This window comes from Tachyglossus aculeatus, chromosome 6 (genome assembly GCF_015852505.1).
Source record: "Tachyglossus aculeatus isolate mTacAcu1 chromosome 6, mTacAcu1.pri, whole genome shotgun sequence".
NCBI classification, from domain to species: Eukaryota; Metazoa; Chordata; class Mammalia; order Monotremata; family Tachyglossidae; genus Tachyglossus; species Tachyglossus aculeatus.
The window spans coordinates 10,949,429-11,021,517 of NC_052071.1; the positions used below are offsets into that span (position 1 = coordinate 10,949,429).

Sequence of the window (72,089 nt, forward strand, 5' to 3'; positions counted from 1 at the left end):
TATGAGCCGTTGGATTTGGCAAACAGGAGGTCATTGGTGACCTTTGAGAGGGCAGTTTCCATGGAACGTAGGGGACGGAAGCCAGACTGGAGGGGGTCGAGGAGAGAGTTGGTGTTGAGGAATTCGAGGCAGCGCGTGTAGACAACTCGTTCAAGGAGTTTGGAAAGGAATGGTAGGAGGGATATTGGGCGATAACTAGAAGGTGAGCTGGGGTCAAGAGAATGTTTTTTTAGGATGGGAGAGACATGAGCATGTTTGAAGGCAGAGGGGAAGGAACCAGTGGAGAGTGAGAGGTTGAAGATGGAAGTTAATGAGGGGAGAAGGGATGGAGCAAGAGATTTCATTAGATGAGAGGGAATGGGGTCAGAAGCACAGGTGGCCAGAGTAGCACTTGAGAGGAGGGAGGAGAGCTCCTCTGAGGATACTGCTGGGAAGGATGGGAGAGTAGCAGAGAGTGTTGAGAGCCGGGGGGTTGGAGAAGGTGGGGAGTGACTTTGGGGAGGTCGGACCTGATGGATTTAATTTTGTTAATGAAGTAGGAGGCCAGATCGTTGGGGGTGAGGGAAGGAGGAGGGGGAGGAACAGGGGGCCTGAGAAGGGAGTTGAATGTATGGAAGAGCTGGTGGGGGTGATGGGCATGGGTGTCAAGGGAAGAGAAATAGTTTTGTCTGGCATAAGAGAGGGCTGAGTTAAGGTAGAAAAGGATAAACTTGAAGTGAACGAGGTTGGCATGGTGTTTAGACTTTCCCCAGCAGCGTTCGGCAGCTCGAGCATAAGAGCGAAGGAGGCGGACAGTGGCAGTGATCCAGGGCTGTGGGTTAGTGGTACGAGAGCGGCGAAGGGAAAGGGGAGCGAGTGAGTCTAGCTGAGTAGAAAGGGTAGAGTTGAAAGCAGTAATCTGATCATCAAGACTGGGTAGAGAGGAGAGGGAGGCGAGGTGGGGTGTGAGGCGCTCCAAAAGATGGGTGGGGTCCAGAGAGCAGAGATCTCTGTGAGGAAGTAATATGGATTTACAGGGGAAAGGAGTGTGAGAGAGGAGGCAGGTGAGAAGATTATGATCAGAGAGATGGATTTCAGAGTTGGTGAGGGTGGACACAGTGCAGTAGTAGGAGATGATGAGGTCGAGGGTATGACCAAGTTGGTGAGTGGGTGAGGTGGGGTGGAGGAAGAGGTTGGCAGCGTCAAGGAGAGATAGAAGGCGGGCGGCAGAGGAGTCGTTAGGGATATCCATGTGGATATTGAAGTCTCCGAGGATCAGAGTGGGCATGGAGAAGGAGAGAAGGAAGGTGAGGAAGGGGTCAAAGTCGTTAAAGAAGTTGGAAGTGGGGCTGGGAGGGTGGTAGATGATGGCTACAAGAATCTGGTGGGGGTGGTAGAGGCGAATAATGTGGGCTTCAAAGGAAGGGAAGGAAAGGGAAGGGGGAGGAAGGGATAGTGCGAAAGCAACATTGGGGGGCAAGAAGGAAACCGACACGGGAAGCCTAGTTTGACTTCTTGCCCGCTATAACCTTGGGCAAGTTAATTAGCCTCTCTATACCTCGGTTTCTGCAACTGTACTCTCCCAAGTATTTAGTCAGTCAGTCAGTCAAGCAGAGCTTGGGAGAGTTCAATATAATAATAGTAATAATTATAGTATTTGTTAAGCGCTTACTATGTTCCAGACAGTCTAGTGGATACAAGCAAATTGGGTTGACACAGTCCCTTGTCCGACATGGGATTCACAGTCTCAATCCCCGTTTTACAGATGAGGTAACTGAGGTGCAGAGAAGATCGGGTCACACAACAGACAAGTGGCAGAGCTAGGAATAGAACCCATTACCTTCTGACTTCCAGACCTGTGTTCTATCGACTACACCATGCTGCTTCTCCTGAGAATAACACACACATTCACTGCCCACAACAAACTTACAGCCTAAAGGGGGAGACAGACATTGATATAAATAAATAAATTCCAGATATGGACATAGGAGCTGTGGGACTGAGGGAGAGGTGAATTAAGGGAGCAAATCAGGGCAAGGCAAAAGGGACCTGGAGAAAAGGAAATGAGGGCTTAGTCAGGGAAGGCCTCTTGAAGGAACTGTTCCTTCAATAAGGCTTTGAAGAGGGCCAGGGTCATTGTCTGTTGAATTTGAGGAGGGAGGGTGTTCCAGGCCAGAGGCAGGACATGGGCGAGAGGTCGTAGGCGCGATAGATGAGATTGAGGTACAGTGAGAAGGTTGGCGTTAGAGGAGTGAAGTGTGGGAGCTGGGTTTTAGTCCAGTGCTCAACGCAGAGTAAAGGAATATCAAATGCCCAAAGGTCACAGATCCAAGCACATAGATGACAAAGAAGGGAGAAGGAGCAGGAGAAATGAGGGCTTAGTTGGGGAAGACCTCTTGAAGGAGATGGGATTTTAATAAGGCTTTGAATGTGGGGAGGGTGGTGGTCTGTCGGATATAAAGTTGGAGGGGCTGGATATGAGCGAGGGGTTGGTGGTGAGATAGATAAGATCGAGGCACAAATTGTACTACTTGAATCAGTTAATCAGTGGCATTTATTAAGTGCTTACTGTGTGCAGAGCACTGTACTAAGCGCTTAGGAGAGTACATTACAATAGGGATAATACAATTATTACAACAATACAATAATGCAATTATTATTATTAATAGAGGTGATAGATATAATGCAATTATTATTATTAATAGAGGTGATAGATATGTTCCCTGTCTACCCCTTTCTATCCCAATCTAGCTGGAGGGTATTGTTTTTAGTACAGTGCTTAGCACATAGTAAGCATTCAATAAATATGGCAGATGACAAGGGTTCTGATTCCGGCTCTGCAATTTGCTGTGAGATTTTGGGCAAGCCACTTAACTTCTCCATGCCTCAGTTATCTCATCTGTCAAATGGGGATTCAGACTGTGAGCCCTATGTGGGACACTGGACTGGGTCCATCCTGAATAGCTTGCATTTACCCTAATGCTTAGAGCAGAGCTGGTACATTGTAAGCACTTAATAAATATTATTAAATAAATGAAAGCACTCAATAAATAATGATAATAATGTTGGTATTTGTTCAGTGCTTACTATGTGCGAAGCACTGTTCTAAGCGCTGAAGAGATACAAGGTGATCAGGTTGTTCCACGTGGGGCTCACAGTCTTAATCCTCATTTTACAAATGAGGTAGCTGAGGCACAGAGAAGTTAAGTGACTTGCCCAAAAGTCACACAGCTGACAATTGGTGGAGTTGGGATTTGGACCCATGACCTCTGACTCCCAAGTCCATGCTCTTTCCATTGAGCCACGCTGCTTCTAAATACGATTAATTGAATATCTAGTTGTCAAAATCTTCAGATTACACATATCTCTGTTCTCCAATGGATCTATGATTAGTAGAGTGCTCTGCATACAGTAAGCACTCAGTAAATAAGACTGATTGATTGGTGGATAGAGTCAATGCTGATCTTCCACTTTTGAACAGGCTAGAGGCATTCCATTCTATGTGAAAATTTTCCACTTTAGGACCCTCTCCAGGGAGGCCTTCATGTCCCGGTTCCTCAGGCTGTAGATGAGGGGGTTCAGTATGAGGGACATGGCGGAATAGAACATGGGCATCAGCAGGTCGAACACCGAGGAAGAGTGTGAAGACGGCTTGAGATAGCCAAACACGCCTGTGGAGAGGAATACGGTGATGATGATGAGATGGGGAAGGCAGTTGGAGAAGGCTTTGGACCAGCCCTCGACGACCAGCATCCTCAGCACGGCCCGGAAGATGTACACATATGAGACGATGATGGAGACGAAACAACAGAGGCACAAAAACACACTGAAGCCTACAATGGCGATCTCATCACTGTAGCATCTGGAACTGGGGAGCCAGATGAGGGAAGGGACATTGCAGAAGAACTGACAGATGGCATTGGCGTTACAGAAGAGTAGGGAGAAAGTCATGACAATGTAGATGCCTCCGTTCAGCCCCCCGCTGAGCCACGAGGTGGCGGCCATCTTCCCACAGGCTCCTCGATCTATGATGACCTCGTAGTGCAGGGGGTGGCAAATGGCTGTCTAGCAGTCATAGGACATCACCGTGAGCAGGACCACTTCGACACCCACAAGAGTGATTACTAAGAATACTTGAAGAAGCAGCGTGGCTCAGTGGAAAGAGCACGGGCTTTGGAGTCAGAGGTCATGTGTTCAAATCCTAGCTCCGCCAACTGTCAGCTGTGTGATTTTGGGCTAGTCACTTAACTTCTCTGTGCCTCAGTTACCTCATCTGTAAAATGGGAATTAAAGCTGTGAGCTCCCCGTGGGACAACCTGATCACCTTGTAACCTCCCCAGCACTTAGAACAGTGCTTTGCACATACTAAGCACTTAACAAATACCATTATTATTATTATTATTATTATTATTATTATTATTATTAAGAGATACAACCCGGAACAGGGATTTCTTTGCGGTTAGCGAGTTGTGGATGGATTTGGGGACGGTGACAGAGATGTAGCACAGGTCGAGGACGGACAGGTGCCTGATAAAGAAGTATATGGGGGTGTGGAGGCGCCTGCTGAGGGCAGTGATGGTGATGATGAGGAGATTCCCCGTCAGGGCCACCAGGTAGATCAGGAGGAACAGTGCGGCGTGGACCGGCTGCAGCTCCCGGACCTCCGAGAAACCCAGCGAGAGGAATTCTTTCACCACCGTGTGGCCATTTCTTCCTTGTGGGGAAACAGGGTCCTGTGTGATGGATGGAGGTGAAAATATTAAGTTTATCCAAGCAGTCTGGTCTAGTGACTAGAGCACGGGCCTGGGAGACCTAGGCTTTAAACCCGGTTCTGCCATGTGTCTGCTGTGTGACCTTGGTCAAGTCACTTCACTTCTTTGGGCCCCAGTTACCTCAAACGTAAAATGGGGATTAAGTCCTACTCTTTCCTCCTTTGCATTTTCTCCTCTGCTCCCCTTTACCCCTGGCGTGGCATCTAGGAATGAAAGATATTTAATCAATACTATTGATTGATTGATGGATTGACTATTGGGAAATGCTGTCCTGGAGGGAAATATATGAGAAAAATCCCAGCAATTTAATTTTTCTCCCAAACGCGGAAAGCTGCAACTACAGCTTAACCCAAGCTTCTCCAGATTTCAGTACCACCACATACAATACATAATACTAATAATGATGGTATTTGTTAAGTGCTTACTATGTGCCAAGCACTGTTCTAAGCACTGGGGTAGATACAAGTAACCAGGTTGTCCCACGTGGGGTTAACAGTCTTAATCCCCATTTTACAGATGAGGTAACTGAGGCACAGAGAAGTTAAGTGACTTGCCCAAAGTCACACAGTGGCAGAACAGGGATTAGAACTCACGACCTCTGACTCCCAAGCCCACACTCTTTCCACTAAGCCACACTGCTTCTCACAATCAATCAGTCAATCAATCAATGGTATTTATTGACTATTTTCAGAGCACTGTACTAAGTGCTTGGGAGAGTACGATACAACAGAATTAGCAGACATGTTCCCTGCCCACAGTGAGCCTACAGTCTAGAGGGGGTGACAGACGTTAATATAATAAATGAATATGGTACAAGGCACCATATCACAGGTCAAGGCAGGATGGATCCAGGTTAAAACTTCTCAGGGCAGGGTCCCTGCAGCTCCAAGGAAGCCTCAAACTAACAAGCCTGGGAGAAGCAGCATGGCCTACTGGAAAGAGTATGGCCCTGGAAGTCAAAGGAGCTGGGTTCTAATTCTGGCTCTGCCAACTGCTTGCTGTGTGACCTTGGACACAACTTCTCTGTGCCTCAGTTCTCCTCTTCTCTCCCTTAGACTGTGAGCCATGCAGGACAGGGACTGTGTCCAACCTAATGAGCTTGTAATCTATTCCATCTCTTAGAAGAGTAATATAGAACAGTGTAACAGCAAAGAATGTAGAACAGTAGAATAGAACAGTAATTAGAATAATAATAGCAATATTATACTATAATAATGACAGTAATGATGATAATGATATAGTAACAAATAGAAGCAGCGTGGCTTAGTGGATAGAGCCCGAGCTTGGGAGTCAGAGGTCATGGGTTCTAATCCTGGCTCCACCACTTGTCAACTAAGTGACTTTGGGCAAGTCACTTCACTTCTCTGTGCCTCAGTTCCCTCATCTGTGAAATGGGGATGAAGACTGTGAGCCCCACGTGGGACAACCTGATTACCTTATATCTACCACAGCGCTTAGAACAGTGCTGGGCACATAGTAAGCGCTTAACAAATACCATCATTGTAAACAAAACCTCTCCATTCTCTATCCCTGTTTCAGATCAGAGCATCTCTCCCCAGTTTAGTCATCCCCTGTCCTGTAAACAGTAACCTGAGCTCTAATAGAAAGAGGATAATCCCTGCTCTGCCGCTTGCCTGCTGTGTGACCTTGGGCAAGCCACTTCGCTTCTCTGCATCTCAATTTCCTCAGCTTAATACCCTAGTTATTAAAATCAGGAAAATCAAGTTCACCTTCCTCACAGGTCTTCTTAGAATCAGGTCTGGAATGAAATGAGAGAACTTTGCTTGCTCTCTCTAGATGGTCAGGTCATTGTGGACAGGGAATGTGTCTACCGACTCTGTTATATCATACTCCTCCACTTGCTTAATTCAGTGTTCTTCACACAAGCACTCAATAAATACCACTGATTGATTGACCAATGTCTGCCTCCCCATGTGCAGTGTAAGCTCACTGGAGCAGGGATCATGTTCACCAACTCTGTTATATTGTATGCTTCCAATCGTTCTTTCACACACAGTGAACTACACACAGTGTGCACTGGATAATACCACTGATTGACAAACGTCTGCCTCTAATTATAGACTGTAAGCTCGTTCATTCATTCATTCAATCGTATTTATTGAGCTCTGACTGTGTGCAGATCACTGTACTAAGCGCTTGGAAAGTACAATTGGGGAACAGATAGAGACAATCCCTACCCAACAATGGGCTTACAATCTAGAATGGGGAGACAAACCACAAAACAAAACAAGTACACAGGCAAAAACAAAACCAGTAGGTAGGCAGTGGGCAGCGACCGTGTCTACCCACTCTGTACTAGTGTACTCTCCCAAGCGCTTGGTGCAGTGCTCTGCATGCAGTAAGCACCCATTGATTGATCGATTCTCTCCTTAGCTCTTACAATTACCCGGGTCTCAGCCACTGCACTCACAATCGCCAGAAAGTGTTCTACATCTCTGATGGTCTTCCCGTCTGAGCCCAGAACTGGTGGTAAATACTCTCAGAACAACGTGCTGCAGAAACAGAGGAGCTGGTTTTATGAACTCCTGAAAAATGTACGACTATCATCTTTTCCTATCCCCTGGGGATCCTGCTCACAGAGGCTAGGATTCCCAGTGGGCCATTATGTTCAACCTCTAGAAGAAGAAAAATCACGAAACTCAAGGGAGAGATTGGTCCACCTAGATTTATAACAATTATTAATATTATCATCATTGCTTCTGTATTTGTTAAACACTCACTAGATTATTATGATATTTGCTTAGCACTCTGCTATTATTATGGTATACATTAAGCACTCACTATATTATTATTGTGGCATTTGTTAAGTACTCTTTATATTGTTATTATTATGGCATTTGTTAAGCACTCACTATATTATTATTATGGCATTTGTTAAGCACTTACTATATTCTTATTATGGTATTTGTTAAGCACTCACTGTATCATTACTACAGCATTTGTTAAGCACTTGCTATATCATCATTATGGTATTTGTTAAGCACTCACTATATTATTATTATGGCATTTGTTAAGCACTTACTATATCATTATTATTGTGGTATTTGTTAAACACTCACTATCATTATTATGGGATTGAATAATAATGATAATGATGATAATAATAATGGTATTTGTTAAGCGCTTACTATGTGCCACTAGGCATTGTTTAAAGCACTGGGGCACTGTTCACTCACTATATTATTATTATGGTATTTGTTAAGTACTCACTATGTTATTATTGTAGGATTTGTTAGGCACTAACTACATTAATATGATGGAATTTGTTAAGCACTCACTATATTATTATTATGGCATTTGTTAAGCAATTACTATATTCTTATTCTCAGTGTGGAATCTTCGAGGATGAAGGACAACTCTCAATCAATGGTATCTACTAAGGAAATAAGTGCTTAGTACAGTTCTCTGCACATGGTAGGTGCTCAATAAATACCACCGATGAAGATGATGCAGAGCACTATACTAAGCGCTTGGGAGCATTTGGTACAACAAGAGGTAGTAGATGTGATTCCTGTCCACTTTTAGATTGTAATCTGCATGAGGGACAGGGACTGTGCTTAATTTCCCATCTGTGTACTTTTCCTATCATTTATTATTATTCAGACGCATTAATTGAGCTCTTACTATGTGCAGAGCACTGCACTAAGCGCTTAGTACAGTGCTCTGTACACAGTGATCACTTAATGAATACAATTACAACTTCTACTATGTACCTGAACGTGAATTCCTGGACCACTGGTTAAGTGGATTGTCCAAACAGTGCTTAGAATAGCGTTTGACACATAGTAAGTACTTAATAAATACTATTATGTCTTCTACTATGTACATGAAATTGAACTTCTGGACCACTGGTTAAGTGGATTGTCCAAACAGTGTTTGGAATAGCATTTGACGCATAGTAAGCACTTAACAAATACCATAAAAACAAACAAACACAAAAACTCCAGGTGTGCCAGGAGATTAGCAAATGCCTGGCAGGAAGTGCAGTGTCTCCGGTGGTTTCACTCGGTCTCTGAGCTCCTTGGCTCTCCCTGGACTAGCACCCCAACTAGTAAAAGTGGTGGTGGGGGGAACACAGTGAAACAACAAAGCCCTGCAACACCTTCCAACTGGAGGGGAATCAAACAACCCACCCCCTCCACGGCTCAGCTCGTTTTGGCCTCTCATCGAACAGAGAGGAGGTGAAAATCAGAGATTTGCTACTGGGGTTCCAACGTTCAGGGAAGAGGAGGTGGACGAGATTGTTCGACTCAATCCCTACCATCTCAGTTAGTGACCGGTACGTGAGAAATCTATGTGCTATTCTATCAGTTTTCAGGTTGTCAGGAAAAGTGTTGGGTGTGGTGCTTAGTGGCCGCAGAGGAGAATCAGTGTGGCCTATTAGAAAGAGCCCAGGCCTGGGAGCCGGAAGGACCTGGTTCCAATCCCAGCTCTGATGCTTATCTGCTGTGTGCCTTGGGCAAGTCACTTGGCTTCTCTGTGCCTCAACTGGAAAATGGAGAGTAAGACTGTGAGCCCCATGTGGGACAGGGACTATTTCCAACTTGATTAGCTTGAATCTGCCCCAGAGCCTAGTATAGTGCCTGGCACAGAGTAAGTGCCTAGCATACACCATAAAAACATATTTTTCCTGAAAGAATCCAGACAGTCTCCATGCATCTCTAGACTGCATGCATGTCAATTTAATTTTATTTATTTATTATTCATTAAGCGCTTCCCATGTGTCAAGCACTGTTCTAAGCACTGGGGTTCATACAAATTAATCTGTTTGGATGCAGTTCCGGCCCCACATAGGGCTCACAGTTTAAGTGGGAGGGAAGACAAGCTCAGTGTGGTCAGGGAATGTGTCTTTCAACTCTGTTGTACTCTTCCAAGTGCTTAGTATAACACACAGTGAGCACTCAATAAATACCACTGGTTGATCGATATTGATGTGTGGATAAAGGGTGTATTCTGGTGGAAAGAGCAGAGTGCTGGGAGTCATTTGCCTGCTGTGTGATCTTGGACAAATCACTTAAATTCTCTATGACTCAGTTTCCTCTTATGTAAAATGGGCATTAAAATATCTGTTTTCCTTCTTCTTAGAGTATGTGCCCCGTGTGGGACAGGAACTGTGTCTGCTCTGATTGGACCTTATCCATTCCAGTGCTTGAAACATAGCATGTGCTCAACAAATAACACAAGAAGTATTCAAATCTGACGAGTTGAACATATTATTATTATGGTATTTACAGTCTAATAAAAAAGTGGGTACCCTCAAACTGGCTGTGTGTCATCAATCAATCGATCAATCAGTGGTATTTATTGAGTGATATCAATTAATCAAATTTATTGAGCCCTTATGAGGTGCAGAGCGCTGTACTAAGCACTAGATTATAGTACAACAGAGTTGGTTGACACATTCCTTGTCCACAAGGAGTTTATAGTCCAGAAGGGGAAGCAGCCATTGATTAATCAAGCCATCAATCAATGGCATATATTGAGCACTGACCATGTGCAGAGAACTATACTAAGCACTCGGGAGAGTCAAATATGTGTCACCATAATCTTGCCCATCTGAAGAAAGTAGGAATAGTAGTAACAGTATTTACAGACAGCTTACTTTGTGATGGTTTGACACATCTGTAATGGCTAAAAACAGCCTTCTCCTACACAGTTAGGACATCTTACATCTGGGGAGGAATTGGCCAATCTCATGGCGGTGACAGGATTTCTCCTGCTGGGATTCTTGGAGGTCCGAGAGCTGCAGCTGGTCCAGGAGGCGCTGTTCCTCCTTGTCTACCTGGTGGCCCTGACAGGGAATCTCCTCATCGTTGCCTTCACCACCCTTGACCGGCGCCTCCACACCATCATGTACTTCTTCCTCAGGCACCTGTCCGTCCTCGACCTCTGCTACATCTCCGTCACCATCCCCAAATCCATCCACAACTCCCTGACCTACTGCAGAGAAATCTCTGTCCCGGGTTGCATCTCTCAAGTCTTCTTAGTAATCAGCCTTGCCAGTGTCGAAGTGGCCCTGCTTCAGGCAATGTCCGACAACCGCTATGCTGCTATCTGCTGCCCCCTGTTCTACGAGGTCATCATTGACCGAGGGGCCTGTGGGAAAATGGCCACTGCCTCCTGGCTGAGTGGTACCTTGAGTGCTGCCGTGCACGCTGCCGCCACCTTCTCCGTCAGCTTCGGTGGGTCCAACGTGATCCTCCATTTCTTTGTGACATCCTCCAAATAATGGAACTTTCAGGCCTCAGTAGGAACCTCCAGGAAATTGGAGTCACGGTCTTTTCCGCTATTCTGAGTGTCTCATGTCTCGTATCCATCGTCGTCTCGTACGTGTTCATCTTCCGGGCCGTGCTGAGAATGCCAACTGCCAAGGGTCGGGCCAAAGCCTTTTCCACCTGCCCGCCCCACCTTGCCGTGGTGATTTTATTTATCTCCATGGGAACTGTCGCCCACCTCAAGCCGCCTTCAGGCTCCTCCTCCACGCTGGACCTGCTGGTGTCCGTGTTCTACTCTGTGGTACCTGCCGCCCTGAACCCCTTCATCTACAGCCTGAGGAACCGGGACATGAGGACCGCTCTGAGGAGGGTGCTGGGAGAGAGAGGATGGCTCTAAGAAACAGGGACACAAGAAGTTAGTCCTGGGGACGGGTACCTTTTGGGGAAAAATCCTGTAGGAAACACATCAACCTCTTCTAGGGAAGGCTCAGGCAATCGATCACTCAATTAAACTATCAATTTTTTTAACGGCAGTTGTTTAGCACTTACTATGTGCCAAGCACTGAACTAAGCGCTGGGGTAGATACAAACTCATCAGGTTGGACACAGTCCCTGTCCCACGTAGTAATCACTCCCAGTTCACTAGTGGAACCTGGAAACAAACTCCATTTAACTGTATTAATGGTATTTAGTGAGTACTTACTGTGCAGAGCACTGTACTAAGCACTTGGGACAATATAACCCTGTCGGTAGAAACGTTCCCTGCCTACATCGAGCTCACAAACTATGTTAGTCAGGAACCCCTGAACTAAGCCAACCAGCCCTGTAATTCTAGAGCAAAGCACACTAGCCTGAGTAGCAGTGTGAAGAGTGGAAAGCAGACAGGGCATAGTGTCAGAAGACCCTGCGTTCTAATCCCGGCTCCACCACTTCCCTGCTGTGTGACCTTGGGCAAATCATTTCACTTCCCTGTGCCTCAGCTACCTCATCTGACAAATGGGGATTAATACTGTGAACCCAACGTGGGACAGGGGCTCTGTCCAACCTGATTAGCTTGCGTCGATCCCAGCTCTCACTACAGTGCCGGGCCCATAATAGTGCTTAATAACAACAAGAAGAAGCAGGAGAAAGAATCAGAAGCAGTCAAGTGTGTGCCTGTAAATAGACTGGCCTTAGTCTCAGCTAAAACTAAAGTCATAAATGAAAATGAGAGACTCTGAACTCCTCACATTGCACCTAGAACAACAACGAGCAGGAGAAAGAATCAGAAGCACTCAAGGGTGTGTCTGTAAACAGACCGGCCTTTGTCTCAGCAGACACTATAGTCATAAATGGAAAATGAGAGACTCTCAGCTCTTCACAATGCATCTAGAATGCCACACATCTAGCACTGTTCCACCAGAGACAGGTGAAATAAGATCCAAGGAGGGAAAGAGAGCTTCAGCCATAAGAATTGGGATCTGGTGGGGGCAGGGGGTGGGGACAAAGCAGAAAGATGGTGGTCCAGCTGCTCTCTGGACTTTGCAAGAAGATCCTGATGAAGGATTTCCTAGACTAATCCCCCTTATCCTCAGCTCCCCCTCCTGTCCACATCACCTCAACTCACTCTTTTTGCTCTTCCTCCCCTCTATTTCCACACCCCAAAGAACTTATGTATTTATGAATATATGCAAAATTCTATTTAATTATATTGAGGCCTGTGTACTTGTTTTTATGAGTACTAATCTATAATTTTATTTATTTATATTGATGCCGGTTTACTTGCTTTGATGTCTGTCTTCCACCTTGTATACTGTAAGCCCTGTGTGGGCAGGGAGTGTCTTTCTTTATTGCTGAAATATACTTTCCAACAGTGCTTAGTACAGTGCTCTGCACACAGTAAGTGCTCAATAAATACAATTGAATGAATGATTGAATGAAAGGATGAAGAGCAAGGATGAAGACCCTTGTCAAACTGTCCACCCCATTATTCATTCATTCATTCAATCATATAAAATAATAATAAAAATAGTAGTAGTATTTATTAAATGCTTACTATGTGCCAAGCACTGCTCTAAGCGCTGGGGCAGATATAAGTTAATCAGGTTGTCCCACGTGGGGCTCACCATCTTAATCCCCATTTTACAGATGAGGCAACTGAGGCACAGAGAAGTTACGTGACTTGTGCCGAGGCATACAGTTGATGAGTGGCGGAGCCGGGATTTATGAATTTGAGAATGCTTTGAAGTGCTTGGAAGCTGATAGCTAAGGCATCTCTCTCCCCTAGGCTCTCTCCCAGGAGTCCCTGCTCTGGCTGTCTCTGTGCCCACCTAATTGTTACAGCTGGAAGGCGTGAGAATCCTAGGGGGCCCCTCCCCATCTGTGCCAACATATCTCCCTCTTCAGCGATCTCATGCTCCAGAAATATTGGTTCCCCCAACCCCCAAATGTGAAGAATACCTGGAGAGACATTCTGGTCCTTATCTCCTGATTGACTCTCTCAATTCCGAGATCCTACAGAAAGGGCAGTAGGAACCTGGAAAGACGAAGAGATGTAGAGCAGAGGCGATGGATGGAATTAAATTTCCTCGGACGTCGGCCCGATCTGTGACCATCTTCCCATTGGCCACCGGCTCCTGGAGAGATTTGGAAAAAGAGGCTGGTGATAATCCTTTCTCCTTCCCAGCTCAGCTGTTTCCACCTCAGCTTCCTTCTCACTTCCTCGCTTACGAGGCTGAGGATGGAATCTTCAACAATGACTCCGACTCAGCCCATCCAGTGGAATCATTTTTCCGGACCAGACTGGGAATCTTTCTGCCTTTTCTTCGCACCAGAACTGTTGATTAGGGATGAAACAAAGATCCCCATACTCCCCTCGGCCAATCTGTAGCCTCTGTGGTATTTAGGGAAATGGAAATTGCATAATTGTGCTACTAATCCAGAGTATTTATTGAGCACTCCTTCTGTGCAGAGCAGGGGAAAGTGCAATATAGGACAGGATCCCCACCCTCGAGGAGATTACGGTCTAGTCTGCCCTGTGTGGATTACTCCTGGCTCTGCCTCAAAATTCCATCCTGCCTGCAAAATCCCAGATGCTGAAGAAATCAGGGAGAAAGACTTGGCCATCACGAGCCAAAAATTGCTAGCCCTGTCCCAATCAGAGGTGGTCCACTCCTAAATGTGAGTCCAAGAGTGGCTTGGGAGAGAGTCAAGGGAACCAAGAGTGTGAGCTGAGGCTCCCATTGACCTTGGGGAGCTCAAGAGTGGAGGGCGCTTAAGGAAGAGCTGGCTAGTGGATACAGCCAAGGCCTTGGAGTCAGATGGACCTGGGTTCTAATCCTATCTCAGCCGCTTGTCTGCTGTCGGCTGTGTAACTCTAGGGCAAATCACTCCGCTTCTCTATGCCTCCGTTTGCTCATCTGCAAAATGGGGATTCAATACATGTTCTCCCTCCCACTTAGACTGTGATCCCCACGTGGGACCTGATTATCTTTTGTCTAACCCAGCGTTTAATGCAGTGCTTGGCATATAGTAAGCACTTAACAAATGTTGTCTACTTGTTTTGTTTCGTTGGCTGTCTCCCCCTTCTAGACTGTGAGCCCGTTGTTGGGTAGGGATTGTCTCCATATGGTACCGAATTGTACTTTCCATGCTCTTAGTACAGTGCTCTGCACACAGTAAGCACTCTATAAATACGACTGAATGAATGCATGAATGAATGAATGAAGGAGCTAGAGCTAATACATCAGTGGTATTTATTGAGCACTTACTGTGTAAACAGCACTGTATTAAGTGGTTGGGAAAGTCCAAAATAGCAGACTTGATAATCACATTGGTCCCCAGAGAAAGTGGAAAGGAGGAGAGGAGGACGAGAAGGAGGGAGAAAAGGGGAATGAGCTGGAAAAATAGAAAATAGAGTTTCTCTCTATTTTTGTTAGAACCTTTTGAAATGCAGAGTCCATATCCTACTTCTCCCCTTTTCAGTGTTACTTGACCAGAAATAACTTCTAGGAATCTACGCTCAATCCCTCCTGTTTCAGGGTCAGCTATTGACTCATATCCTGGCTCAAGAGAAGGAGGAATGAAAACCCTTCCTTTCTGAGCTGAGAAGAACCTTTGGAAGATTCTCCACTCCAGGGTAGATATTCCAAGAGCTTCACGTTTCTTCAAGGGATCAAATTTCCTCCCCTTTTCTCGCCCCACTCCACGTCCTTTCACCTGTCTCTGGAGCTGAGATGTCCAGAAAGGGACACAGGACAGCAGCGTGGCTCCGCGGAAAGAGCCCGGGTTTGGGATTCAGATGGCCATGGGTTCTAATCCCGGCTCTGCCACTTGTCAACTGTGTGACTTTGGACAAGTCACTTAACTCCTCTGTGCCTCAGTTACCTCATCTGTAAAATGGGGATTAAGATGGTGAGCCCCACGTGGGACAACCTGGTTACCTTGTATCTACCCCAGCGCTTAAAACAGTGCAAAGCACATAGTAAGTGCTTAACAAATACCATTATTATTATTATTATTATTATTATTATTATTATTATTATTATTATTATTATTATCTTAAAATCGGAGCTCCTTGGGGGCCAAGGACCCAATCTATTTCGCTCCCAGATCTTAATACAGTGCTTTGCACAAAGTAAGCATGAAATAAATACCATTCCTACTACATCAGAATGTCAATGAAGCTGCACAAGGTGCTCGATCAATGTTATTGCTGAATTACCTTCTCTCTGCCTCAGTTACTTCATCTGTAAAATGGGGATTAAGATGGTGAGCCCCATGTGGGACAACCTGATTACCTTGTATCTACTCCAGCACTTAGAACAGTGTTTGGCACATAGTAAGCACTTTACAGATGCTGTTATTGTCACTACTACTACTACTACTACTACTACTACTACTACCACCACCACCACTACTACTACTACTACTACTACTACTACTACTACTACTACTACTGACTTGCTTTTTCTCTGGTACCCTTTCTCACATGCTTTCTCCTGCTTTTCTCTCCCTTTCACTCCTTCATACGCTTTCTCCTTCCCTCTCTTTTCCTCGTGCTTGGTCTCATTTTTTCCCTTGTTCTCTTGCTATTTTTCTATCACTCTCTCCTCGTTTTTCTTTCCCTCTCATTCATACTTATACTTTTTCTCCCTCTCACTTTCCTTCCGCCACTCCCAATTTTTTTTCCTCACCCTCTCTAGTCCCTTGCTTTCTCCCTCTCGTTTCTCTCTCTCTTGCTCTTACACACTGTTTGATCCCTCTCTCTGTGTCCCGCTTTATCTCTCCCTCTCTTTTTTTTCTCTCTCTTTATCTTTGTCTTTATTTATCTTATCTTTATTATCTTTTGTCTAACCCAGCGTTTAATGCAGTGCTTGGCATATAGTAAGCACTTAACAAATGTTGTCTACTTGTTTTGTTTCGTTGGCTGTCTCCCCCTTCTAGACTGTGAGCCCGTTGTTGGGTAGGGATTGTCTCCATATGGTACCGAATTGTACTTTCCATGCTCTTAGTACAGTGCTCTGCACACAGTAAGCACTCAATAAATACGACTGAATGAATGCTCATTCAGTCACACTCATTGCTCATTCACACTTTCTCTCTTTCACTCTGTCCTACTTTTTCTCTCCCTCCCACACTTGCCCCTTTCTCTCTCTCACTTTTTCTCTTCCTTATGCTCTTTCTCACTCCCTCTTGATTTTCTCCCTCCTCACTCTCTCTCGTACTTTTTTCTCCCTCTCACTTCCTTTCCCTCACTCTCTCTTGCTTTTTCTCTCCTTTATGTTTTTCCCCTCATTCTCTCTCTTATTTTTCTCTTCCTCTCACTCTAACTCTTGCTCCTTTTTCTCCCACTCCCTCGGTTTCCTCCCTCTTTCTTTTTCTCTCCATTTTGTTCTCCCTTGTTCTCTCGTTTTTTCTCCCCCTCATGATCTTTTTCCCTCTCTCTGTCTGTCTTGCCTTTTCTCTCCTTCGTGCTCTCTTTCCCTCACTTTTTCTCTTGCTTTTTCTCTCCTCACACTTTCTCTCACTCACTCCTTTTCCTCTCTCTTGCTTTCACTTTTTCTTCCCTTGCACTCTCCCTCACTCTCTCTTTCACTTTTTCTCTTCCTCTCTCCCTCACTCTCTCTCTCTCTCATTTTCCCTCCTTTTCTCTTTCCCACTCCTTTTTCCCATCATCCACTCTCTCTCCCTGCCTCCCTCACTTTTTTTCTCCCTCACTCTCATTTTTCCTCTCCTCCTTTCTCTCTTCCCCTTTCCCTCTTTCCCACATCCTTTCTCTCTCCCTGCCTCCCTCGCTTTTCCTATAAGGATGAGGATGATGACACTTTTGGGGAGGACTTTATCTTGGTGGGTTTCTGTGCTCAGCCCCAGTTAGAGAAGATCCTCTTCGTGGTTGTCTTGATCTTGTACTTCATTCATTCAATCGTATTTATTGAGCACTTACAGTGTACAGAGCACTGTACTAAGTGCTCGGGAATAACAATGGCATTTATGAAGCGCTTACTATGTGCAAAGCACTATTCTAAGCGTTGAGGTACCAGTTTGGCGGATTTGTGGAGGGAAGGCTTTCCAGGCCAGGGGAAGGATGTGGGCCAGGGGTAGACGGTGGGATAGGTGAGAACGAGGCACAGTGAGGAGGTTAGCGGCAGAGGAACAGAGGGTGAAAGCTGGGCTGTAGAAGGAGAGAATTGGGGTGAGGTAGGAGGGAGCGAGGTGATGGAGAGCAATGAAGCCGAGAGTGAGGAGTTTTTGGTGGACAAGACCGCCATCATTTTGGTGACCCGACTGGACCTCCATCTCCATATGCCCATGTACTTCTTCCTGTCTCACCTCTCCCTCATGGACCTCGGCTTCACTGCCAGCATCGTCCCCCAGTTTCTGTGGAACCTCCGGGGGCCCTCCAAGACCATCACCGAGGTCGGTTGTGCAGCTCTACATCTCCCTGGCCCTGTGGTCGACAGAGTGCGTCCTTCTCATCATCATGGCCTTGGATCGTCATGCTGCCATCTGTCGATCCCTTCACTACACCACCGTAATGCCCCCCCACCCCGACTCTACCGGACACTGGTAGGCTTAGCCTGGCTGAGTGGGGTGGGGGCACCACGATTCAGGCCAAGGTCATCTTCTGTCTGCCTCACTGTGGACACCAGCGACTTCTCCCCTTCCTCTGTGAGATGCCCGCCATGCTCAACCTGGCATGTGTGGACATTCGGGCCAATGAGATCCAGCTCTTCGTGGGCACTTTAGTCCTGATTTTCCTTCCCTTGAGCCTGATCACGGTCTCCTATGGGCTATTATTGCATCCCGGCTCTGGAGGAAGGCCCTGGGCACCTGCGGGTCCCACCTCCGGGTGGTCGCTCTCTTCTACGGGTCCATTACGGTGGCCTACATCTTGCCCAACAGCTCCTGCTCTGGGACTTCGGAAGAAGTTTCTGACCCTCTTCTACACCGTCGTCACCCCCATCCTCAACCCACTCATCTACACTCTGAGGAACAAGAACATGCAGGGGGCGTTGAGGAGGATTCTGGAAAAAGATCAGAGTTCAGAAAAGGGCAAACAGGTTGAAGCAAATTGTTCTAGATTTACCTTGGGAAGGGCAGGAAAGGTAGCAGCTAAAAGACACAACTATCCACTGAAGGAAAATAGATATCTGGACAAAAATCATGAGAATGAGAATAACTGTGGTAAATGTAATGAGAATAACTGTGGTATTTGTTAAGGGCTTACCATGTACCTAGCACTGAACTAAGCGCTGGGTTAGGTACAAGATAAGCAGGTCCCACATGGGGCTCACAGTCAAAGTAGGAGGAGGGAACAGGTATTGAGGGAACTGAAGCGTGGCTTAGCGGAAAGAGAACGGGCTTTGGAGTCAGAGGTCATAGGTTCTAATCCCCGCTCCGCCACATGTCTGCTGTGTGACTCTGGGCAAGTCACTTCACTTCTCTGTGCCTCAGTTCCCTCATCTATAAAATTGGGATGAAGACTGTGAGCCCTCTGGGAGACAATCTGATCACCGTGTAACCTCCCAAGCGCTTAGAACAGTGCTTTGCACATAGTAAGTGCTTAATAAATGTCATAAAAAAACTGAGGCACAGAGAAGTTAAGTGAGTTGTCTAAAGTCACACTGCCGGTAAGTGGAAGAGCCAGGATTAGAACTCAGGTCCTCTGATTCCCAGGCCCATGTACTCTCCACTAGGCCAAGCTACTTCTCTAAAACACTCCTGGGGGCACACATCTAAGGAATCCTAAGCTTCATATCCTGAATTACACTCAGAGATGTATGTATCCATTGTATCCATTGATGAGACACTCTATGCAACAGAATGTGTGTTAATCAACTTCCTACCTTCACTATGATTAATGCCTGCTTCCCCATCCAGACTGCGAGATCCTTGTGTGCAGGAAACGTGTCTGTTATAGTGCATTCTCCCAAGTGCTTAGTACAGTGATTTGCACACAGTAATCATTCAATAAATGCCATTGATGGGTAGATTAAAGTAAGTCTTCTTATTTGAACTGTAAGCTCGGTGTGGGAAGGGAATATGTCTACCAATTCTGTTTTAATGTACTCTCCCAAGTGCTTAGTACAATGTTCTGCACACAGTAAGCGCTCAATAAATACCACTGATAGATTGATTGACGTCTGTTTCCCCCTCTAGGCTCACACTCCTTGTAGGCAGTGGACATGTCTACTGATTCTGTTTTATTGTACTCTCTCAAGCGCTTAGTACAGTGCTCTGCACACAGAAAGCACTCAATAAATACAATTAAGTGATTGATTGATACTGATCCAGCCTCTTAGTACTTACTGTAAATATTCTTAATCCTCTACTATTTCCCCTTTCTGCAGTCTATTTTTATGCCTGTCTTCCCCTGAAGATTCGTAGCTCGATGTGGGCAAGGAACGTGACTACCATTTCTGTTGTATTGTACTTTCCCAAATGCTTAGTACAGTGGTCTGCACACAATAAGCGCTCAATAAATATCATTTGTCATTGATTGATTACAGTATGTAAGCCCAGATGAGGTTATTATATGCCATAATTTGGTAAAAATGTAGCTATCGAGGTGAATATCCTGGAATTACTTGCTAGGGGTGAGACTCAACGAAAGGGAAGAAAAACCCAAGACAGAGAATAGTAGGAATTCTGTTCCATTGGATTTTCCCAAGTAATTAGCATAGTGCTCTGTGCACTGTAAGCGCTCAATAAATACCACTGATTCATTGATTGATAGTGTTGCCTAGTGGCCATGAGATTCAGGAGACCCTTGTTCAAGTCTCTGGTCTACTATGTGACCTAAGTCAAGTCAATTTCCCTTACTGGGCCCCAGTTTCTTCATCTGTAAAATGGGGTTAAGGTAGATTTTGTGAACCCTGTGTGAGCCAGGGACTGTTTCCAACCTCATAACCTTCCATCTACCCCAGAGCTTAGAACGTAGTAGTGATGGATAATTTTTTAATGATACTTGTTAAGCACTTACTATGTGTCAAGCACTGTCCAAAGTGCTGGTAAATAGTAAATACTACTATTCTTATTATTAATGTTGATGATAATAATATTGTTCATAGGACCAACCTGTTCCATTATTTTATGTGCTTTATTTGCAGGTGATTTGATTAATGGACTAAAGTTTCAATGATGGAGAGATAGCAGTTCATTTGCACACTTAATCTGTTCTCAATCCTGAAAACTGAAAACAATTGAAATTTTGATCTCAGCTCTAACTCAATGCGTTCTTTTTAAATAAATCTGTGAGTGGCTAGAAATGTTTCCTAATAGGTGGACCAAATGACTCTTGTGTCGATGGGGATTTTATATTCATTGCCTTTCATGAGGTTTTACCATGAGAAGCACCGTGACCTAGTGGAATGAGCCCAGTCCTGGGAGACAGAGGACCTGGGTTCTCATCTCTGCTCTGCCACTTGTCTGCTGTGTGACCTTGGGCAAGTCACTTCATGTCTCTGTGCTTCATTCCTCCCATTTTCCCTCCTATTTAGACTGTGAGCCCATGTGGGATAGAGATTGTGTCCAACCTAATTGACTCGTATCTATCCAAGCTCTAAGAAGAGTGTTTGACACACAGTAAGCACCTCTGTCCTCCAAGAACGTGTGACCCATTGGCAAGGGGTGGAATGTGGGAGGTCAACAAAAGGTTAATGATTATGAGTCATAACAATTATTATTATTATGGCATTTGTTAAGCGCTTACTATGTGACAGGTACTGTACCAAATGCTGGGGTGGATACAAGCAAATCGGGTTAGACACAGTCCTGTCCCATGTGGGACTCACAGTCTTAATTCCCACTTTACAGATGAGGTAACAGAGGCACAGAGATGTGAAGTGAAGTGACTTGCCCAAGGTCACACAGCAGACAAGTGGCAGAGTGGGGATTAGAACGCATGACTTTTTGACTCCCAGGCATATGCTGTATTCACTACGCCATGCTGCTGCTGGGTCATGAAGATTGGTAAGAAACAGACTAGGACAAAAAGGGTTTTGATTTCAGGGAAGATGATAAATGTGTTTGTTAAGCACTTACTTTGAGCCAAGAAGAGTGCTGAGCACTGGGGTAGATACACGGTAATCAGGTCAAACACCATCCCTCCCCTCCCTATGGGGAGCTCACAGTCTAAGGGGGAAGGAGGAGGGGCATTGAATCCCTTTTCTATAAGTGAGGAAACCGAGGCACAGAGAAGTTAAGTGACTTCCCCAAGACCACCCAGCACACAAGTGGTGGAGCCAGAATTAGGACCCAGGTCTGGCAGGGAATGTGTCTGTTTGCTGTTCTGTTGTACTCTCTCAAGCGCTTAGTACAGTGCTCTGCACACAGTAAGCACTCAGTAGATCCGACTGACTGATTCTGAAACTAAGGCCTATATTCTCTCCACTAGGCTCTTGTTTGTGGGAAGGAAACATGTCTATCAACTCTGTCATACTGTACTCTTCCAAGTGCTTAGTTCAGTGCAGTAAACGCTCAATAAATGCAATTGATGGATTTCTACTTTTCCAGCCCATGAACAAATCCGCTCCCTTCCTGATTCCTTCTGAAGACTGTGGACATACAAAACTGTGCTTCTCCCCACAGTATCACAATTTCCACCTCTTGTCGGGACTCACAAAGCTGCTGGAAAACAGAGAAAATATCTCAGCATCTGCTCCCTGCTCAATAATGCCCTGATGGTTTAGAGTTCAAAAGGTACTTTTAATGTGAAATAGATTTTTTTTAATGGTGTCTGTAAGCACTTACTATGTGCCAGTCACGGTACTAAGTGCTGTGATAAATACAAGATGGTTTGGTTGGTCACAGTCCATGTACCACTGTTTTCATTCACATTTTACAGATGAGGTAACTGAGGCATGGAGAAGTGAAGTAACTTATCTAAGGTTCATCAAGGCTACCTGGTAATATGTCGATGTGAGCCCGTTGTTGTCTATGGATTTTCTAGCAATTTGGCAATTTGTTGCCAAGTTGCACTTTCCAATTGCTTAGTACAGTGCTCTGCACCCAGTAAGTGCTCAATAAATACGACTGAATGAATGAATTTCATGAGAATCAGTGTTGCTTAGTGGAAAGAGTACTGGCTTGAGAGTCAGAGGATGTGGGTTCTAATCCCGACTCCGCCACTTGTCTGCTGTGTGACCTTGGGCAAGTCACTTAACTTCTCGGTGCCTCAGTTACTTCATCTGTAAAATGGAGATTAAGACTGTGAGCCCCAGGAGGGACAACCTGATTACCCTGTATCTATCCCAGCGGTTAGAACAGTGCTTGGAACACAGTAAGTGCTTAACAAATACCATAATTATTAATTATTACGATTTTTATTTCAGGGCATCGGCTGTCGACAGCACACCTGCTCCCAAGGAGCTGACAATCTAAAGAAAATCTCTATGGGGCAACTTCGGCCCTTAAATCAATCAATCAGTCAATCAATCAATCGTATTTATTGAGCACTTACTGTGTTGAGAGCACTGAACTAAGCGCTTGGGAAGTACAAGTTGGCAACATATAGAGACGGTCCCTACCCAACAGTGGGCTCACAGTCTAGAAGGGGGAGACAGAGAACAAAACCAAACATATTAACAAAATAAAATAAATAGAATAGATATGTACAAGTAAAATAAATAAATAAATAGAGTAATACATATGTACAAACATATATACATATATACAGGTGCTGTGGGGAAGGGAAGGAGATAAGGCGGGGGGGATGGAGAGGGGGAGAAGGGGGAGAGGAAGGAGGGGGCTCGGTCTGGGAAGGCCTCCTGGAGGAGGTGAGCTCTCAGTAGGGCCTTGAAGGGAGGAAGAGAGCCAGCCCGGCGGACGCGGGGAGGGAGGGCATTCCAGGCCAGGGGGATGATGTGGGCCGGGGGTCGTCGGTGGTACAGGCGAGAACGAGGCATGGTGAGGAGATTAGCGGCAGAGGAGCGGAGGGTGCTGGCTGGGCTGTAGAAGGAGAGAAGGGAGGTGAGGTAGCTGGGGGCGAGGTGATGGAGAGCCTTGAAGCCGAGGGTGAGGAGTTTCTGCCTGATGCGTAGGTTGATTGGTGGCCACTGGAGATTTTTGAGGAGGGCAGTAACATGCCCAGAGCGTTTCTGGACAAAGACAATTTGGGCAGCGGCATGAAGTATGGATTGAAGTGGGAAGAGACAAGAGGATGGCAGATCGGAGAGGAGGCTGATACAGTAATCCAGACGGGATAGGATGAGAGCTTGAACGAGCAGGGTAGCGGTTTGGATGGAGAGGAATGGGCGGATCTTGGCAATGTTGCGGAGCTAAGACCGGCAGGTTTTGGTGATGGCTTGGATGTGAGGGGTGAACAAGACAGCAGAGTCGAGGATGACACCAAGGTTGCGGGCTTGTGAGATGGGAAGGATGGTAGTGCCGTCAACAGTGATGGAAAGTCAGATAGAGATAGAGAAGTAGCGTGGCTCAGTGGAAAGAGCCCGGGCTTCGGAGTCAGAGGTCATGGGTTCAAATCCCGGCTCCACCACTCGTCAGCTGTGTGACTTTGGGTAAGTCACTTAACTTCTCTGGGCCTCAGTTACCTCATCTGTAAAATGGGGATTAAGACCGTGAGCCCCACATGGGGCAACCTGATCACCTTGTAAATTCCCCAGCGCTTAGAACAGTGCTCTGCACATAGTAAGCGCTTAATAAATGCCATTATAAAAAAAGTCAGGGAGAGGGCAGGGTTTGGGAGGGAAGACAAGGAAAAAAGTTTCCTTGGCTAACAGATTTTCCATCACGGCCTGCATGTCCCGGTTCCTCAGGCTGTGGATGAGGGGGTTCAGGGTGGTGGTTCCACAGAGCAGAACACGAACAGCATGAGTTCCGGCACCGAGGGGGAGTTGGATATTGGCTTCAGGTAGGCAGAGGAGCCAGAAGTGACCAAAGGTGTGACAATGGTGAGGTGGGGCAAGCAGGTGGAGAAGGCTTTGGCCAGCCCTTGGCAGCCAGCATCCTCAGCATGGCCCAGAAGAAGAGTGCATATGAGACCACGATGAGCACGAAGCAGAAGAAGGGTAAGCTGACGGCCAAGTTGTCAGCGCCTTGGCTAGAGGAGCAGGAGAGCCTCAGCAACTGGGAGTCATCACAGAAGAACTAGTGGACGATGTTGGGGCCACGGAAGGACAGGGAGAAGACGCTGGTGGTGTAGAGGGAGGCGTTCATATCGCTGCTAAGCCAGGATGCAGCCAGCATGGAGGCACAGGCCCTACAGTGTTTGACGGTGTCATAGTGCAGGGGGTGGCAGATGGCCACGAAGCAATCAGCAGAGCCTTCTCTGTTCCCACCAATAAAATCATGAGAAAGACCTGGGCAGCGCAAGCAGGCAGGTAATCAATCAATCAATCAATCAATCATATTTATTGAGCGCTTACTATGTGCAGAGCACTGTACTAAGCGCTTGGGAAGTACAAATTGGCATCACATAGAGACAGTCCCTACCCAACAGTGGGCTCACAGTCTAAAAGGGGGAGACAGAGAACAGAACCAAACATACCAACAAAATAAAATAAGTAGGATAGAAATGTACAAGTAAAATAAATAAATAAATAAATAAATAGAGTAATAAATATGTACAACCATATATACATATATACAGGTGCTGTGGGGAAGGGAAGGAGGTAAGACGGGGGGATGGAGAGGGGGACGAGGGGGAGAGGAAAGAAGGGGCTCAGCCTGGGAAGGCCTCCTGGAGGAGGTGAGCTCTCAGCAGGGCCTTGAAGGGAGGAAGAGAGCTAGCTTGGTGGATGGGCAGAGGGAGGGCATTCCAGGCCCGGGAGATGACGTGGGCCGGGGGTCGATGGCGGGACAGGCGAGAGCGAGGTACAGTGAGGAGATTAGTGGTGGAGGAGCGGAGGGTGCGGGCTGGGCAGTAGAAGGAGAGAAGGGAGGTGAGGTAGGAGGGGGCGAGGTGATGGAGAGCCTTGAAGCCCAGGGTGAGGAGTTTCTGCCTGATGCGCAGATTGATCGGTAGCCATTGGAGGTTTTTGAGGAGGGGAGTAATATGTCCAGAGCGTTTCTGGACAAAGATAATCCGGGCAGCAGCATGAAGTATGGATTGAAGTGGAGAGAGACACGAGGATGGGAGATCAGAGAGAAGGCTGGTGCAGTAGTCCAGACGGGATAGGATGAGAGCTTGAATTAGCAGGGTAGCGGTTTGGATGGAGAGGAAAGGGCGGATCTTGGCAATGTTGCGGAGCTGAGACCGGCAGGTTTTGGTGACGGCTTGGATGTGAGGGGTGAATGAGAGAGCGGAGTGGAGGATGACACCAAGGTTGCGGGCTTGTGAGACGGGAAGGATGGTAGTGTCGTCAACAGAGATGGGAAAGTCAGGGAGAGGACAAGGTTTGGGAGGGAAGACAAGGAGCTCAGTCTTCGACATGTTGAGCTTTAGGTGGCGGGCAGACATCCAGATGGAGATGTCCTGAAGGCAGGAGGAGATGCGAGCCTGGAGGGAGGGGGAGAGAGCAGGGGCAGAGATGTAGATCTGGGTGTCATCAGCGTAGAGATGATAGTTGAAGCCGTGGGAGCGAATGAGGTCACCAAGGGAGTGAGTGTATATTGAGAACAGAAGGGGACCAAGCACTGAACCTTGGGGAACCCCCACAGTAAGAGGATGGGAGGGGGAGGAGGAGCCTGCAAAAGAGACTGAGAAAGAACGACCGGAGAGATGGAGTAGATGGAGTTGAAGTTCGAGAGGGTGTTGAGAATGGATTTGGGGATGGTGATGGACATGTAGCAGAGGTCGATGAGGGCCAGGTTCCTGAGGAAGATGTACATGGGGATGTGGAGGTGCGGGTCGAGGACAGTGAAAGCGACAATGAGGAGATTCCCCGTCAGGGCCGCCAGGTAGACCAGAAGAATCATTCTCAGTCTCCTTTGCAGGCTCCTCCTCCCCCTCCCATCCTCTAACTATGGGGGTTCCCCAAGGTTCAGTGCTTGGTACCCTTCTGTTCTCGATCTACACACACTCCCTTGGTGACCTCATTCGCTCCCACGGCTTCAACTGTCATCTCTACGCTGACGACACCCAGATCTACATCTCTGCCCCTGCTCTCTCCCCCTCTCTCCAGGCTCGCATCTCCTCCTGCCTTCAGGACATCTCCATTTGGATGTCTGCCCGCCACCTAAAGCTCAACATGTCGAAGACTGAACTCCTTATCTTCCCTCCCAAACCTTGCCTTCTCCCTGACTTTCCCATTTCTGTCGACGGCACTACCATCCTTCCCGTCCCACAAGCCCGCAACCTTGGTGTCATCCTCGATTCCGCTCTCTCATTCACCCCTCACATCCAAGCCGTCACCAAAACCTGCCGGTCTCAGCTCCTCAACATTGCCAAGATACGCCCTTTCTTCTCCATCCATACCGCTACCCTGCTCATTCAAGCTCTCATCCTATCCCGTCTGGACTACTGCATCAGCCTTCTCTCTGATCTCCCATCCTTGTGTCTCTCCCCACTTCAATCCATACTTCATGCTGCTGCCCGGATTATCTTTGTCCAGAAACTCTCTGGGCATATTACTCCCCTCCTTAAAAATCTCCAGTGGCTACCAATCAATCTGCACATCAGGCAGAAACTCCTCACCCTCGGCTTCAAGGCTTTCCATCACCTCGCCCCCTCCTACCTTACCTCCCTTCTCTCCTTCTACAGCCCACCCCACACCCTCCGCTCCTCTGCCGCTAATCTCCTCACTGTACCTCGTTCTCACCTGTCCCGCCATCGACCCCCGGCCCACGTCATCCCCCGGGCCTGGAATGCCCTCCCTCTGCCCATCCGCCAAGCTAGCTCTCTTCCTCCCTTCAAGGCCTTACTGAGAGCTCACCTCCTCCAAGAGGCCTTCCCAGACTGAGCCCCTTACTTCCTCTCACCCTCGTTCCCCTCTCCATCCCCCCCATTTTACCTCCTTCCCTTTCCCACAGCACCTGTATATATGTATATATGTTTGTACATATTTATTACTCTATTTATTTATTTATTTATTTATTTTACTTGTACTTGTCTATTCTATTTATTTTATTTTGTTAGTATGTTTGGTTTTGTTCTCTGTCTCCCCCTTTTAGACTGTGAGCTCACTGTTGGGTAGGGACTGTCTCTATATGTTGCCAACTTGTACTTCCCAAGCGCTTAGTACAGTGCTCTGCACACAGTAAGTGCTCAATAAATACTATTGATGATGATGATGATGATGATGATGAGAATCAGCGCGGGCAGGACCAGCTGCAGCTCCCGGACGTCCTAGAATCCCAGAAGCAGGAATCCTGTCACTGCTGTGCGGTTGGCCATGTCGTCTGACATCTGCTTGGAAGTCCACACTAAGAACCTGAGCATCACCCCAAGGACGGCACTGCCAGAAAAATAGAAATGTTGGGTTGGATGGCATGCCTCAGATTCCTTCTCCCTCTACCTCCGTTCCTGAGTGGGATTCGGTCACTGCAGAGACAGGGACTATGGCTGGAAGAGGCAGAGAGCTTCCTGTTTATAGATGGAGAATTGTAAGGACAAAGGGTCTACAGCCCAAGCTAAGTTTCTTGCAGACAGGGAACCTGTCTACTGACTATTACACTGCACTCTCCCAAGCGCGCAGTACAGTGCTTTGCATCCAATAAGTGCTCCATAAAAAAAGTTGACTGACCCATCATTTCTATGTGCGTACTATAAATAATAGTATTTGTTAAGTACTTAATATGCTTACTTGAATAGCAGCATGGTTTGATTCTCTCTCTCGACTCTAAGCTCTTTGTGGACAGGGAATGCGTCTGTTATACTGCTGTATTGTAATAGTAATAATGATGGTATTTGTTAGGTGCTAACTATGTGCCAAGCACTGTTCTAAGCGCTGGGGTAGATACAAGGTATCAGGTTGTCCCACTTGAGGCTCACAGTTTTAATCCCCATTTTACCGATGAGGTAACCGAGGCACAGGGAAGTTAAGTGACTTGCCCAAGTTCACACAGCCGATAAGTGGCAGAGCTGGGATTAGAACCCATGACCCGTTACTCCCAAGACCGGGCTCTTTCCACTAGCCACTCTGCTCCAAGATAGAGTAATGTTCTCTCCTTTGCACTTACTACAGTGCTCTGCACAAGTAAGCACTCAACAAATATGACTAACAGGTGGGAAGAGCCCAGACCTGGGAGTCAGGGGACCTGGGTTTTAATCCAGGCTCCACCACTTGTCTGCTGTGTGACTTGGACAAGTCACTTAATTTCTCTGTGCCTCAGTTCCCTCATCTGTAAAATGAGGATTAAGGCTGTTTGCCCCATGTGGGACAGGGACTGTGTCCAACACGATTATCTTGTGTCTAAATCAGTGCTTAATACAGTGTCTGGCACATAGTAAGTGCTTATCAATTGCAATTATGTGTCATGCACTGTTCTAAGTGCTGGGGTAAATACAAGTTAAGCAGGTTGGATGCAGTCCCTGTCCCACATGGGGTTCACAGTAAAATTCCTCATCTACCTCCCCAATCCCATCTCTCTTGGCTCCAAACTCCTCCAGCCATCTCCTACTTGACACTTTTAGTGGTATTTCTTAAGCATTTACTACGTGTCAGACACTCTTCTAAATGCTGGGGTAGATACAAATTAATTAGGTTGGACACAGTCCTTGTCCCACAAGGGGCCCACAGTCTAAATAGGAAGGACAACAGGAGAACTAAGGCATAGAGAAGGGAAGTGACTTGCCCAAGGTCACACAGACAGCAATTGGAAGAGCCGGGATAGGAACCCAGGTCCTCTGACACCCAGGCCTGGGCTCTTTCCACTAGGCCATGCTGCCTCTGATTTAAAACCAAGCTACTCATCTTCCACCCTAAATCTTTCCCCATATCTAATTTTTCCATCTCTGAAAATGACACCGGTTTTCTCTGCCCCAAGAACCTGGGGTCCTCTTCTACTTCTCATTCAGGGTGGAAATTGAAAGACAATTTCCTGATATATCTTGCCTATTCTTCCTCTTCAACATTTCCCAGAATCTCTCCTCACCCAAAGAATTACCACCCTAATCCAAGCTCTCATTACATAGCCACTATGCTATTGTATCAGCCCTCCACCAAATTGCCTCTAGACTGTGAGTTTGTTGTGCGCAGGTAACTTGTCTTTTATTGTTGTAGTCTACTCTCCCAAGCACTTAGTACAGTGCTTTGCACAAGGTAAGTGCTCAATAAATACGATTGAATGAATTACCTCTGTCCTCAACCTTCTCCATTGTTTTATAGATCATTTTTGGAAGTATCCAACCCAATTAGTATAGTCAAGTCCTGGGAGTCAGAGAACCTAAGTTCCAATCCTAGCTCTGCCACTTGTTTGCTGTGTGACCTTGGACAACTCACTTAAATTCTCCATACCTCAGTTTCCTCATCTTTAATATGGCGATCAATACCTGTTCTCCCTCCCTTTTGGGCTGTGAGCTCCAGCTGGTATGGAGTCTGTCTGACCTGACCATCCTATATCTACCATAGTACTTGATGCACAGTAACCACTTAATAAAATGCCACAATTATTATTATATATCATTTCTCTTCTCACACTTTGTTCCATGCAAGCTAACTGCCTCACGGTGTCCTTAATATGAAAATCCCATCCTCAAAAATCCTCCAGATTTCAGTCGCCCTAAAATCTCACCTCTTCTAACAAGCCACCCCTTATTAACTCCCACATTCCTTCATATCAACCCCAAACCACTTTTACAGAAGATAGAACCAAGGCACAGAGGAGTGAAGTGACGTGACTTGCCCAAGGTCCCACAGCAGACAAGTGGTGGAGGAGGGATTACAATCCAAGTCTCCCAACTTCCAGGCCTGGGCTCCTTCCACTGGACCAGGATGCTTGAATAACCACCCAATGCGATACATATCATAACCAATTGTATTTACCAAATGTAAATATTTATACATATTTATTAGTCTATTTATTTTATTTGTACATATTTACTATATTTATTTTATTAATGATGTGTATATAGCTATAATTCTATATATTCTGGTGGTATTGACACCTGTCCACTTGTTTTGTTTTGTTGTCTGTCTCCGCCTTGTAGACTGTGAGCCCGTTGTTGGGTAGGGACCATCTCTATATGTTGCCGACTTGTACTTCTCAAGTGCTTAATACAGTGCTCTGCACACACTAAGCGCTCAGTAAACACAATTGAATGAATAAATGAACCAACTCATCAACCTCTCATCCCCTAGATTGTAAACTCGTTGTGGGCAGGAAATGTGTCCACCAACTCTGTTCCATTGTACTCTCCAAGCACTTAGTACAGTACTCTGCACACACGAGGTGATCAATAAATGCCATCGACGATGGTTAACTTTTCTTACCAGTTTGGAGTCTTCTAGTCTCTGCTGCTTTCTCCTTTCCTCGCTGATCGGTTGGTCTTAGGTCCATCAATCCTGGCTCTCTGAGATGGATGACCAGAAAATAACTCGGATTTTAACCACGACAGACTCTTCTCCAGGGGCAGTACTGTTCTCTGACTGGACCAGTCTTGTTCACTGAACAGCCTCGGGGGTGGGGAGCCCTTGAGGGGGTCCCACAAACAGTGCCAGTCCTGAGTCTGCCCCAAGGAGCCTCATTAAGGCTCTGCAAATCTCTGGCCCCGGGCCAACTGGGCTACCTTCCTGTTTCAGGCCATGGGTCCTCCCCAAACAGGGAGGGTGCAGCGTTTTCTAGTGGTTAGAGCCCATGCCAGCGACTCAGAAGGACCTGGATTCTAATCCCGGCTCTGCCACCTGTCTGCTGTGTGACCTTACGCTAACCACTTTACTTCTCTGGGCTTCTATTTCCCTCATCTGTGGAATGAGTATTAAAACCATAAGCCCCATGTGGGATATATCCAACCAGCTTGTTTCTACCTCAGTGCTTATGCCTAGTAAGAGCTAAACAGATACCACACTTAGTAAGACCTGTGACATTTCTGAAACCTGCAGGCTGCTATTCTGATGTTGCCATGTCTTGCCAAAGGCATCTTTTCATGATAATAATGATGGCATTTGTTAAGTGCTTACTATGTGCCAAGCACTGTTCTAAGCGCTGGGATAGATGCTAGGTACTCAGGTTGTGCCACGTGGGGCTCACAGTCTTCACCCCCATTTTACATATGAGGTAACTGAGGCACAGAGAAGTTAAGTGGCTTCCCCAAGGTCACACAGCAGACAAGTGGTGGAGATGGGATTAGAACCCATATCCTCTGACTCCCAAGCCCGTGCTCTTGGCATGTAGTAGATAGAATCCGAGCCTGAGGGTCGGAAGGACCTTAGTTCTAATCCCAGCCGCTACTTGGGTTTGTCCTGTACAGACAACCACCAGCGGGTTGCCACCTCCACGGCCCCAGATGCTCCCCCAGGGCAATGCCCGAGGTCAGGGCGGCCAAGAGTGTGGTGGCCCCGGTCGTTCTCTATGTCCTTCTCTATGGGCAGCAAGTCCATCATGCTGAGTGTTATACTCAACATGAAAGAAAAATCACCTCTGCTGGTGAACTGCCAAATGGTGTTAGGGTTCACCTTTTTGGTCATCTGCCCATTTTTGATTATTCAGAGTGACCGGAAGATAAGTGCAATCTGGAAAAAGGAATCACGTGGTTCCAACATAGATTTTCCATAGATTCCCAGGGAAGCTGCCTATCCCGCTCAGGTAAAGAGACTAGGTATCTTGATCCCAGGAGCAGCAAGGCAAGAGGAGCAGTGTGGCTTAGTGGATAGAGTACGGAAGGACCTGGGGTTCTAATCCTGGCTCCACTACTCATCTGCTATGTGACCTTGGGCAAGTCACTTCACTTCTCTGTTACCTCGCCTATAAAATGGGGAGCCCCATGTGGGACAGGGACTTGTCTGACCCAATTTGCTTGTATCCACTCCAGCGTTTAGTAGATTGACTGACACATAATAAACACTTATCAAATGCCACTATTATTATTATTGTTATTATTATTATTAAGGATGGGGACGGGGGCTTTTTACACAGGTCCAGAATGAGACAATTAAGCACCCTGAGACAGGGAAGCACAGGGAAACAACATAGCCCAGTTGATAAAGCATGATCCTGGGAGTCAGAGGACCTGAGTTCTAATTCTGCTTCCACCACTTGTCGGCCATGTGACCTTGGGCAAGTTATTTCACTTCTTGCCTCAGCTACCTCATCTGTAAAATGGGGATTTTCTTAGCATTTATTAAGCGCTTACTATGTGCAAAGCACTGTTCTAAGCGCTGGGAAGGTTACAAGGTGATCAGGTTGTCCCACGGGGGGCTCACAGTCTTAATCCCCATTTTACAGATGAGGTAACTGAGGCACAGAGAAGTTAAGTGACTTGCCCAAAGTCACACAGCTGGCAGTTGGCAGAGCCTGGATTAAGACTGGAGGTCCTATGAGGGACAGGGACTGTGTCCAACCTGACTAGCTTGTATGTACTTCAGTGCTTAGAACGGTCCCTAGAAAATAGTAAACACTTACCATGTACCATTATGAAAAATATAACCAGGGAAGGTCCCGTGGATTTAATAGAGTTTCAGGAAGGATTTTTGAAGATGGGAAGCCCTGTGGTCTAGTGGATATGAAGGGAGAGGGAATTCCAAGCGGGGGAAAGATGGTGAGGTAGGGGTCTGAGTGGGGGTAGTTGGAGATGAGGCACATTGAGGTGGTAAGCTTGGGAGGAATGGAGAATGCAGATAGGAATTCAGTAGGTGCAAATAATGCATATCAATCAATCGATCATATTTTTTGAGTGCTTAGTATTTGCAGACCTTGGTACTAAGCACTTGGGAGAGTATGATATAATAATGTAACAGGATTGGTAGACATTCCCTGCCCATGATGAGCTTACAGTCTAGAGGGGAATGTCTAAGATGGATTGCTGCAGATTTTACATGGTCCCAAGCCTGGCATGGGATGAAGCTCCAAACCGCAGAGCTTAACCAGAACGCTATTATTAATCACAGAAAGGGAATGCTGATGAGTCTGTTGATGTTGTCATAGGAAGGAGAGCCAGAGTGGGAACCACGTGAGACTGGGCAGTCATTTAGGTTGTGGGAGCCGGGAACACAGAAAGCCCACGATCCCAGCCTTCTGGGATTCCCAGACGGTCAGCTGTCTCAGCGGAGCTCCGGGCCCGTCCTCCCACAGGTAATCCCCCAGGAAATAACCCAGCCATCGTCTGAGAGGACAGCACAGCTATTCGGAGGGTGGAGAGCCGGAAGAAGGATCCTGACAGCCGCCTTCCCTCACCCAGACCTTTCTGTCACCTCTGCCAGCATCCAGAACCAACGAGATGGAGTGAGACCCTCTCTCAGGTGAGGTCAGTGCTCCCCAGCTCAAGACAGGCCTGGTGACTCAGGAGAGGAGCAGGGGAAAGATAAGGGAAATTTTAATAGGAAACTGGGATGACCAGGGTCAGAGTCACAATTTCTATAAATTAGAAGCAGTGTCGCTTAGAGGAAAGAGCATGGGCCTCGGAGTCAAGAGGACCCGGGTTCTAATCCTTGTTCTGCCGCTTATATGGTGTGTGACTCTGGGCACGTCACTTCACTTCTTTGTGTCCCAGTTACCTCATCCGTAAAATGGGGGTTAAGACTGTGAGCCCGGTGTGGGACAGGGACTGTGCCCAACCTGATTTGCTTGTGTCTCCCTCAGTGCTTAGTACAGTGCCCAGCACATAGTAAGCAGTTAACAAAAACCTTAAAAAATCCGAAAAGTAAGAGCTTGTTGATACATTCAATTTTGCCATAATCCTTGTTTGTTGCTGGAACATGTCTTGGCTAGGAAGCTATCTGAGAACTTGCAAACTTCCATTCTACACTACAAGCCTGTTTGGACACAGTGTGCTGTGTTGTAGGAAAAAACGGATTGTGGGTGTAGTGTCTGACAAAATTAATTGTTAAACACCAGCCTTCCTTAAACACATAGTTTTGTGTTTACACAACCCCTGCGTTCTAGATTTTTATAGCCCAAATCAACATATTGAGCACTTACTGTTTACAGAACACTGGACACAATCTCTACTGATGTTTCAGAATAAAATAGACATTATCAACGTGGAAAGTTTTCTGTTTTGTCCTGAATTAAGATAGGAGGCAGGACGAGATGACAAGGTGAGGCTCCCCTTCTAGACGGCAAGTTGGTAGTGGGCAGGGAATGTGTCTACCACCTCTGTTGTAGTGGGCTCTCCCAAGTGCTTAGTACACACAGTCAGCGCTCAATAAATACCATTGAATGATTAATGGATTGATTGAGGTTCATTCCCGGACAAGGGCATTATCTTGCCATGTGAGTTTCTCCCGGAAAGTTTTTAATCCCTATCTGAAATCAGGTCCTATCATGATGCCCAAGGACATCTTGCAGGACATGCCCAATGTCTCCATGGAGAGGGAATTCCTCCTGCCGGGATTCTTGGAGTTTCAGAAGCTGCTGCTGGTCCAGACCACACTGTTCCTCCTGGTCTACTTGGCGGCCCTGGCAGGGAATCTTCTCATCGTCGCCGTCACCGCCCTCGACAGACGCCTCCACATCCCCATGTACTTCTTCCTCAGGCATCTGTCAGTGGCCGATCTCTACTACATCTCCGTCACCATCCCCAAATCCATCCACAACTCCCTGACCGACCTTAGCTCCACCTCCTTCCTGGGCTGTGCAGCCCAGGGCTTCTCGGTGGTTCTCTTTGCAGGTGCAGAATATTTTGTCCTCATGGTGATGTCGTACGACCGCTACACCGCTATCTGCCTCCCCCTGTGCTATGAGGTCTCCATGAACAGAGTGGCCTGTGGGAAGATGGCAGCCGCCTCGTGATTCAGTGGGAACGTGCTTGGAGTCTTGTTTTCAGCTTTGACCTTCTCCCTGTCCTTCTGCAGGTCCAACGTCGTCCAGCTGTTTTACTGTGAGGTCCCCTCCCTGCTGAAGATCACCTGCTCCGAGGACCATGTGGCCATCGATGTGAGCGTCACTGCTGTGTTAGCGTTCGGTGTCGTCTGCTTCGGTCTCATCATCGTTTTGTACGCGCAGATCTTCCGGGCCGTGCTGAGGATGCCGGCTGCCAAGGGCCGGGCCAAAGCCTACTCCACCTGCCTGCCCAACCCTGTCATCATCAGGCTCTCTGTCATAACTTGTTTCTGTGCTTGCTGTGCTTCTGTGCCACCTTCAGATTCTCCCTCAGTACTGGTTCTGCAGGTGTCCGTGTTCTACACTGTGGTGCCCCCCGCCCTGAAACACCTCATTTATAGCTCGAGGAACGGGGACTTGAAGGCCTCCCTAGGGAGGGGGCTAAGCAGGGAATAGCTACTATACTGCGGACGTGAAGTCACCATTCTTTGCCTGCTGGAGTTAACATGGCCACAGTGAATGACCCCAGGATCTTTCAGAGATCAGATCTTTGCATCTAAGTGTGTGTTTCACCCACAGATCACATTAGAGGAAGGGAAAACCATCTATAACACTTATTTAGAACAAGTTCCTCCGTTTCCACAGACAGATTGGGTCAGGATAGATTCTTTCATTCGTTCATTCAATCGTATTTATTGAGCATTTACTGTGTGCAGAGCACTGTACTAAGTGCTTGGAAAGTACAATTTGGCAACAGAGACAGTCCCTACCAAATAATGGGCTCACAGTCTAAAAGGGGGAGACAGACAACAAAACAAAATAAGTAGACAGGTATCAATACAATTCTTCTGCCTCCTGAGCTGAAGGCCACTCTTCGAAGGAAGGCACAAGTCTTAATGGAAGGTGACACTCAAAGTCGTAACTTTGTCGGTAGGAATTGATTTCCCCTGAGAAATAATGCCATCGGTGGGGGATTATCTCCTGAATTGATTCATCTCCCTGGTGTGGAACCCGACTTAAAACTTCTAAACTTTACACTGCCCAATTACCAAGTTGCAGAATGTACCTTGCTCTTATTTTTGCATTTCTTAAGAGAAAGGTCTTGCATATCTAAACAATAATGATGATGATAATAATAATAATAATAATGGCATTTGATGAGTGCTTACTATGTGCCAAGCACTGTTCTAAGCACTGCGGTAGGTACAAGGTAATCAGGTTGTCCCACGTGGGGCTCACAGTCTTAATCCCCATTTTACAGATGAGGTAACTGAGGTATAGAGATGTTAAGTGACTTACCCAAAGTCACACAGCTGATAAGTGGTGGATCCAGGATGTGTGTGTGTGTGTGTGTGTGTGTGTGTGTGTGTGTGCGCGTGTGTATGCCTGTGTGCACAGTATGGCTCAAACACAAGTAATTTTCCCCAGAGTGATTAATTCATTTTCGTTTTATTTTTGTTTTTTTACTGGTGCTCAGAATGATCAATCAATGAAGCCATGCTTTTTTGTCTTGTTTTCTTTCTAACTGTTATTTGTTAAGCACTTACTATGCATCAGGCACTGCACTAAGCACTTGGTTTGATACAAATTAATCAGGTTGGACACAGTTCCTGTCCCTCTTGGGGTTCACGGTCTTACTCCCCATTTTACATATGAGGTAACTGAGGCCCAGAGAAGTGAAGTGACTTGTCCAAGATCACACAGCAGACAAGTGGCAGAGCTGGGATTAGAACTCATGACCTTCTGACTCCCAGGCCCGTACTCTATCCAGTAAGCCATCCAGGCACCACACCTTCTGAAACAGAGTTCCACCAGCATCACTAATTGTTCAGGACTAACTCTCAAACTACAAGAAAGGATCAGCGAAGCAGCATGGCCTAGTGGAAAGAGCACGCTCCCAGAAGTCAGAGGACCTGGATTCTAATCCTTGCTCTTTCAATTCCCTGCTCTATGACCTTGGGCAAGTCACTTCACTTCTCCATTCCAGTTTCCTCATGTGTAAAATGGGGATTCAATACCTGCCCCCGCCACCCCCCCACTTAGACTGAGAACCCAGCGTGGAACCTGATTGTTTTGTACCTACACCTGTGCTTAGAACAGTGCTTGGCACGTAGTAAGTGCTTAACGAATTCCATGAACAATGAAGTTTTGAATGGTAGTCAGTCTCCGAGCATCAAAGTTATACTCACTTGAACACTACTATGTGGGGTGATGTACAGAGTTCTGCGTGCAGTAAACATTAAATAAATACTATTGATCGATTGAGTGAGTGAGTGATTGATGAAAGCCGAATGAGCAACAGCAGATTACCCAAACAGCTACTGAATGGAAAACAGAAACTGAGAAACTGAAAACAAGGAGGCAGATGGTAGAATAATGTCTGAGACTATATTTCATTCTGCAGACAAGTTTCAAGGACCAAGAACAACTTGATCAGAGGGTTCTCATGTCTCCAGGGCTCCGAGGTCCCTTGGTAGTGCCGCCATCTGGTCCCCCAGGCATTCCCCTCAGAGTGGTGGTTGCTTTATCTTTGGGGACAAGGTCCATCTGGAGAAGTATCTCAGTGTCGGCAAGAGAGCAGAGAGTGGCTGAGGGCTCATGGATGTCCCTCCTTGGCTGACCGAACCCAGGAGTCCGAGGAGAGACAAAGTTCCAGCCCAGTCAGACCGAGGTTGGTGACACCCAGCCCCACACTGTTCCGGTGAGTGTGCCCTAGGGTGGGGATGGAGAGGTGGGGAGAGACCAGCAGCCCGTAGTGTGTCTGTGGAGAATCTCACATTCGGCCCACAGGTTGAAGTTCATACCAGGGCTGCATTGCAAGTGGGTTTGAAAGAGCAGAAACCAGGTTTCAACAGGGACGAGACAGTGGCATTAATTAATTAATTCACTCAATTGTATTTGTTGAGCGTTTACTGTATGCAGAGCACTGTATTAAGCGCATGGAAAGTACAATTCAGCAACAGATAAAGATAGTCCTTACCCAACAACGGGCTCACAGTCTAGAAGGGGGTGACAGATGACAAAACAAAACAAGTAGACAGGTGTGAATATCATCAGAATAAACAGAATTATAGATATATACACATCATTAATAAAATAGAGTAATAAATATGTACAAATATATACAACTGCTGTGGGGAGGGGAAAGGGGTAGGACAGAGGAGGGGAGTGGGGTTGATGGGGAGGGGAAGAGGAGCAGAGGAAAATGGGGGACTCAGTCTGGGAAGGTCTCCTGGAGGAGGTGAGCTCTTAGTAGGGCTTTGAAGGGAGGAAGAGAGCTAGTTTGGCGGATGTGTGGAGGGAGGGCATTCCAGGCCATGGCAAGGACATGGGCCGGGGATCGATGGCAGGACAGGCGAGAATGAGGTACGGTGAGGAGATTAGCGGCAGAGAAGCAGAGGGTGCGGCCTGGGTTGTAGAAGGGGAGAAGGGAGGTGAGGTAGGAGGGGGCGAGGTGATGAAGAGTCTTGAAGCCGAAAGTGAGGAGGTTTGGCTTGATTTTTAGGTTGACAGACAGCCACTGGAGATTTTTGAGGAGGGAAGTAACATGTCCAGAGCGTTTTTGCACAAAGATGATCCGGGCAGCTGAGTGATGTATAGACTGAAGTGAGGAGAGACAGGAGGATGGGATATCAGAGAGGAGGTTGATGCAGTAATCCTGTGGGGATAGGATGAGAGGATTGAACCAGCAAGGTAGTGATTTGGATGGGGAGGAAAGGGCAGATCTTGGAGATGTTGTGAAGGTGAGACTGGCGGGTTTTGGTTATGGATTGGATGTGTGGGGTGAACGAGAGAGCGAAGTCGAGGAGGACACCCGGGTTGCGGGCTTGTGAGACGGGAAGGATGGTAGTGCCATCTACAGTGATGGAGGGAGGAGGACAGGGTTTGGGAGGGAAGATAAGGAGTTCACTCTTGGACATACTGAGTTTTAGATGGCGGGCAGACATCCGGATGGAAAGGTCCTGAAGGCAGGAGGAGATACGAGCCTGGAGGGAGGGAGAGAGAGCAGGGGAAGAGATGTAGATTTGGGTGTCATCAGCGTAGAGATGATAGTTGAAGCCGTGGGAGCAAATGAGTTCACCAAGGTAGTGAGTTTGGATAGAGAAGAAAAGGGGACCAAGAACTGACCCCTGAGGAACCCTTAGAGTAAGGGGATGGGAGGGGGAGGAGGAGCTCGTGAAAGGAGACTGAGAATGAACGGCCTGAGAGATAAGAGGGGAATCAGGAGAGGACAGAGTCTGTGAAGCCCAGGTGGCATAGCGTCTTGAGGAGAAGGGGATGGTCCACAGTGTCGAAGGCAGCTGAGAGGTCGAGGAGGATTAGGATAGAGTAGGAGCCATTGGATTTGGCAGGAAGGTCATTGGTGACCTTTGAGAGGGCAGTTTCAGTGGAGTGTAGGGGAGGAAGCCAGATTGGAGGTGATCAAGGAGAGAGTTGGTGTTGAGGAATTCGAGTCAGCACTTGTAGACGACTTGTTCTAGGAGTTTGGAAAGAAATGGTAGGAGGGAGATAGGTCGATAACTAGAGGGGAGGTGGGGTCAAGAGAGGGTTTTTTAGGATGGGGGAGACGTGGACATGTTTGAAGGCAGAGGGGAAGGAACCAGTGGAGAGTGAGCGGTTGAAGATGGAAGTTAAGGAGGGAAGGAGGCAAGGGGCGAGATATTTCATAAGATGAGAAGTAATTCATTCATTCAATCGCATTTATTGAGAGCTTAATGTGTGCTGTATGCTTACTGTATGCTTGGGAAGTACAAGGTGGCAGCATATAGAGATGGTCCCTACCCAAGAGTGGGCTCATAGTCTAGAAGAAGGAATGGGCTCTGAAGCACAGGTGGATGGAGTAGCACTTGAGAAGAGGGAGGAGATCTCATCTGAAGATACTTATCTGAAGATATGTTTCCAACTTGTACTTCCCAAACGCTTAGTACAGTGCTCTGCACACAGTAAGTGCTCAATAAATACGATTGAATGAATGAATAAATGAAGGATGGGATAGTATCAGAGAGGGTTGAGAGCTGGGGGGATGGAGAAGGGGGATGGGTGACTTTGGGTAGCTCAAACCTGATGGAGTTACTTTTACTAATGAATTAGGAGGCCAGATCGTTGAGGGTGAGGGATGGAGGAGGGGGAGGAACAGGGGGCCTGAGAAGAGAGTTAAATGTATGCAACAGCTGATGGGGATGATAGGCATGGTGTCAATAAGGGAAGAAAAATAGTTTTGCCTGGCAGAGGAGAGGGCAGAGGTAAGGCAGGAAAGGATAAACTTGAAGTGAACAAGGTTGGCTTGATGTTTAGACTTTCGCCAGCAGCGTTCAGCAGCTCAAGCATAAGAGCTTAAGAGGTGGTCAGTGGGAGTGATCCAAGGCTGTGGAGTAGTGGTACAAGAGCGGCAAAGGCAAAGAGGAGCGAGAGAGTTGAGTGGAGAGGGTGGAGGTGAGAGCAGTAATCATTCATTCATCGTCCCTCCATCATCCTTCCATCGTCCCTTGACCAATGCCCCATCATCCTTCTATCCCCCTAGACTGCCAGCTCATTATGGGCAGGGAATATGTCTACCAACTCTGTTGCATTGTCCTTTCCTTAATGCTTTAGTACAGTGCTCTGCACACAGTAAGCACTCAGTAAATACCATCAATTAATCATTTCTCCCAGCCCTCTGCCAAGCCTGAGGAGACGTATGTAATTGGGGTCCAGCTCCAGATCCTTCCCTGTTTAGCCAGACTTCACTCTGCAGTTAATTTTCCTCGAATAGAGACAGCTGCAATTAGATTCCCTGGGCCCATAGCTCTGTGTTGTGTGTGTTTGCACATATATGCTCGTGCTCAGGACAGATTGGGAGAATCAGGGAGCAAATCCCATACTTTAGGGAAGGCAGACATCTGGGTAAGGAACAGTGGGGAAGGTTCTCCATCTCTCCCTAGGGAACAGGTTTCGGGGTCAGGGAAGAGCAGAATGAGTGACTGGATACGTTTATGGTTGTATGCATCCACGAACCAACTTTTATTGTACTCTCCCAAGTGATTAGCGCAGTGCTCTGCACCCAGTAAGCTCTCAATAAATGCAATTGACTCTGTGCGATTGTCCATCTGTGAGGGAGCCCTGATATGTGAGTGAACGGGAATACACGTGAGGGCATTAGCTGTTTGGATACAAGTATGTTTAGGTGTAATTTTGTGTGTGAGAATGAATTTGTGGACTTCAGGGCGCCTTCTTGGGTTGGTATATCCTTGTTTTCTATGTCCATATGGGGCTCGATAAACACCGTTATTACTATTACCAGTCAGTCAATCAGCTTAGTACAGTGTTCTGCACACATTAAACGCCCAGTAAATACAATTGAATGAATGAATATTTATCGAGCTCAGAGCAGAGCTCTGTGTGTAGGGCACTGTACTATTGCTTGGGAGAGTACAATATAACAGACACACTCCCTACCCACAACGAGCTTACAGTCTCTATACATATCCGTAATTTATTTTATATTAACATGTTTATCCCCCTTAAGACTGTAAGGCTGTTGTGGAGAGGGAACATGTCTACCAACTCTGTTATATTGTACTCTCCTAAGTATTAAGTACAGTGCTCTGCACACAGTAAAAGCTCAAAATTACTATTTCTTAATTGCTTGATTGATTGATACCGCAACTTCTACTGGGGCTTCTGCTGCTATTACTGCTACTATTACAGTGACTGCTTTCCCATCTTATAACTTTGTCATCTTGATGTCCCCACTTGGAGAATTATGATGTCAATCCTCCTTTGGAATTGCCTCCTAGATATGTGGAAGTCTTTTACCAAGTTTCTAGGTCACTTTGTAATTGATAACTCTCTTCCAATGTACCATAGGTTGCTTCTCCCACAGACTCACCGGCAAAACTCTTTTTAATTTCTTCACCTCATCAAGATCTTTGTCCAGTGCAGGGAGTCAACATCACCTAACAATGACCAACATCTCCACGGTGAGGGAATTCCTTCTGCTGGGATTCTCGGAGTTCTGGGAACTGCAGCTGGTCCATGCTGCACTGTTCCTCCTGGTCTACCTGGCGGCCCTGATGGGGAATCTCCTCATCGTCGTCGTCACCACCCTCGACCGGCGACTCCACACCCCAATGTACTTCTTCCTCAGGAACCTGTCCTTCCTTGACCTCTGCTACATTTCTGTCACCGTCCCCAAATCCATCCACAACTCCCTGACCGGCCGTAGATCCATCTCCCTCTTGGGCTGTGCCGCCCAGTTATTCTTTGTGATCTGGTTTGCCGGAACAGAGCTGTTGATCCTCATGGCCATGTCCTATGACCGTTACGCCGCCATCTGCCGTCCCCTGAGCTATGAGGTCGTCATGGCTCGAGGGGCCTGCGGGAAGATGGCCGCTACCTCGTGGCTCAGTGGGGGCCTGATTGGAGCCTTGTTTTCAGCTTTGACCTTCTCCCTGTCCTTCTGTGGGTCCAAAATTGTCCAGCAGTTTTTCTGTGACGTCCCCTCCCTGCTGATGATCACCTGCTCCGAGGACCATGTCGCCGTCAACGTGAGCATCACCTCCGGGGTAGCATTCGCTGTCGTCTGCTTCATTCTCATCATTGTCTCTTATGTGCGCATCTTCCGGGCTGTGCTGAGTATGCCGGCTACCGAGAGCCGGGCCAAAGCCTTTTCCACCTGCCTGCCCCACCTCGCCGTTTTCAATGTCTTCTTTTCCACGGCCATCTTCTCCTACCTAAAGCCCATGTCAGACTCCCCCTCGACTCTGGACCTGCTGGTGTCCGTGTTCTACACCGTGGTACCCCCCACCTTGAACCCCCTCATCTACAGCCTGAGGAACCGGGACATGAAGGCTGCCCTGGGGAAAGTTCTAAATGTGAGATTCCTCCTCCCTCCTCTAAGGCACAAAATATCTGTTTCCTTTTGCTGACTATTCTATTTCTCATCTGGGTTCTGACCATGGGGGTATCCATATAAAGAGCTGTCCAAAGAGAAAAGTCCAACTTCTGAATATTTGTCAATGTCTGGGACAGAGTTTGATAAGACGTTCGTGAATGAAATACCAGTGTGGGCAGGGATTGTCTCTCTTTATTCCAAGCGCTTAGTACAATGCTCTGCACACTGTAAGCACTCAATAAATATGATTGAATGAATGAATAAGTGAGTGACAGGTGATTCTTTGGACAGCATCATGGCTTAGTGGAATAAGCATGTAGCTGGAAGTCATGAGATATGAAAGGTCTGCCCCCTTCTGCCACTGGCCTGTTGTATGACCTTGGTCCAGCCATGTAACCTCTTTGAGTCTCTCTGTAAAATCGGGATTCAATATGTACTCTGTCTTTCTTTTACAGTCTGAGCCCCTGTGGATCAGGAAATGTGTCCGATCTGATTAGTTTGTAGAAACTAAGTTGGAGTAGAAACTCCAACACTTGACAGTCTTTTGCAAGCAAATTCTTAATACATTCAATAATGATAATGTTGATACTACTACTGATAATAACAATACTTTTATGAATTTTACGATCACTCTTGGTGGTTATGAAAATCAGAAATTCGAAGGGTGATGAGGGAGAAGGGATGCGATCATGGAAACTGTCCCCCACATTTGACTGCCTGTTTACTTGGTTGGATGCCTGTCTCACCCCTTCTAGACTGTGAGCCCATTCTGCGCAGGGATTATCTCTATTTGTTGCTGAATTGCACTTTACAAGTGCTAAGCACATTGCTCTGCACACAGTAAGTGCTCAGTAAATACTATGGAATGAATGAATGAATGAATTTGACTGCTCAAATCCTTACCTCGAATTCATTCGTTCATCCATCCATCCGTCCAACCGTCCATCCGTACATCTGTCTATCTGTTCACCCATCTGTCTGTCTATCCATCCATCCATCCATCCAACCATCCATCCATCCCCCTATTCATCCACCCATAATAATAATAATAATAATAATGGCATTTGTTAAGCTCTTACTATTTGCCAGGCAATGTACTAAGCGCTGGGGTGGATACAAGCTAATCTGGTTTTACACAGTCTCTATCCCACATGGTGCTCACAGTCTCAATTCCCATTTTACAGATGAGATACCCGAGGCACAAAGAAATGAACTGCCTTGCCTAGGGTCACACAGCAGACAATCCACCCATCCATCCATCCATCTATCCATCCATTTACCCATCCACCTTTCCACCATCTATCCATCCATCAACCCAACCATGCATCCATCTATCAATCCATCTATCCATCAATCAATGATATTTTTTGAATGCATCCTGGGTGTGAAGTACTGTAGTGAACGCTTCAGAGAGATCAAAATAAATTACACACCTTCCCTGCTTTCCAAGAGCTTAAAATCTAACAGGGGAGATAGACACATAATTACTTAATGAGAGGATGAAGAAGAGAATGGAAAGAATGGTAAATAGATGGCTGTGTGTTCAGAGCACATTTCATAAAAGCCACTATGTACCAAACTATAATGGTGGGTGTGAGTGCAAAAATGGAGAAGTGGTCTAAGGTGCTGATTGGTAATTGGGAGAAGATGACTTAGGGAGAAGAAAAATTAATTGTGTGAGGCATCGTGGAAGTGGTGGGATGATGCAGGGGCTTTGAAGATGGGGAAAGCTGTGCTCTGATGGATTGGAAGGGGGAGGAGGAAATGTGGGCTGACAGATTATTTCTCCATTTTCATCACTAAGATATTTTGAAAGGGGACAGGGCCAATCAGACGAGAGAATGCACTGACCTCCTCACCCCAGTTTGGTACAATGACTCAGCTCTGAGATAGAAGAGAACGAACGAATAGGCTACAACCTAATCCTTATGAAACCAGGAATTTTCCTTTCGTGTCCACCCAGCCAATATCAGTGATTCCGTCCCATCACACCGTTCTCAGAACCCCTCAGACCCTTCCAAACTGATAATAATAACAATAATAATAACTGCAATTGTTAATCACTTACTATATGTCAAGCACTGTTCCAAGCACTGGGTTAGATACAACTTAAGCAGGTTGTCCCGCTTGGGGTTCACAGTCTTAATCCCTGTCTTCCAGATGAGGTACCTGAGGCCCGGAGAAGCTAAGTCGCGTACCCAATGTCACACAGAAGACAAGTGGTGGAGTCGGGATTAGAACCCACGTCTTCTGATTCCCAAGCCCGAGCTCTTACCACTAAACCATGCTGCTTCTCATGCTGCTTCTCTGGGTTAATCCCCAGTACAACCCAGGGGAGTGTTTTAGGATGTATACAGCGTCATTTCTACTTCTCTCTAGATTTGCAATCAGAAGATGTCAGAAAATACAACAGATTAAATGACCGATTGATTGTTTGAGGTCAAGAACAAGACAAAACTCAAAGAAGCAGCGTGGCCTAGTCGATAGAGCATAGACCTGGTAGTCAGAGTGACCTGGGTTCTAATCTCGGCTCTGCTACCTTTCTGCTACGTGACCTAGGGCAAATCTCTTCACTTCTCTGTGCTTCAGTTCTGTAAATTGGGGATTGAGACTGTAAACCCTATGTGGGACAGGGACTATGTCCAACCTCATTAAGTTTTATTGAATCCCAGGACTTAGTACAATGCCTGGCACATCAACAGGTACCACTGGTAGCACTTAACAGGTACCACTGAAGAAAGAAAAAGAACGTGAAGCGCCCACCCGTTGACACAGATGGTCACTAACAGTGAGAACTGTTAAGACGCTATTGCCATGGGAACCCTGCAGACAAATGCCATCACCGGATCCTCATCTCTGTGGGGACGCAAAGACTGTGGGGACGGGTTTCTGTGATCTGGCCCTCTGGGGACCCCCCTCAGGGCAGCGGTGGTTTTATTTAAGGGGATGGGGGCTCTGTCTGAAAAGCATGTCTCAGTGTCCGCGGGGGAGCAGAGAGGGGCTGACAGCTCCTCGCTGTCCCTCCATGGACGCTGCATCCAGGAGTCCGAGGAGAGAGGGGGAACCAGCCCAGCCCAGAGCATGTCAGGGCTCCCCCATTCCCATGCTGGCCTGGTGAGTTACCGTGAGTGGGAAGAAACAAGGAGGAACCGTCAGGCTAATCGATGGTAGTGTGAGGGTCGCTCTGGGAGACATTCATACCCGAGGTCGAGGATGAAGATGGAACCAGGACTGCATACACAAGCAGAGAGAAAACATTTGTCCCTACGGTAGCTCCCTGGCCCCTTCACTTCACCGCCCAAGCACTGGCTACTGTGGCTGCCGGGCTACGACACTGTGGCATGGTGTCAAACTCGTCCCGTGGCGACTTCAATGATCAGCTCAACTCTCCATGCAGGGACATGAGGATGTGACTGAAACTGCACCAGCCAGGTGCTTCATCACCAATTCCTCCTCACAGGACTTCCCCTACCAAATCTTGGGAGGATGCAAGAGAGAAGCAGTGTGGCCTACTGGATAGAGCATGGGCTGGGAGTCAGAGGGCTTGGGTTCTAATAATAATAATAATAATAGCATTTATTGAGCGGTTACTATGTGCAAAGCACTGTACTAAGCGCTGGGGAGGTTACAAGGTGATCAGATTGTCCCACAGGGGGCTCACAGTCTTAATCCCCATTTTACAGTTGAGGTAACTAAGGCACAGAGGAGTTAAGTGACTTGCCCACAGTCACACAGCTGACAATTGGCAGAGCTAGGATTTGAACCCATGAGCTCTGACTCCAAATCCCATGCTCTTTTCACTGAGCCGCGCTGCTTCCCTAATAATGTCTCCCCCCTTTTCTGTTTTTTTCAATGGCATTGGCTATGTGCTTTCTATGTGTCAAACATTGTTCTAAGCACTGGGCAAGTTAATCAGGTTGGACATAATCCCTGTACATCATGGGGCTCACAGTCTGAGCAGGAGGGAGAACAGGAGAACTGAGGCACAGAAAATATAAATGACTTGCCCGGCCACACAGCAAGCAATTGGCAGAGCTGAAAATAGAACCCAGGTCCATGCTCTTTCCACTGGGCCAGGCCGCTTATCTTTTGGGTGATTTGGGGCAAGTTACTTCACTTCTCTGTGCCTCAGTTCCCTCATCTGTATGATGGGGACTGAGACTGTGAGCCCTCAGTGGAACGGGGACTGCGATCCAGCCAATTTTCTCGTATTCACCCCAAAGCTTAGTACAGTGCCTGACACATAATGAGAGCTTAAGAAATACCATAAAAAGAGAGGTAAAAGGCACATTCCCTGCCCTCAAAGACTTCCCAATCTAATAGGCTAGATGGGCAAAATGTCATTTACAACTGTGAGGAGAAAAGAATGGAACAATGAATCTGTGGATGAGAAGCAGCGTGACTTAGTGGAAAGACCATCGGCGTGGGAGTTAAAGGTTGTGGGTTCTAATCCTGGCTCCACCACCTGTCAGCTGTGTAACTTTGTGCAAGTCACTTAACTTTTCTTGGACTCGGTTACCTTATCTGTAAAATGGGGATAAGACTGTGAGCCCCAGGTGGGATAACCTGATTACTTTCTAGCTCCCCCAGTGCTTAGAACAGTGTTTGGGACGTAGTAAGTGCTTAACAAATACTATTATTACTATCATTAGTACTTGATAATCATATTTTTGAGTGCTTAATGTGTGCAGAGCACTATTCTGAGTGCTGAGGAGAGTACCCTATAAAAGGGCAGCGTGACTCAGTGGAAAGAGCACGGGGTTTGGAATCAGAGATCATGGGTTCAAATTCTGACTCCACCAACTGTCAGCTGTGTGACTTTGGGCAAATCACTTAACTTCTCTGTGCCTCAGTTCCCTCATCTGTAAAATAGGTATTGAAACTGGGAGCTCCCCGTGGGACAACCTGATCACCTTGTAACCTCCCCAGCACTTAGAACAGTGCTTGTTAGTAAACCCTTAACAAATGCCATCAAAAAAAGAGTTGGTAGACACGTTCCCTGCCCACAAGGAGCTAACCGTCTAGGGGGGAAGCAGACACTAATTAGTCAACCAATCGGAGACATTTATTGAATGTCTACTCTGTGCAGAGCACTGTACTAAATGCCTGGAGGAATACAATATACATGACTTGGTAGACATGTTTCCTCAAGAGTCTAGAGTAGTGAACCTTACCTTCAGCAGCAATATCGTAAAGGTCTATGGGTGCATTGAGTCTGGAGTTGGTAACTGACAGATGGTGGGAAGAACTGAATGAGCTAAATACTCCTTGAGAAGGTAGAATTCCGGAGGGTTTCCGGGGGTACGATATCTTCGAGATGGGGAGTTGAATTTCCAGGCCAAAGGAAGGGTGGGAGGAGGAGGAAGCATGAAAGTGAGTCACATTAAGCCGGTTCCTTTTGGAGGGTTGGTTGAAGAAAGCAGATAATGAGGAGGAGCGTTAGAACTCCTAGACTAGACTGTGTCTAGACTAGATTAGACTAGACTTCTAGACTGTGAGCCCGTGCTGGGTAGGTATCATCTCTGTATGTTGTCGATTTGTAATGCCCAAGCTCTTAGTATAGTGCTCAGTACACAGTAAGTCCTCAATAAATACGATTGAATGAATGAATGAGCAGGTGGATAGCACTGAAGCCAGTGAAATAAAGCCAACTACTATCCATTATTCCTCTAGACTGTAAGCTCGCTGTGGGTAAGGACTGTAACTGTTTATTATTCTATTGTAGTCTCCCCAGAATTTACTATAGAGCTCTGCACACAGTAAGTGCTTAATAAATAAAACTGAATGAACTCATTTTCCACTTCACAGGAGCTACTGCAATCAGGTTCCCTGTGCTAGAAGCTGTGTGTGTTTTGTTTGTGTATGTGTGTGCACGCAAAATATTGGGTAGTGGGAAGCAGCGAATAAGTTCATTCATTCATTTATTCAATCATATTTATTGAGCACTTACTGTGTGCAGAGCACTGTACTAAGGGCTTGGGAAGTACAAGTCGGCAATATATAGAGACGGTCCCTACCCAACAAAGGGCTCACAGTCTAGAGGGGGAGACAGACGACAAAACAAAACATGTAGACAGGTGTCAAAACCCTCAGAATAAATAGAATTATAGCTATATGCACAACTTTAGTAAAATAAATAGAGTAGTAAATATGTACAAGTCAAATAAATAGAGTAATAAATATGTACAAATGTATACAAGCGCTGTGGGGGAAGGAGGTAAGGCAGAGGGAGGGGGCGATTGGGAGGAGGAGAGGAAAAGGGGGGCTGAGTATTGGAAGGCCTCCTGGAAGAGGTGAGCTCTGAGTAGGGCTTTGAAGGGAGGAAGAGAGCTAGTTTGGTGGATGTGTGGAAGGAGGGCATCCTAGGCCAGAGTTAGGTCGTGGGCCAGGGGTCGACGGTGGGACATGTGAGAACGAGGCACAGTGAGGAGGTCAGCGGCGGTGGAGTGGAGGGTGCAGGCTGGACTGTAGAAGGAGAGAAGGGAAGTGAGGTAGGAGGGGGCGAGGTGATGGAGAGCCTCGAAGCCGAGAGTGAGGAGCATTTGCTTGATTCGTAAGTTGACAGGCAACCTCTGGAGATTTTTGAGGAGGGGAGTAACATGCCCAGAGCGTTTCTGTACAAAGATAATCCGGGCAGCAGAGTGAAGTCCCTTCTAGACTGTAAGCCCATGGTTGGGTAGGGACCGTCTCTATATGTTTCCAACTTGTACTTCCCAAGCGCTTAGTAGAGTGATCTGCACAAAGTAAGTGCTCAATAAATAAAATTGAATGAATGAATGAAATATAGACTGAAGCGGGGAGAGACAGGAGGATGGAAGATCGGAGAGGAGGCTGATTCAGTAATCCAGTAGGGATAGGATGAGAGATTGAACCAACAAGGTAGCGGTTTGGATGGAGAGGAAAGGGTGGATCTTGGCGACGTTGTAGAGGCGAGACCGGCAGGTTTTGATGACGGATTGGATGTGTAGGGTGAATGAGAGAGCGGAGTCAAGGATGACATCAATATTGTGGGCTTGTGAGACGGGAAGGGTGGTAGTGCCGTCTACAGTGACGGAAAAGTCAGGGAGAGGACAGGGTTTGGGAGGGAAGATAAGAAGCTCAGTCTTGGACATATTGAGTTTCAGATTCATTCATTCAATCGTATTTATTGAGCGCTTACTGTGTGCAGAGCACTGTACTAAGCGCTTGGGAAGTACAAGTTGGCAACATATAGAGACGGTCCCTACCCAACAGTGGGCTCACAGTCTAGAAGACTGTCAGATGGGGGGTAGACATCCAGATGGCGATGTCCTGAAGGCAGGAGGAGATATTAATCTGGAGGGAGGGAGAGAGAGCAGGGGCAGAGAGAAGCAGCATGGCTCAATGGAAAGTGCCTGGGCTTTGGAGTCAGAGGTCATGGGTTCAAATCCCAGCTCTGCAACTTGTCAGCTATGTGACTTTGGGCAAGTCATTCAACTTCCCGGAGCCTCAGTTCCCTCATCTGTAAAATGGGGATGAAGATTGTGAGCCCCACATGAGACAACCTGATCACCTTGTATCCTCCCCAGCGCTTAGAACAGTGCTTTGCACATAGTAAGCGCTTAATAAATGCCATAAAAAGATGTAGATGTGGGTGTTATCAGCGTAGAGATGATAATTGAAGCCGTGGGAGTGAATGAGTTCACCAAGGGAGTGAGTATAGATAGAGAACAGAAGGGAGCCAAGAACTGACCCCTGAGGAACCCCTACAGTAAGGGGGTGGGAGATGGAGAAGGAACCCGTGAAGGAGACTGGGAATGAATGGCTGGAGAGATAAGAGAAGAAGTAGGAGAGGACAGAGTCTGTGAAGCCAAGTTTGGAAGGTGGTGGTCCACAGTGTTTAAAGCAGCTGAGAGGTCGAGGAGGATTAGGATAGAGTAGGGGCCATTGGATTTGGCAAGAAGGTGATCATTGGTGACCTTTGATAGGGTAGTTTCGCTGGAGTGTAGGGGATACAAGCCAGATTGGAGGGGGTCTAGAAGAGAGTTGGAGTTGAGGAATTCGAGGCAGCGAGTGTAGATGACGTCCTAGGAGTTTGGAAAGGAAGGGTAGGAGGGAGATAGGGCGATAACTAGAAGTGGCAGTGGGTCAAGAGAGGTTTTTTTGATGGGGGAGACGTGGGCATGTTTAAAAGCAGAGGGGAATGAACCAGTGGAGAGTGAGCAGTTGAAGATAGAAGTTAAGAAGGGGAAGAGAGAAGGGGCAAGAGTTCATTAGATGAGACTAATCTAGACTGTGAGCCCACTGTTGGGTAGGGACCGTCTCTATATGTTGCCAACTTGTACTTCCCAAGCGCTTAGTACAGTGCTCTGCACACAGTAAGCGCTCAATAAATACGATTGAATGAATGAGAGGAAATGGGGTCTGAAGCACAGGTGAATGGAGTAGCACCTGAGAGGAGGGAGGAGATCTCATCTGAAGATACTGCTGGGAAGGATGGGGGAGTGGCAGAGAAGTTTGAGAGTGGTTGGGATGGAGAAGGAGGAGGGGTGACTTTGGGGAGAACAGACATGATGGTGTTAGTTTTACTAATGAAGTAGAAGGCCAGATCGTTGGGGGTGAGGGATGGAGGAGGGGGAGGAAAAAGGGGGCCTGAGGAGGGAGTTAAATGTATGGAACAGCTGACGGGGTGATGGGCATGCATTTCAATAAGGGATGAAAAATAGTTTTCCCTGGCAGTGGGGTGGATAGAGATATGGCAGGAAAGGATAAATCTAAAGTGAACAAGACTGGCTTGGTGTTTTGACTTTCACTAGCAGTGTTCTTAAACTCGGGCATAAGAGCGAAGGAGGCGGACAATGGCAGTGATCCAAGGCTGTGGGTTAGTGGTACGAGAGCGGCGAAGGGAAAGGGGAGCGTGCGAGTTGAGTTGAGTAGAGAGAGTAGAGTTGAGAGCAGTAATCTGGTCATGAAGAGTAGGTAGGAAGGATGGGGAGGCGAGGTGGAGTGTGATGCGCTGAGAAAGATGGATGTGGTCGAGAGAGCAGAGGTCTCTGTGGAGTAGTAATAAAGATTTACAGTGGGGAGGAGTGTGAGTGAGGAGGCAGGTGAGAAGGTTATGATCAGAGAGGGGGATTTCAGAGTTGGTGAGGATGGAGATAGTGCAGCTGTAGGAGATGATGAGGTGGGTGTGATCAGGTTGGTGAGTGGGCGAAGTGGGGTGGAGCAGGAGGTTGGCATCGTCACGGAGAGATAGAAGGCAGGCAGCAGAGGAGTCACCGGGGACATCCATGTGGATGTTGAAATCTCCGAGGATCAGAGTGGGCATGGAAAAGGAGAGAAGGAAGGTGAGAAAAGGGTCAAAACCATTAAAAAAAGTTGGAGGTGGGGCTGGGGGGTGGCAGGTGACAGCTACAAGAATGTGGAGGCGGTGGTAGAGATGAATAATATAGGCTTCAAAGGAGGGGAAAGACAGAGAATGGCGGGGGGGAATAGTGTGAAAGCCACATTGTGGTTTGAGAAAGAAGCCGACACCTCCTCCTTTTTCGGTGCGTCTGGGCAAGTGGGAGAAGAAGAAGGTTCGGGCAGTGGGGAGGGTTGAAGACGAAGATAGAAAAAGATCCCCTTCAGATTGAAAACTCGATGTGGGCAGGGAATTTGTCTACCAACTCTGTTGGGGTGGCAGAGAGTAGACAATCGTAGGAATTCCCTTTATATCGACCAAAATAATGTGAAAATCTGGATCTTTCCTTATCCTTGCTGAAAAAGAAACTCCAAGATCATTTTTAATTCAATAACTCTCTCCTTTCCATAGAGAATTACTAGCAAATGTCCTGTCAGTTTCTTCACTCATCCCATCAATGGACTCTGACTTTGGCTCTTCCCTCATCCACTGCTGAAAGTCAGTGCTGCCTCCCAAAAATACCCAACGTCTCCACGGTGACGGGATTCCTCCTGCTGGATTTCTCGGAGGTCCGGGAGCTGCAGCTGTTCCATGCCGCGCTGTTCCTCCTGGTCTATCTGGCAGCCCTGACAGGGAATCTCCTCATCGTTGCCGTCTGCGCCCTCGACCGGCGCCTCCGCACCCCCATGTATTTCTTCCTCAGGCATCTGTCAGCGGCCGATCTCTACTACATCTCTGTCACCGTCCCCCAATCCATCCACAACTCCCTGACCGACTGTAGAGAAATCTCCTGTGGAGCACAGGTCTGTTGTGCTCGTTGTTGTGACCACTGCATAATGGTCGTTGCAGGTGCAGAATGTTTTGTCCTCACGGGGATGTCCTGTGACTGCTATGCCACCATCTACCTCCCCCTATGCTACGAGGTCGACATGAACAAAGTGGCCTGTGGGAAGATGGCGACTGCTTCGTGGCTCAGTGGGGGCCTGCTTGGAGTCTTGTTTTCAGCTTCGACCTTCTCCCTGTCCTTCTAAGGGTCCAACATCGTCCAGCAGTTTTTCTGTGATGTCCCCTCCCTGCTGAGGATCACTTTCTCAGAGGACCACGTCGCCATCGATGTGAGCATCATTGCCTGGTTAGCACTAGGCCTCTTCTGCTTCATTGTCTCATCATCTCGTACGTGAGCATTTTCTGGGCCGTGCTGAGAATGCCAACCACCGTGGGCCTGGCCAAAGCCTTCTCCACCTGCCTGCTTCACCTGGGCATCATCACTCTCCTTGTCATGACTCGTTTCTGTGCATACTTGAAGCCACCCTCAGATTTCCCCTCAGTACTGGATCTGGTGGAGTCCGTGTTCTACGCCGTGGTGCCCCTGCTCTGAACCCCCTCACCTACAGCCTGAGCAACCAGGACGTGATGCTTTTCGTCCAATGTCCGAACACAGTAAGCATTCAGTAAATACCAACAATTAATCATTTCTTCCAGCCCTCTGCCAATCTCGAGGCAACGTACGTAATTGGGATCCTATGCCAGATCCTTCCCTGTTTAGCCAGACTTCACTCTGCCGTTCATTTTCCTCATATAGAGACCGCTACATTCATTCATTCAATCATATTTATTGAGACCTTACTGTGTGCAGAGCACTATACTAAACGCTTTGGAAGTACAAGTTGGCAACATATATTGCAATTGCAAATGTAATAGCTGCAATTGCATTCCCTGGACCCGCAGCTTTGTGTGTATGTATATATATATATATATATATATATATATACACGTGTGTGCGCATGCTCAGTGCAGGTTGGGAGATTCAGGGATCAAATCCCAGACTTTAGGGAAAGTGGACATCTGGGTAGGGAACAGTGGGCAATGTTCTTCATCTCTTACTAGGGCACAGGTTTTGGGGTCAGGAAAAAGCATAATGAGTGACTAGATACGTTTATGAGTGTATGCATCTGCCAACCTGTTTTTATTGTACTCTCCCAAGTGATTAGCACAGTGCTCTGCACACAGTAAGCACTCGATGAATAGGATTGACTCTGCACAACTGTGAGAGAACCCCGGTATGTGAGTGAGCGGGAATATCTGTGAGACCATTATGTGTTTGGATACATGTATGTTTAGCTGTAATTTTGTGTGTGAAAATGAATTTGCGGACTTCAGGGTGCCTTTTTGGGTTGGTATATCCTTGCTTTTTATGTCCATCTGGGGCTCCATAAACACCGTTATTACTATTACCAGTCAATCAGCTTAGTACAGTGTTCTGCACACATTAAGCGCTCAGTAAATACAATTGAATGAATGAATATTTATTGAGCTCAGAGCAGAGCTCTGTGTGTAGAGCATTGTACTAATGCTTGGAAGAGTACAATATAGCAGTATAATAGACGCACTCCCTACTCACAACGGGCTTACAGTCTCTGTACATATACGTAATTTATTTTATATTAACATCTTTATCCCCCTTTAGATTGTAAGGTTGCTGAGGGGAGGTAACATGTCTACTAACTCTGTTATGTTGTACTCTCCCAAACATTTAGTACAGTGCTCTGCACACAGTAAATGCTCAAAAATACTATTTCTTAATTGCTTGATTGATTGATACTACAACTTCTACTAAGGCTTCTGCTGCTATTACTGCTACTATTACAGTGACTGCTTTCCCAACCTCTATCTTTGTCATCTTGACATATCCACTTGGAGAATTATGGTGTCAATCCTCCTTTGGAATTCCCTCCTAGTTACATGGAAGTCTTTTACAAAGTTTCTAGGTCATTTTGTTATTGATAACTCTCTTCCAATATAATAATAATAATAATAATGGCATTTGTTGAGCGCTTTCTATGTGCCAAGCACTGTTCTAAGCGCTGGGGTAGATATAAGCTAATCAGGCTGTCCCAGGTGGGGCTCACAGTCTTAATCCCCATTTTACAGATGAGGTAACTGAGGCACAAAGAAGTGAAGTGACTTGACCAAAGTCACACAGCAGATAAGTGGCGGAGCCGGGATTAGAACCCATGACCTCTGACTCCCAAGCCCGTGCTCTTTCCATTGAGCCACGCTGCTACATATGTTGCTCCTCCCACAGACTCAACGGCAAAACTCCTGTTGATTTCTTCATCTCATCAAGATCTTTGTCCTGTGCAGGGAGTCATCATCATCTACCAATGATCAACATCTCCACGGTGAGGGAATTCCTTCTCCTGAAATTCTCGGAGGTCCGGGAGCTGCAGCTGGTCCAGGCCACACTGTTCCTCCTGGTCTACCTGGTGGCCTTGATGGGGAAATCACCTCACCATTACCATCACTGTCCACGACTGGCCTCTCCACACACCCCTCCACACACTTCTTTCTCAGGAACCTGTACTTCATCGACCTCTCCCTTATATCTGTCATCGCCCCCAAGTCCATCCACAACTCTCTGACCAAAACGAGATCCAACTCCCTAGTGGGATGTGCCATCCAGGTCTTCTCCGTGGTCTGGTTGCTAGATCAGAGCTGTAGGTCCTCACGGGCATGTCCTACATCTGCTACACCGCCATCTGCCTCCCCCTGAGCTACGAGGTCTTCATGGCTCTAGTGGCCTGTGGGAAGATGGCCACCATCCCCTGGCTCAGCGGGGGCCTGCTTGCAGCAATGTGTTCAACTGGGACGTTCTCCCTGTCATTCGGCGGGTTCAACACCATCCCATGGTTCTTCTGTGACCTCCCCCCTCTGCTGAAGATCACCTGCCCTCAGAAGCACAATGCCATCGACGCGACTGTGATTTGGGGGGGCAGCCTTAGGCATAGCCTGCTTCATTTCCGTCACCATCTCGTACATGCATATCTTCCGGACTGTGCTGAGGATGCCGGCCGCCAAGGGCCGGCCAAAGCCAGAGCTCCACCTGGCTGCCCCACGTCATCGTCGTCACTGTTTTCCTCTTTGCGAGTGCATTTGTCTACATCAAGCCGCCCTCAGACTCCTCCTTGATCGTGGAGCTGCTGATGTCCGTGTTCCACATGGTGGTGTCCCCCTCCCTGAACCCCCTCATCTACAGCCTGAGGAACTGGGACGTGAAGGCCGCCATGGGCAGGATCCTATAAGGGTCACTCACCCAGCCTCCATTCTGGGACAAAATGCCTCCTTCCTTGTGCAAATAATCTCACACCACCACCTAACCAAGTAATTGCCCTTGGGCCAAGCCAGATACTTAGCTGTCCTACAGGGTTCACAGAAAACGCTGGACTTTGATGAATTGTCGAAGTTTGGGAGGGAGGCAGCTGAGACTGAAGTATGACTGACAATCCAGTTTTAGGAAGGCATCATAGCCTAAAGGAAGTGGAGTCCCTATAGATTGTAGAATATAGAATTCCCTATAGATAGAGAAGCAGCGTGGCTCAGTGGAAAGAACACGGGCTTTGGAGTCAGAGGTCATGGGTTCGAATCCCGACTCCACCACGTCTGCTGTGTGACCTTGGGCAAGTTACTTCACTTCTTTGAGCCTCAGTTACCTCATCTGTAAAATGGGGATGAAGACTGTGAGCCCCACGTGGGACAACCTGATCACTTTGTATCCCCCCCAAGCGCTTAGAACAGTGCTTTGCACATAGTAAGCACTTAACAAATGCCAACATTATTATTATTATTATTATTATTGTAAGCTCGCTGTGGGCAGGGAATGTGTTTAACAACTCTGTTAAGCTGAACTCTTCCAAGTGCTTAGTACAGTAAATCCACTCTGCCACTTGTTTTCTGTGTGACCTTGAGTGAAACACTTACCTTCTCCGTGGCTCAGTTACCTCATCTGTAAAATGGGGATTAAGGCTGTGAACTCCACATGCGACGACCCGATTACCTAGTATCTACTGCGGGGCTTAGAACAGTGCTTGGCACATAACAAGTGCTTAACAAATACCATAATATTTTTTTAAAAAAATTTTCATGGCCTAAAGGAATGGGAATCACTCCAGACTTCAAGCTCATTGTGGGCAGGGAACGTGTCTACTAGATCTGTTATATTGAACTTTTCCAAGTGCTTAGTATACTGCTGGGTCAGAGTAAGTTCTTAATAAATATGATTGATTGATTGATTGATTAAGACTTGAGTTCTGATGTCAGCTGTGCTACTGGCTTGCTTTGTGACCTAGAGGCAGTGACTTAACATCCCCAGGATCCCTCTTCCTTTTACACCATGAGCCCATGTGGGACAGGAATTGTATCTGAACTGATTTTTTTGTTTCTGCTCCAGCAAGTGGAACAATTTAGGCACACAACCTCTTAATAAATACAATAATGACATCATTGTTAGTAATGAATATGAAAATATAATGATATGCTCCTTAGCATGACTATAGGAGTTGGTATGGAAGTTGGAAAATTGGAAGAGGTATGGAAGAAGGGAAGAAAGGATGACTGCAGCTCCATCTGTCTTGACAACTCCATTCTCTCTGATCAAACCATCTTTCCTTCCTTCCATCCAACCACCCTTCCAACCATTCATCCACCCATTCATCCATCCAGAGCACGGGCTTGAGAGTCAGAGGTCGTGGGTTCTAATACCAGTTCTGCTATTTGTCTGAAATGTGACCTTGGGAAAATCACTTCACTTCTCTGTTCCGCAGTTACCTCATCTGTAAAATGGGGATGGAGACTGTGAGCCGCATGTGAGACCGGGACTATGTCCAACCTGATTACCTTGTACCTACTCCAGCACTTAGAACAGTGCTTGGCACGGAGTAACCCCTTAACAAAGACCATAATTATTACTATTATTATTATCAATGATATTTATTGACCACATCCTGGGTGCAAAGCACTGCAGTAAGCTCTCAGGAGAGTTGAAAATAGATATAATTGTATTGTTCCTGCTCTCCAGGAGATTATGCTCTAATGGGGGAGAGAGACGAGAAGGGAAAGACGAGAAAGTGGGCGAATGCTTTATTCAAGAGTACAGTTTATTTAGTCAGTATGAACAGACCTTCAACAGATTTGCAAGCAGGACAAGTCAGAAGAAGCAGCATTGCCTAGTTTGTAGAGTGCGGGCCTGGAATTCAAATGGACATGGGTTCTGATCCCAGTTCCACCACATGTCTGCTGTGTGACCTTGGGCAGTGTGGCTTAAATTCTCCGTGCCTCAGTTCCCTCATCTGTAAAATGGGGATTGAGATGTGAGCTCCACGGAGGACATGGAATCTGTCTAATCTGATTAGCTTGTAACTACTCCAGCACTTGGTATCATGCCTGATATATAGCAAGCGCTTCACAAAGGCCAGAAGAAAAAGTTACAGTTGGCTGATTGATAGATTGAGTGTCTCAGGTTGTGAATTAGACAAAGGTGAAACCATTCACAGTGGTTAAAGACGGTCGGTGAGAACAGGAACCATTGGGAAGCTGGGATGCATATGCCACTGTTTCCACAGTAACCCCGAGGTCCGGCACCATCGCTGATACTGCAGAGACCAGGACCTTGTTTCAAAGGAGTCTCGGGAACCACGTGACCAGAGGGTGCTTGGATTCCCCAGGCTACGAGGTCCCTCGGCAGGGCCCCGAGCCATCGTCTAGGGATCTTCCTCGGACCAGCTCCTGCTTTATCTACAGAGGCGGGGCCCCATCTGGAGAGCTTCTCAGGGTCAGAGGGAGAGCGGAGAAGGACCGAGGGCCCCTCTATGTTCCTTTCTGGCTGAGCGAACCCAGGCATCGGAGGGGTAAGAGGGGACCAGGCCAGCCCTGCAGAAGTCAGTGACCCCCAGCCCCAAGCTGCCCATGTGACAGTGGCCGGTGGGAGTGGAATGGAGGAGCAACGGCGGGCAGATGAGGGGGACAAGGATAAGGATGGAAGATATGGAGCCAGCCTGGGGCCTAATTTGGGGTTCAGAACATGGCCATGGCCCCCAGTGGGGCAGGCTTGCTAGCAGGAGGGGAGGTGTTTTCCAGTTCATAATCCCCCAACAATCACACACCTATTCTCCTTCCTTCTCAAAACTCGTTACCATGCCAACTACCCCCCAGGCTACGGTGCTCCGGCACAGTGTCAGCACTGCGGACAGTCACTTTGGTCTTCAGTGTGTCCCAGAATCCTTTGCAGAGGGTAAGTGACAGACAGGGCTGAGAGAGTGTGAACAGCTTTGGACAGCCACCGGGACTGTCAGAAATTCCTCCCTGTAAGAGTTATTTCCATGTGCTGGGAGAAGACAAATAGTGGGAAAGGTTCTAATCCCTGCCCTCAAGAACTTTCCAGTCTTCTGGGCTAGGTCAATACAATATAATTTACTATCAGTAAATCAATCTTGAATAATATTTATTGAGTGCTTACTGTATGCACGAAGCCCTTGGGAGAGTAATAACAACAATAATAATAATAATAGTGCTTGTTAAGCTCTTACTATGTCCTAAGCACTGGGATAGATACAAGTTAAACAGGTTGGATACAGTCCACATGTGGTTCACAGTCTTACCCCCCATTTTACAGATAAGGTAACTGAGGCTCCGACAAGTTAAACGACTTGTCCATGGTCACACAGCAGACATGAGGTGGAGCCAGAATTAGAACCCAGGTCTTTCTGACTCCTTCTGACTCCCAAGCTCGTGCTCTATCCACTTTATAACACCATTATAGACACACTCCCTGCCCCTTCTAGAAGGAAAGAAAGAATGGAAAGCTGCAAATGAAATTATTGCCTGCCATTTTGCATATGAGGAAACTGAGGCCCAGAGAAGTGAAGAGACTTGCCCAAGGTCCCACAGCAGCAAAGGGACAGTGGTAGGACTAGAACCAAAGTCCTCTGACTCCCACCAAGTTATGCTTGTGAGAGTACAATAGAACAGAGCTGGTAGATATCTATGCAGCCCACAAGAAGCTCACAGTCAGGAAAAGAACTGGGCCCACGCTTTGTGCACCAAATGAGGATGGAAATGAGTTGATTCACATTTGAGTTAGGTGAAGTTGGTTTAGAGAGCTGGGAAATGAATCGGGGTAGCTGGTTGGAGGAAGGGGGGATTTTAGCAGAGCTCAGAATTCAGAAGGAACTGTGCTCTCTGATTCTGAGTGGATAAAGAGAGGGGGTTCCAGGCTAGGATGGAAACAGGAGAGTCGATCATGATTAACAACTAGAAAGTTGCTTTGAGAGCTGAAAAGATGAGTTGAACGATGGAAAGGAGGTGAAGTGCAGTCATAGGGTGGAGAGCCTTCAAGCCGATTGTGAGTGTTTGTTGCTTGTGGAAAAGACACAACTTGTCCTGATGGGAGGTTGAGGAGAGGAGAAGATGTAGACTGAGCGATGCTTTAGGAAAGAATTAGATGAATGATGAGGTATGTTTGTGTTCGTCTGAGTACAAGTGTGAATGCAGAGTTTGAGCAAATGGAATCAGTTTGATGTATATGTGGGTTTCATTTTTGTTGTTTGTTTTATGGTATCGTTAAGTGCTTATTACATGCCAGGTACTGTACTAAGCACTGGGATAGATACAAGCTAACTAGGACACAGTCCATTCCCCACATGGTGTTTTCAGACATAATCCTTAATTTACAGATGAGGTAACTGAGGCACAGAGTAGGTAAGTGACTTGGCACAGGGCATTCAGTGGATAAGAGGCAGAGACAGGATTAGAATACAGGTCCTTCTGTCTACCAAGCTCATTTCTCTCTCCACTAAATGGATTAATGTATGTATAAAGGCACTTTTTGTTTGACTGTAAAACCACTGAAAAAAAATCTCACAACAGTCATGTTCATATCTTTATGTTCTTTGACCACTCCTACCCGCTATTCGTTTTAGTTTCAGTCTCCTCAACCAAAACTAATACTCTGTATATTTATTAAGTGCTTGCTACGTTCCGAGCAAAGTATTAAGTGCTGGGGGAGATTCAGGACAATCTGGTAGAACAGAGTCTATGTCCCACTATGGATTCACAGCCTAAATAGAACGGAAAACAGGTATCGAATCCTCATTTTACTATTGAGAAAACTGAGGCAGAGAGAAATTAAGTCATTTTCCCATGACCATGCAGCCAACAAGAGGTAGAGTTGGAATTAGAATCTAGGTCCTCTGACTCCCAGGCCTGTGTTGATCCCAATAATATATCCCATTTCTACAGAGTTAGAAGCTTGGTGCTTCCAATAGAATGGAAGCTCCTTGGGGCCAGTGATCATATGTACTACTACCGTGTCCTCTATAGGTACTCAATAAATAGAATTGATTTACTTAGTCCTATTCCTTCACCCACAACCACAATGTCTCTAAATTGAAGTCTTCCCTCCCTCTTTCTATGCAGGGCATCGACATTATTCCTCAGCAATGTTCATTGTTTCCACATTTCACTCATAGATCATTTTAAATTCAGTAACTGCCTCCTCTCCAAAGGGAATCATCAGCAAGTGTCCTGTCAATTCCTTCACTCATCCCATCAGTGGACTCTAACTTTGGCTCTTCCATCATCACATGCAGAAAATCAATGCTGACTCCCAAAAATGCACAATTCCTCCACGTGAGGGAATTCCTCCTGCTGGGTTTCTCAGAAATCTGGGAGCTGCAGCTGGTCCACGCCGAGATATTCCTCCTGGTCAACCTGGAGGCTCTGTCAGGAAATATCCCTATCGTCGCCGTCACTGCCCTCGACCAGAGCCTGCACAACCCTCTGTACTTCTTTCTCAGTAACCTCTCCATCCTCGACCTCTGCTACATCTCCGTCACCGTTCCCAAGTCTATCATCATCTCCCTGACCAATCATAGATCCATCTCCTTCCTGGTCTATGTTGCCCAGGTCTTCCTGATGGTCGTTTTGGCCACTTCAGAGCTGTTCGTCCTCACAGTGATGTTCTATGACCACTGTGCCGCCTTCTGCCACCCCCTGTGCTAAAAGCTCATCATGAACAACACAGCCTGTAGAAAGATGCCGGCCGCCTCCTGTCTCAGCCTGGTGCTGTTCGGGGTCTTGTATTCAGCTTTGACTTTTTCTCTGAGCTTCTGTGGGTCCGACATCGTCCAGCACTTCTTCTGTGACGTCCCCTCCCTGCTGAAGTTCTCCTGCTCCGAGGACCATCGATGTGAGCGTTACCGGTGGTGTAGCTTCAGGTGTCTGCTTTGTATCCATCGTCATCTTGTACGTGCACATCTTCCAGGCCGTGCTGAGGATGCCGGACACCGAGAGCCGGGCCAAAGCCTTTTCCACCTGCCTATCTCACCTCGCCATCGTCACTATCTTCCTCTCGACTGGATCCGTTGCCTACCTAAATTTCGTGTCAGTCTCCCCCTCGACCCTGGACCTGTTGGTGTTTATATTCTACACCACGTTGCCCCCGACCCTGAATCACCTCATCTACAGCCTGAGGAGCCGGGACATCAAAGCTGCCGTGAGGAGAGTATTAAAGGGGAGATTGCTCCTCCCTCCTCTAAGGCACAAATTGCCTGTTTCCTTTTGCTGACTATCCCATTCCTCATCAGGGTTCTGAGCGTTGGGGTGTCCATATAAAGAGCTGTCCAAAGAGAAAGTCCAGCGTCTGAGAATTTGTCAATGTCTGGGACAGAGGCTGATATGCATGTGTGACTGTAAGCCCGGTGTAGGCAGGGATTGTCTCTCTTTATTCTGAATTGTATTCTCCAGGATCTTAATACAGTGCTCTGCATACAGTAAGCACTCAATAAATATGATTGAATGAATGAATGAATGCCTGACAAATGATTGTTTGGGTGGCTTCTTGGCTTAGTAGAACGAGTATGTATCTGGGAGTCATGAGATTTGAAAGGTCTGCCCGGTTCTGCCACCGGCCCGGTGTATGACCTTGCTCCAGCCACGTAACCTGTTTGGGTCTGTCTGTAAAATCGGGGTTCAATATGTGCTGTCTTTTTCTGTTACAATCTGAGGCCCTATGGATCAGGAAACGTGACCGATCTCATTAGTTTGTTTCTACTCAAGCAGTTCGAAGTCTTCTGCAAGCAAATTCTTAAAAAAATTCAATAATGATAATGTTGATACTGCAAATGATAATAACAGTAATTCTATGAATTTTCAGATCACTCGGGTGGTTATGAAAATCAGAAAATTAGAGGGAGACAAGGGAGAAGGGACGCAGTCATGGAAACTGTCAACCACATTTGACGGCCTATTTACTTGTTTTGATGCCTGTCTCACACTTTCTAGACTGTGAGCCCGTTGTGGGCAGGGACTTTCTCTATTTGTTGCTGAATTGTACTTTCCAAGTGCGAAGTACATTGCTCTGCACACAATAAGCGCTCAAAAAAGACAATGGAATGAATGAATGAATGAATTTGATTGATCAAATATTGGCCTCAGATCCATCTGTTCATCCATCCATCCATCCACCTGACCATCCATTTGTCCATCTGTCTGTTCACCCATCTGTCCATCCATCCATCCATCCATCCATCCATCCATCCATCCATCCATCCATAATAGTAACAATTGTGGTATTTGTTAAGCGCTTACTATGTGCCAGACATTGTATTAAGTGCTGGGGCAGATATAAGCTAATCAGGTTTTACACAGTACCTATTCCTCATGGTGCTCACAATCTCAATTATCATTTTATAGATAAGATACCTGAGGCACAAAGAAGTGAAATGCCTTGCCAAAGATCACACAGCAGAAAATCCACTCATCCATCCATCCATCCATCCATCAAATCAATGAGATTTGTTGAATGCATCCTGGGTGTAAAGTACTGCACCCTTCAGAGAGATCAAATAAATTATACAACTTACCTGCTTTCCAAGAGCTTAAAATCTAACAGGGGAGATAGACGCAGAATTAATTAGTGAGAGGACGAAGAAGAGAATAGAAAGAATGGTAAGTAGATGACTATGTACTTAAAGAATACATTTTATAAAAGCTACCAGGTACCAAAATATAATGGTGGCATAATGGTAAATATAATGGTAAATGCAAAAATGGAGAAGTGGTCTAAGATGCTGATTGGTAGTTGGGAGAAAATGACTTAGGAAGAAGAAAAATGAATTGTGCGAGGCATCCCGGAAGTGGTGGGATGGCAGAGAGGCTTTGAAGATGGGGAAAGCTGTGCTCTGATGGACTGGAATGAGGGAGGAGGAAATGTGGGCTGACAGATTATTTCTCCATTTTCCATCACTGAGATATTTTGAAAGGGGAGAGGGCGAATCAGAGGAGAGAATGCAGTGACCGCCTCACCACAGTTTTGTACAGTGTCTCAGCTCTGAGATAGAAGAGGACGACCACAGGCTAATTCCTTTACCTTCTGAAACCAGGGATTTTCCCGTCGTGTCCACCCAGCCAGTATCAGTGATTCCTTCCCATCACCCCCTTCTCAGGTACCCTCAGCCCCTCCCAAATTGATAGTAATAGAACAATAATAATAATTGCATTTGTTAATCGCTTACTATGTGTCAAGCACTGTTCTATGCGCTGGGGTAGATACAACGCAATCAGGTTGTCCCATCTGGGGTTCACAGTCTTAATCCCATTTTCCAGATGAGGTAACTAAGGCACAGAGGAGAAGTTAAGTGGCTTGACCAAAGTCATGCAGCAGACAAGTAGCAGAGCCGGAATTATAACCCACGCCCTCTGGCTCCCAAGCCCAGGTTCTTGCCACTAAGCTATGCTGCTTCTTATGCTGATTCTCAGGGTTGATCCCCCAGGCCAGCCCGGGGAAGGGTCTTAGGATGGGTTTAGAGTCATTTCTCGTTCTCTCTAGATTTGCAATCAGAAGACGTCAGAAAATACAACTGATTAAATGACCGATTGTTTGTTTGAGGTCATGAATAAGATGAAACTCAGAGAAGCAGCATGGCCTAGTTGATAGAGCATGGACCTGGGAGTCAGACTGACCTGGGTTCTAAGCTCGGCTCTGGTACCTTTCTGCTATCTCTATCCAACCTGACTAGCTTGTGTCTACCGCAGTGCTTAGTATAATAGCTGGTACAAGGTAAGTGCTAAACAAATGCCATAAAAAAGCACTGTTCTAGGCACCTTTGTATTGTACTTTCTCAAATGATTAATAATGGCATTTGTTAAGTGCTTACCATGTGCCTGGCATCGTCATTCTTGATATGGTACTCTGCAGTCAATAAATGTTCAATAAATACCACTGACTGATTGATAGATTGATCTATTGAGTGAACTCACATGAAGGAACAGAATAAATATCAGCTCAGATCTCCTCATCTCAGAATCCCATTTCAATTCTCTCTTCCCTGCCCCTAACCTTTCCCTTGTTCTTTTCCGGAGTCACTGGACCTGTCCTGGGCTGGGGAGCAGAGACCTCTGCTGAGAGAGAGGCTTACTCCATCCCGTAGGTCCTGGACGTGGGTGGCGGTGACAGGAAGGTCTGGGTAGTGGGTGGGGGCTGTCAGGATCCTTCCGCCTCTGCTAGGCTCTCCACCTGGCTGTGCCATCGCCTCAGACAACACCAGGGTTATTTCCTGGGGGATTCCCGGTGGAAGGACGGGCCTGGAGCTCCACTGAGACAGCTGACCATCCGGAAATCAATCAATCAATCAATCAATCAATCAATCAATCGTATTTATTGAGCACTTACTGTGCGCAGAGCACTGTACTAAGCGCTTGGGAAGTACAACTTGGCAACATATAGAGACAGTCCCTACTCAACAGTGGGCTCACAGTCTAAAAGGGGGAGACAGAGAACAAAACCAAACATACTAACAAAATAAAATAAATAGAATAGATATGTACAAGTAAAATAAATAAATAAATAAATAGAGTAATAAATATGTACAAACATATATACATATATACAGGTGCTGTGGGGAAGGGAAGGAGGTAAAATGAGGGGGATGAAGAGGGGGACGAGGGGGAGAGGAAGGAAGGGGCTCAGTCTGGGAAGGCGTCCTGGAGGAGGTGAGCTCTCAGTAGGGCCTTGAAGGGAGGAAGAGAGCTACCTTGGCTGATGGACAGAGGGAGGGCATTCCAGGCCCGGGGGATGACGTGGGCCGGGGGTCGGTGGTGGGACAGGCGAGAACGAGGCACGGTGAGGAGATTAGTGGCAGAGGAGCGGAGGGTGCGGGGTGGGCTGTAGAAGGAGAGGAGGGAGGTGAGGTAGGAGGGGGCGAGGTGATGGAGAGCCTTGAAGCCCAGGGTGAGGAGTTTCTGCCTGATGCGCAGATTGATTGGTAGCCACGGAGATTTTTGAGGAGGGGAGTAACATGCCCAGAGCGTTTCTGGACAAAGACAATCTGGGCAGCAGCATGAAGTATGGATTGAAGTGGGGAGAGACATGAGGATGGGAGATCAGAGAGAAGGCTGATACAGTAGTCCAGACGGGATAGGATGAGAGCTTGAACGAGCAGGGTAGTGGTTTGGATGGAGAGGAAAGGGCGGATCTTGACAATGTTGTGGAGCTGAGACCGGCAGGTTTTGGTGACGGCTTAGATGTGAGGGGTGAAGGAGAGAGCGGAGTCGAGGATGACACCAAGGTTGCGGGCTTGTGAGACGGGAAGGATGGTAGTGCCGTCAACAGAGATGGGAAAGTCATGGAGAGGGCAGGGTTTGGGAGGGAAGACAAGGAGGAAATTTTGGAAGACCCGGATCGTGGGCTTCCTGCGCTCCTGGCCCTCACAAAACTACCTATTCCCATGTGGTTCCCACTTTGGGACACCTTCCTAGAATGATGTCAACAGACTAATGGTCACTCCACAGGTGGACCTGAATGGAAACTGATAATGAGGTTGGGGTCCCATGCTTGCCAACTGCACCCTGCCAAAGCTGTTTTGCATGGGATGTCTATCACTGACCTGATGACATCAGCCAAGTCCTAGGGAGGAAGCTGAGAAAGTGGAAAAGAATCCTCAGTCCTCCCCCAGTTCTACAATTTTGCTGGCTGGGTCCTCTGCGGCCTCCCATCCTGTAATGCTAGGAGTCCCTCAAGTTTCAGTTCTGGGTCCAATTCTTCATTGACTCTGTTGAGTCACTTCCTCCCAATCTCTCTCTCTCTTTCTCTCTCTCCACTCCCAATTCTCTCTCCACAGCATCTCCATAATCTGCCCTTCCTTCTCCATCCAAACTAGCTTCATGTTGATGCAAGCACTGATCGTGTCCCCTTTCAATTACTGCATTAATCTCCTCGCCAACCTCCCTGCCACCAGTCTCTCTCCTCTACAGTTCATGGTAAACTCTGTTGCTTGGATCAATTTTCTAAAACATCATATTGCATATATTTCTCCACCCCTATGAAATTCTCATTAGCTGCCCATTCTCATCCACAGGAACTTCTGAAAATGGGTTTAGGGCACTCAATCAGCTCTTTCTCCAAAATTCAACCCTTCCCTCCCCAACTATATCCCAACAACTACACTTTACTTCTCTCAATTTAATCTGCTCACTTTGACTTATTCCCATCTCTTTCATCGTCAGCTTCTTTCCCACACCCTCCCTGCTGTCTGGCTCCCTCGTCCCCAACTACCTCATCAGCATTTCCTTTGCAGAGTGCAGTCAATGAAGCACTAAATACTAATAATAATGATGACATTTGTTAAGCACTTACTATGTGTCAAGCACTGTTCTAAGCGCTGTGGTGGATACAAGCAAATCAGGTTGGACACTATCCTTATCCCACATAGCACTCACAGTCTTAATCCCCATTTTAGAAATGAGGGATCTGAGGCCCAGAGAAGTGAAGTGACTTGCCCAGTGTCACACAGCTGACAACTGGTGGAGGCAGGATTAGAACCCAGGCCCTTCTGATTCCCAGGCCCGAACTCTTTCCTCTAGACCATGTCACTTCCCCTGGGGCTACAACAGGACAACAGGTGCCAAACAGCGACAGAAGGGTCATAAAGACTAGAAGTCCACATGGCTCAGAGGCATAGCTGATCAGTCGAGGGATTCTATGGGATGAGAGAGATTTGTGACCCAACAATACATTTCCAAATATTCAGAATGGAGGCAAAGAACTGAGTTCAATCTCAGAGAAGAGAAAGAGTGGAGGTAAAAGTTAATGTCAAAACCAAATTGCCAGTCGATTGTATTTATTGAGCACTTACTCTGTGCAGAGCACTGTACTAAGTACTTAGGAGAGTACAATATATCAATATAACAGATACAGACCCTGCCTACAGTGAGTTTACAGTCTAGAGACGAGCTTACAGTCTGGAGATTGTATAACACGATACCCCAAATCCACAAACCCCTCTGACTTTTCCACCATGTTTCAGTACTAGGAAGGATTTCTTAACTAGATACTGGATTGGCTCCCATGCCCAAATGTTGCTGAGAAATTTTGGCCTATTTATTTCTGGGAAACATATTTCCCTGCGTGAGTTTTTCACTGTTTCCTTTCCCTATTTCCCTTCATTTCTTTAATTCTGCCTCTAGAGGAAACCTGATTCTTCAGCATATAGTGGTGCACAAGGCAAGCCAAATGTATCTTTCATCACTGAGGGTGTTTGGTGCATGGGCACCTTCAGGGAAAGGTGATGTGAATTAAAAACCATGATTCTGATAGGTGCTTCTCTGTGACTAATCAATTAATCATTGCTCGCCTAGTATTTTCCTCAGAGCGGCCTTCACATCCTGGTTCCTCAGGCTATAGATGAGGGGCTATGGGGCCGGGGGTCCCACGGTGCAGAACATGAACACCAGCAGGTTCAGGGTTGAGGAGGTGTCTGATAGAGGCTTGAGGTGATAGAAGGCAGATGTCATAAGAAACACGGTGACCACCAGAAGGTGAGGCAAGCAGGAAGAGAAGGGTTTCGACCAACTAGCGGCTGATGGGATCCTCAGCACGGTGGAGAAGATGGAGGCATATGACACAATGATGGAGACCAAGCATACAAAACCCAAACAGGAACCAATAGCAATATTCACATCAATTGTGATGTGGTTCTCAGAGCAGGAGATCATTAGCAGGGAGGGGACCTCGCAGAAGCAGCGTGGCTCAATGGAAAGAGCACGGGCCTGGGAGTCAGAGGTCGTGGGTTCAAAACCCGGCTCTGCCAATTGTCAGCTGTGTGACCTTGGGCAAGTTACTTAACTTCTCTGTGCCTCGGTTACCTCATCTGTAAAATGGGGGTTGACTGTGAGCTCCCCGTGGGACAACCCGATCACCTTGTAACCTCCCCAGCGCTTAGAACAGTGCTTTGCACATAGTAAGCGCTTACCAAATGTCATCATTATTACTATTATTAAGAACTGGGGGACGACGTGGGACCCGCAGAAGGACAGGGAGAAGGTCAAAGCCGAAAATAAGACTCAAAACAGACTCCCGGTGAGACAGGAAGTGGCCACCATCTTCCCACAGGCCTCTTGGTTCATGACGACCTCATAGTGTAGGGACGGCAGATGGCAATGTAGTGGTCGTAGGACATCGCCGTTAGAATGAACATCTCTGAGACAGCAAACAGAATCACCAGCAAGAGCTGAGAGACACAGGGCGGGAAGGAGATGGCGCTGCAGTCGGTTAAGGCCTTGAGGATGGATTTGGGGATGGTGAGAGAGATGAGGCAGAGCTCGAGATGGACAGGTTACTGAGGAAGAAATACATGGGGGTGTGGAGGCACCGGGCGAGGGTGGTAATGGAGACGATAAGGAGATTCCCCGTCAAAGTTGCCAGGTAGACGAGGAGCAACAGCACGGCCTGGACCAGCTGCAGCTCCCGGACCTCTGAGAATCCCAGGAGCAGAAATTCTGTCTTCACGGTGACATTAGTCATTTTCTGGGAATTGACGTTGGCTGCCTAAGGAAATTTAGAAAAGATAGGGATGAGAATAATATTCCATGGAAGAGTGCACAGGAGAGGAGAAAACCTTTGGGTTGGAAGGAATCTCGGGTTTATCATGGTAATATTTCATGCTCACTGTGTTCCAGACACTGTACTAAACACTGGAATAGATAGAAGCTGATCAGGTTGTTTATCTCCTCCAATCAACCTGTCTTGGTTCAGGACAGCACTGAAACCATTCCTGACTCGTAGAAGTCTATTCCATTTGCAAACATCTGCAAGGATAGTGGTCACATAAGTCTACATAATTGGAGAAGCAGCACAGCCTAGTGGAAAGAAGATGGTCCTGGGAGTCTAGGGGACCTTTGTCTTAATCCCGACTCCACCGCTTACCTGCTGCTCTCTCCCCCTCCCTCCAGGCTCGCATCTCCTCCTGCCTTCAGGACATCTCTATCTGGATGTCCGCCCACCACCTAAAGCTCAACATGTCGAAGACTGAGCTCCTTGTCTTCCCTCCCAAACCTTGCCCTCTCCCTGACTTTCCCATCTCTGTTGACGGCACTACCATCCTTCCCGTCTCACAAGCCCGCAACCTTGGTGTCGTCCTCGACTCCGCTTTCTCATTCACCCCTCACATCCAAGCCGTCACCAAAACCTGCCGGTCTCAGCTCCGCAACATTGCCAAGATCCGCCCTTTCCTCTCCATCCTAACTGCTACCCTGCTCATTCAAGCTCTCATCCTATCCCGTCTGGACTACTGCACCAGCCTTCTCTCTGATCTCCCATCCTCGTGTCTCTCTCCACTTCAATCCATACTTCATGCTGCTGCCCGGATTATCTTTGTCCAGAAACGCTCTGGGCATATTACTCCCCTCCTCAAAAATCTCCAGTGGCTACCAATCAATCTGCGCATCAGGCAGAAACTCCTCACCCTGGGCTTCAAGGCTGTCCATCACCTCGCCCCCTCCTACTTCACCTCCCTTCTCTCCTTCTACTGCCCAGCCCGCAACCTCCGCTCCTCCACCGCTAATCTCCTCACTGTACCTCGTTCTCGCCTGTCCCGCCGTCGACCCCCGGCCCACGTCATCCCCCAGGCCTGGAATGCCCTCCCTCTGTCCATCAGCCAAGCTAGCTCTCTTCCTCCCTTCAAGGCCCTGCTGAGAGCTCACCTCCTCCAGGAGGCTTTCCCAGACTGAGCCCCTTCCTTCCTCTCCCTCTCGTCCCCCTCTCCATCCCCCCATCTTACCTCCTTCCCTTCCCCACAGCACCTGTATATATGTATATATGGTTGTACATATTTATTACTCTATTTATTTATTTATTTATTTATTTTACTTGTACATTTCTATCCTATTTATTTTATTTTGTTGGTATGTTTGGTTCTGTTCTCTGTCTCCCCCTTTTAGACTGTGAGCCCACTGTTGGGTAGGGACTGTCTCTATGTGTTGCCAATTTGTACTTCCCAAGCGCTTAGTACAGTGCTCTGCACATAGTAAGCGCTCAATAAATACGATTGATTGATTGATTGATTGATTGCTGGGCAACCTCGGGCAACTCACTTAACTTTTTTGTTCCTTGGTTTCCTCATCTGTAAAATGACGTTTAAGACGATGAACCCCATGTGGAGCAGGCAAAGTGTCCAATCTGATTATATTATATCTACTCCAGCACTGAGTATGGTGTTTGGCACATGGTGAGCACTTAACAAATATCACAATTATTATTATTAAAAAAGAACAGGAAAATTCCTATTTTCTGGGCTTATATTGAAATTTCCTTTTCCTGCCCCTTACCTTTCCCCTGCTCCTCTCCGGAGTCACCGGGCCTGTCCTGGGCTGGGGAGCATCTAACTCTGCTGAGAGAGAGGCTCACTCCATCTCGTCGGCCCTGGACACTGGTGGCAGTGACCAGAAGGTCTGGGTGAGGGGTG

General features: G+C 47.0%; 1 protein-coding gene across 1 annotated transcript; it reads left to right on the forward strand.

The window, feature by feature from the left end:
• The first annotated feature begins 42,225 nt into the window (after positions 1-42,225).
• On the forward strand, positions 42,226-53,896 carry LOC119929517 (olfactory receptor 14A16-like). The gene is made up of 4 exons (XM_038747692.1): positions 42,226-43,137; positions 53,300-53,321; positions 53,368-53,463; positions 53,847-53,896. Exons 1-4 carry the CDS (start codon positions 42,226-42,228, stop codon positions 53,894-53,896), a joined length of 1,080 nt encoding a protein of 359 aa, XP_038603620.1.
• Positions 53,897-72,089: the final 18,193 nt, after the last annotated feature.

Excerpts from the sequence above, each read along its gene's own strand:
- LOC119929517 (XM_038747692.1), top strand. The coding sequence starts at position 42,226 with ATGACCAACATCTCCACGGTGAGGGAATTCCTTCTGCTGGGATTCTCG. Across the intron at positions 53,322-53,367 it reads AAATCTCCTGTGGAGCACAG|GTGCAGAATGTTTTGTCCTC; the intron begins GTCTGTTGTGCT and ends TGGTCGTTGCAG. Across the intron at positions 53,464-53,846 it reads CGACATGAACAAAGTGGCCT|TACTGGATCTGGTGGAGTCC; the intron begins GTGGGAAGATGG and ends ATTTCCCCTCAG.